General features: G+C 47.6%; 8 protein-coding genes across 8 annotated transcripts; 5 read left to right on the top strand and 3 right to left on the bottom strand.

Moving 5' to 3' along the window:
- Positions 1-24,140: 24,140 nt before the first annotated feature.
- On the bottom strand, positions 24,141-26,076 carry N7446_014091 (uncharacterized protein; the record flags this gene model as incomplete). The annotated part of the gene is made up of 6 exons (XM_058522830.1): positions 24,141-24,380; positions 24,434-25,290; positions 25,345-25,545; positions 25,590-25,716; positions 25,786-25,856; positions 25,917-26,076. The coding sequence occupies 6 exons, from the start codon at positions 26,074-26,076 to the stop codon at positions 24,141-24,143; spliced, it is 1,656 nt and encodes a 551-aa protein (XP_058364923.1).
- A 6,771-nt stretch (positions 26,077-32,847) lies between these two features.
- Positions 32,848-34,458, bottom strand: N7446_014090 (DNA-binding domain-containing protein; the record flags this gene model as incomplete). The annotated part of the gene is made up of 2 exons (XM_058522829.1): positions 32,848-33,360; positions 33,727-34,458. 2 exons carry the CDS (start codon positions 34,456-34,458, stop codon positions 32,848-32,850), a joined length of 1,245 nt encoding a protein of 414 aa, XP_058364922.1.
- Positions 34,459-37,991: 3,533 nt separating this feature from the next.
- N7446_014089 (Protein arg-6) lies at positions 37,992-39,762 on the top strand (the record flags this gene model as incomplete). The annotated part of the gene is made up of 4 exons (XM_058522828.1): positions 37,992-37,994; positions 38,114-38,494; positions 38,535-39,337; positions 39,387-39,762. The coding sequence occupies 4 exons, from the start codon at positions 37,992-37,994 to the stop codon at positions 39,760-39,762; spliced, it is 1,563 nt and encodes a 520-aa protein (XP_058364921.1).
- A 7,223-nt stretch (positions 39,763-46,985) lies between these two features.
- N7446_014088 (uncharacterized protein) lies at positions 46,986-47,315 on the top strand (the record flags this gene model as incomplete). The annotated part of the gene is made up of 1 exon (XM_058522827.1): positions 46,986-47,315. The coding sequence occupies one exon, from the start codon at positions 46,986-46,988 to the stop codon at positions 47,313-47,315; it is 330 nt and encodes a 109-aa protein (XP_058364920.1).
- Positions 47,316-48,494: 1,179 nt separating this feature from the next.
- N7446_014087 (uncharacterized protein) lies at positions 48,495-51,176 on the bottom strand. Its single transcript, XM_058522826.1, has 3 exons — positions 50,653-51,176; positions 49,774-50,607; positions 48,495-49,714 (listed from the first exon to the last, which is right to left on the bottom strand). Exons 1-3 carry the CDS (start codon positions 51,000-51,002, stop codon positions 48,631-48,633), a joined length of 2,268 nt encoding a protein of 755 aa, XP_058364919.1. The 5' UTR covers positions 51,003-51,176; the 3' UTR covers positions 48,495-48,630.
- Positions 51,177-52,789: 1,613 nt separating this feature from the next.
- On the top strand, positions 52,790-53,525 carry N7446_014086 (uncharacterized protein; the record flags this gene model as incomplete). Its single annotated transcript, XM_058522825.1, has 2 exons — positions 52,790-52,840; positions 53,079-53,525. The coding sequence occupies 2 exons, from the start codon at positions 52,790-52,792 to the stop codon at positions 53,523-53,525; spliced, it is 498 nt and encodes a 165-aa protein (XP_058364918.1).
- Positions 53,526-58,040: 4,515 nt separating this feature from the next.
- N7446_014085 (cyclophilin type peptidyl-prolyl cis-trans isomerase/CLD) lies at positions 58,041-58,925 on the top strand (the record flags this gene model as incomplete). Its single annotated transcript, XM_058522824.1, has 1 exon — positions 58,041-58,925. One exon carries the CDS (start codon positions 58,041-58,043, stop codon positions 58,923-58,925), a length of 885 nt encoding a protein of 294 aa, XP_058364917.1.
- Positions 58,926-66,606: 7,681 nt separating this feature from the next.
- N7446_014084 (uncharacterized protein) lies at positions 66,607-67,305 on the top strand (the record flags this gene model as incomplete). The annotated part of the gene is made up of 1 exon (XM_058522823.1): positions 66,607-67,305. The coding sequence occupies one exon, from the start codon at positions 66,607-66,609 to the stop codon at positions 67,303-67,305; it is 699 nt and encodes a 232-aa protein (XP_058364916.1).
- Positions 67,306-71,123: the final 3,818 nt, after the last annotated feature.

The raw sequence follows: 71,123 nt of genomic DNA, 5'->3' as shown, positions 1-71,123 counted from the left end.
TAGTTCAAGGCCAGGTGCGAAAGTTGCCCTCCTCATCCAAGTGACCTTCGAGGTAGAGCGCAATTCTACAGTTGGAAGCTGCTTCAATGGCCCTTTTCACATCACTAGCACATTTTGCACGAGTGTCCCTGTAGAGACGCTTGACAACCTGCTCGTGTCCATTCCGAGCTGCTTTGCGTAACGCCGTGTCCCCGAATTTGTCAGTAGCGGTAACATCCAGCCCATTTTCCTCCAGCAAGAGATTTATAATAGCCAAATTACCATCGTAAGCGGCCAAGGAAAGTGCAGTGTCTCCCATATAAGTTTTGAGATTGATGTCGGGGGGTGTGTTGTGTTCAAGGAGTAACCTTACAACTTCCGGGTGGCCCATCTCGGAGGCAACACAGAGAGGTGTGCTGTTCCAAAATTGCTGATTGATGTCGATGGTATCAAATTGAAGTAATCGGCGTACAACTTCCACATGACCCTTTTTGGCGGCATGGAACAGTGGAGGGGCCTGTTGCACGTTCACTTGTATGTCTCCCCTTGCGAGGAAGAGTTCCACCATGCGTAAATTACCATTAAAAGCAGCGTAGGTCAGGGGGGCCATCCCTGGTCGTCGCGAACGTTGGGATCTAGATCCTCCTTGGCGAGAAGGACACATGCGATCGGTATGTTTCCTGTGCTCGCCGCGTTGTGAAGAGCTGTCCTGCCAGTTTGACCGGCCACGTTGACGTCTACATGGTCTTCTGCGAGAATCTGTAGGGCTATAGCTGTGTTTTTTGCATCTGCAGCTAAGCAGAGTGCTGTTGCCCCATTAACATCTCGGGCATTGATATCCACAGCACCATATGCTAAAAGAAGCCCTGTGATCGACTTATTGCCATACTCTGCTGCGATGTGGAATGCGGTGCGACCGTAACTGTCTCTTGCGTTGGAATCTATACCGCATTTGGCTAGCAGACACTTGGCTACCGACGTGCATCCATACGCTGCTGCGACGTGGAGAGCAGTGCAGGACTGTCTGTCCGTTGCATTGATGGAAACCTCTTCATAGGCGAGCAATTGTTGGACTACCTCCCTGTCACCCTTTTTTGTGGCTTGATGCAACAGTCTCTGACCATCTCTATTTCTAGAATTGGGATCTGCGCCATGGGCAAGGAGTAGGGCGATGACATCATGAAGGCTTGCCTGTACAGCCTGACGGAGCAGACGGTTTCTGATAGTGACATGCTCCAGTAGGGTCTTTCTTGAATTGGAATCTGAATGAAGGAGTAACAGCCGGGCAATTCTCGGGGTCTTCCGGGCAATGGCAAGGCTGAATGGTGAAAATTGTTTGTAATCTGGCGTTCGTATATCGCTGCCCCGTTCCAGAAGGACTTGCACCAGATTCTCATCGCAGGACGCGATGGCGTACCAAATAGCAGACCGGTTCTTGACGTCCGTTATATTCAGACATGGATTAAAATCCAGTAAAAGTGATGCAGTAGACAGAAGATTCCTTTCAATGGCATATACGAGTGGGGTCTGCCTGCGCTGATCTTGCCAATTGATATCCGCTCTCTTGTCGACAAGAAGCGTGCGTATAATAGTCTCGTTCTTGGTGCGCATTGCATGAAAAATTGGTGTGCGAGATCTATCGTCCGTAGTGTTGGCGTCCGCTCCGTAGTCGTCCAACATCATTTTTACAAATTTCGATTTGCCTCGGCGAACTCCCCAAAATAAGGCAGAGCTGCGTTGGTGTCGGACGTTGAACGTGTACAGATAGTTGAGGAAAAGGTCATTCGCTGCATGATTGAGACAAGCCAGCGCAAACAAATCTCTGGCTTGATCCAGGCTCTCCGCTATGCAAAGAAGCATTTCAACGGGAAGATCGAGGAGAAACATCTATCCCTTACGTTAGTATTAACTTATACACCAAGTCGTGTAGTAAATAGTGGAGGCGGGCATACTCACATTGAAATGTTGGGTTAAGAGGAGCTGATTAAGGCTTGGTTCGTGTGGAATTGGCTTTGTGGGTGATTTGAATAGAAAGCTGAGAGATGGAAGAGAATGCTTGACTGCCTTATATGTGTCATAAGATATATCTTATGGCAATCTGTCTGAGCTCGGAATGCAGGATGGCTTGTTGTACGCTTTAAGAAATTGATAGGTGGGAATCAGGAACGATTTAAGCTCCCGGGAGGCAGGATCTACCATATAAGTATTCTTCTCACAATCAAATGTGGTGGATCTCGAGTGGAAAGAAAGATTCTTAGTCGTCAATAGATGGCAATGCCCTAGACTTCCCGGCGTACGGCCTGGTCATTAATGCGAGGAGTTGCTACCTCCTGGAGCAGCCGATCGGGCTCCCAGGAGGAATGGTCTTGTATGTGATGGTCTCACGGATACAGAGGTTGATAGGGTCGCGGATCAGCAATCAACATCAAGGACAACTATATCTGACGCTAGACAAGTCGTGGCTCAAGGAAGCAATAGAGAGAAGCTTCCTCGCGTTTAGGGAGACACATATGTGGAACAAAACTGGGGGCGCACCGAGTCATAGCCACGGTTAGCAGCAATGTGAGGTGCAGGACTATTCAGGTGTCCCACCAACATCGTATGCACCCATGTGGGTCCCGCGCAGACCACATCTCCGTCCGTATGCTTCGTAGGGCTAGGGGCTCCTTGAGAGCTGCTTCTTGGCTCCCACAAACGTTTCAGAGGCTCCCAGAAGCAAGAGAACTCCCAGGGCCCAGAGATTAGTTCCTAGTACGGATGGAACCGTCTGCAGAGCGTGAACAGTTCCTTAATAGTGATGATGAAGATGTGCATCTTTGTATCTGGATACTGCGAGGAGTACCTATTTGCTATTCATACGGACAGCGACAGAAACTACGCGAATAAAACTGGTATCATTAATCAGGCCTAATAAGTATGGTTTCCCACTTACTTCTGGAGGCAGTAATGGGACTGCCTCTGTCTGGGCACGAATTGGAGGCGAGCGACCGAGATAAAAAGCACTTGCTGGTCCTATCCATAGCGAACGACCGAGCACGTGAAAGCAAAAAAGTCTTGACACGGAATGCTTTTTAATGGAAGAAATGGTATCTCCTACTAATTCATGTCAGCATAATAGTGAATCAATACAGCATTTGTGGGCTACAGGAAGCGTTATCGGGGCCGCGTCTCGTTCCCCGAAAATCGGCAAGTCGTGTTTGATTCCGGGTAATAGTTTTGCCGGGGCGGGATCAGCTGACATCAGCGAGGTGGAGACAGCCCATCCATTACCTCAGTTACCTCAGCCGCCCCCAAAAAGGCGGTGAATTTGGCCATCCACCGCCTGCTGTTTCCAGCGATGCTGACACACCTTTTTTGGGGAACGTCTGAGCTGGGAATTTGGTGGTACCATACAAGTTTCCGGGGTTTTTGCCCGTGTTTATATGGCGAAGTTTCCAGGCGCGTCTTTCAATATTTCCAAGTTTCTCGCGCACCCACGCGAATATTAAGAATCGGGCGACGATGTCTTCTGCATCTTTCTGAGCTGAACCCATTGACACCAAAATTGTATGTATAACTGGAAAGGTGGGTGAGAAATATGTCCTTAAAATACCCGAAGGAACCCTTTCTTAAGCTGTCAAAGCCATTATATGCCCCAAGTATTCCGCCAAAACCTCCATGAAGCATATATTGACATATTTTAATGTATAGTGGCTACATCTGATCCACAATATTAACTCTATCGCGTGAGAATTGACTCCAAACCCGCCTCACGATGCCAGATCGACGCCCATCACGACGGAAGCCTCCTCGGAAATATAACGCGAAACTGAACGACCCCGGAAATGGACAGACACAGTTGGATAACTGGTTGGCCTCTGAGAATAATCGACCTTCTTCAAAGGCTGGAGAGCCTATTGAATTGGGAGTGGAGTACGAGAATGAGGGCGCAACTGTCTTGCTGGAGAAACAACAAGTTGAGAAGAATTCAGTTCTTCAAGCGCAGAAACTGATTCGCGATGCGTCTGAGAAGCGTAAGGATGAACAGGACCAAGCCATCAGACAAGCAATTCGAGAGCTGTATCCCTATTATCCACGTGCGGGTCAGTTGCAAGCATTGAGACAATTGATCTACCTGAGAAAGGACCTTATCCTGATTGCGAAGACGTCATTTGGGAAGAGTATGATATTGCAAGCAGTGTCACTCTTGCTTGATAAGTCTATCACCCTTGTTGTGCTTCCATTGAATCAAATTGGCGTTGAGCAGACCAATTACATCGAGAACATTGGAGGGCGACCTTGTTTCCTAAACAGGGAAACATTCTCATCCGAACTTCTTGACAGGGTACAAGCGGGCAAGTTCACACATGTCCTCGTGAGTCCAGAGCTTGCAATCAGTGACAAGTTCCGTTCAACTGCTATGCATCCAGGTTTCCGAGACCGGCTGGCTCTGGTTGTTGTAGACGAAGCTCATCTTGTGGCTCAATGGGGCAAAGATTTTCGAACGGACTATGCGCGATTGCATCAATTGCGAAGTCTATTCGGCAGTGGCGTCCCCTGGTTTGCATGCTCTGCTACGCTTGATATGAATACATTGCGCGTTGTTATTGAGGGACTTGGGTTTCCAAAGGATGTTGAAATCTTGCGGACATCCGTCAATCGTCCAGAGTTGCTCATTCAAACAGCTTGGATCCCACAAGGCGCGCATAAGAAGGCAACGGCCTTGCGTTTCCTGTTTGACAATGGTCCTTGTCAGCCCATTTTACGACCGTCACGAATCCCAAAGACATTGGTATTCTTTGACTCGAAGAATGATGCATATACTGCCATGGAAAATTGTCGGTATTGGCTGCAGCATAACAAGCAACCAGATGGGGCAAGTGTTCAACATTGCAACTATACCCTCAAAGAGGCAATGGATACGGTGAAGGTCTACCATAGCGACACCGCAAAGGGAGACAAGGAAGCAATGATCAAAGAGCTTCAGAAACCCGGACCGCAATCCAAGCTTCGTGTCCTCATGACCACCGAGGCACTAGCGCTCGGAGTGGACCTCCAGGATATTGATCAAGTTGTCATGTATCGGTTCCCCAAAAACCTACAACCAGCAACGCTCTGGCAACGCGGTGGTCGGGCATCTCGCCTTGGACAGGATGGAAAGATCGTTATTCTCGTTGATCAGTGGATACAGGGGCGTATCAAGAAACGTGCCGTGAAACGCAAGATTCATACAGAAAATGATGATCTAGCGGAAGACAACCCACTGGCCGATTCAGATGATGAAGTCAAAGAAGCAAACCCTGAGAGACCACAGAAAGGTGGACGCTTAAGTCATGAAGAGCGACGTGCTGTGTTGCCTGAATTTTGGTATCTCCTTGCCAATGAGCCTACAGAATGCCTCCGGAAACGGTTCCTGGACTACTTCAATGAACCTGAAGAGTTCAGATGTAATCCTCGGCGTGACCGGTGCTGCAGCAACTGCAATCCTGAGTATCAGCTCAATGATCCAACTCGTTATCTGTATACTGAGCACGGTCCGAGGTCAGGACAGATGGACGAGATAATCATCAACCAGTTAAAATATTGGTCCAAGGAGGTCCTTTCAAGCGCTTTGAACGGAGTGAAGTTCATACCTGATTGCTCAAGCATACTGGCAGAAGAACAATATGTCCATCTTGCGATATATATTGAAAATGCCACCTATTCGGAGCGGGAATATTTCCAGGCAAAGGATCTTCAGACAATATTGGGAATATGGGCTTTGTCGAATCAGCTTGCTGAGGGTCTTGTGGATGTCTTGAAGAATGCATATCAAGCAGCCTTTATGGCCACTATTCAAACCCCTGCAAAGAGGAAGCGTGTGTCGAATGACTCTAGTCAAATGAGTGAATGCAGCAACCTCACATGGTCTTCTGCAGTCACGCCAGAAAGCACCAGTCAACCAACTCCATCTCGGAATATCTCTCCGTGGGTTGATATTAACACGCCATCCCAAGCTTTTATGGACATGCCTCCTCCTTCGGCAACTCCAGTTCCCAAACGCAAGGCCCTCGGTGTGGTATCAGGAAATGGGCGTCGCGTGATGAAGGGTGGAGAAGACCTAGGTTCTAAGGTCTGGTAGAGAATGATGAACAATCCATCTGATGCATTCCATCAATGTGTGTCAGTCACCTTATAATATAGCGTGGGAGTATTATCAATGGAATGAAGAGAAGTATAGCTAAAGCTGTCCCGGCAGCAACCTGCTATTCAGTGTCATGTGTCATTCTCTTCAATCTCATCTAGAACAGCAATAGGAGTCGATGTCATCTTGCTAAAATCAACTTCTTGTGCCCACTGTCCGTTGACGACGAGGCTATTGAAGTTCTGTACGGCTTTGAAGAGCTTTTCGCCAATTGTTTCTGTGAGTATATCACATGGTTGAAAGCCTCTTGTCCGACCATTTGGTTGCTTTTGGATGCACTTCGAGATCTGATAAGCTAGATGACGAACATCCTGGCTAGCATCCTTATTTTGGTGTCGCCCATTGCTATATTCTCCAAAGGTAGCCTCCAGAAGCTCCTTTAGATCAGTACAGTAGCTGGCTGTGAGAGCAGTTCGACGGAACATGGTAGTGATGTCCAGATTTGAGGTCCGTCGAGTCGACATGAGTGTCTTCATATGAAGATTGAAGAACTCATTCAGTCGATCAATTTCGAACCAACCGTCCTCCGCACCCCGTAGATTCACAAGTCCGTTGGCAAGAATGGCAGTCTGCAGCTCGGGATCAGCTGCTTTGGTTTGAGTGAGCCATGTCATATACAAGGAGAGGAAAGAATATCGGGTTTTCTTTGTGCCAGGGAAGAGGAGACAACATTGTGCAAAGATCCGCTGGATAATTCCAATGTCACCAAGTTTGATGGCAAGCTTCAAGGACTTGTAAGTCTCCATCTGCTGAAGGAATTTCGCATGTGCTGAGAACTCATAGTCGACTGGTTCTCCTTCTCGTTCACGAACCTTAGACTGCTGCTCTTTAAAATGGAACAGAGACTGGCGTATCTGATCCACAACGTCCAGGAATTGACCCCTTCCGAGGCTTTGAATCCAATCATCCACATCTTTAGCATCCGCGAAATTGACTGTTAATGGGACAAACTGATAGAACATGGCCGTGACGCGAGCGTCAAATGAGCGAGTAGCCACCTCTTCTTTATGGTGGAATGGACTTTTGTGTCCCTGTACGCAACCGAGACAGACCTTATTATGATGGATCGTCGATTCAACGGTAGGGTGGTCTGTCCCAGCATAGAGCTCAAAGATCATATCCAAGTAGTTCATACGCCAGTGGAACAGTCCGGGGATTGGCAATATCCAGCTGAAACGATCGAAAAGACGAGAAGCCTCCGCACGTTCTTTTTTGACGGCACGAAGGAGTGACACTGTTTTCTGATCTCCATAAACCAGTTGTAAAAGCCCATCAAGGTCTGTATCATCATCATCCCCCAGTTGCTCCAGAAAGACATTCTGAATGACCTTGTATGTCCCCTCTGTCGTGCCTTCGTTGTATAACATTGGCCCAAGGCTGTAGTGAATTGTCTTCTGCGCTTGCAGTCGTTTAACTGCTGGGAATTCAGGCCAGTCAATAAGATGGGCTCGCGGTTTCATCTGGCCTGGTTTGACGCACGCTTCCGCAGTAAATAGTTTCTCTACTGCCTCCCGATGAGTATAGCGAATGGCCTCTGCAATCCAATGGCGCTGACATTGATGGAAGATCTCATCATCCTGATTGCCTGGTGCCATGTAGATATCATGAGGACTCAGTGTAACCTCTGGATGGAACATAGATCGGAGAAGCCCTCCTGCAGGGATGGACTGACCGATACAAAGCTTGCCAGTGGTGGCGGAGATATGCTCTGATGGATCACGAATAGTTTGATGTCGAACAGTCTGGCTGTAGTCAAAGTTATCCCATGCCACAATGAGATTCCTGCGAGAAGCCTGGGCATTCTGTTTCAATTGTTTCTGTACACATCTTGGGGTAAGAAGTCAGCCAGAACATGTTATTCTCCGGTAAATGCGGTTATAGTACCTGTCCTAGTTCTGCAAGTTCCTTCCGTCTGTCCATGATAGTCTGGTATGCTGAGTTTATCCCCAGGCCAGCCAGAAAGCTAATCACACGTCGCTTGACACCCATTGCATGTAAATACAAGCCGATCAACATCGGGAAGTTGTTGCTTTTCCGTGGTGCAAAAGCGCAAGCCAGAATTGAACAGACCATCACAATGCTGCCCTGGTGGATCTTGGGTGTATCGCGATGGTTTCCTGGAGGTGTCATGATGCTAACGAGCAGTCCACAGAGCTCTGGAGCTTTCCTCTGCATCTGCGTAGCCAAGCTAGAGATGTCCATATCTTTAGGGTCCACATTGGACTGGAACTCGCCGAGTATATCTCCGTTAATCAGCCCTCGAATCTCGGTCTGTATCCGAGACACGAGATCGGATGCACCAGTGGCATATATGTCTTTTGAGACACTACCTAGCCGCTCAATAATTTCAGGTTGCCCATATATAGCGTCAGACAATTTCTGTGCTCGATACGATGTCGAATATCCATTTTTTTTGACTGGTTGTGCATGCACCATGTGGTAAAGAAGATCCTTGATTGTCCACCGGTGCTTATCATTAAGCTCAGCCAGTACCATATCGACACGTTCGCGTGGCTGCAATCCTGAGATATAACGAGATCGCTGAGTAGACGCAGGTGGTTCTTGTAATGGTGAACTGGAAGAAGGCCACTCGAGGGAGGATTGTCGAGCACGCTTTCGCGATCTAGAGATCATATTGGGCAAATCCGGTGATGCCATTCTTTCTAACAATGTCAGAAATACTCTCAGAGAGCTTGAGAAAACACACCTTGACCAAATGGTGGGGTTGCTGGCGAGAACCGGAAACTTGTATGTACGGAAGGGGTTCCCGGCTCAGACCACGGGCTGATGAAGCAACCCAATCGGGTTAGCGTGGCAGAATCGGCAGAATTCTGTCTCATCATTGGCTGTGGTCTGAGGGAACTGAGGTAACCCATCCACGCCTGTCGCAGGATATCACTCTCTTCTTTACTACATATCAATGGCTGACCCCAGCTTCCCAGATTACAGAACTCTTTATCTGCAGGCGGAAGAGAGACGGTGTCAGGAAGCAGAAGGGAGGCGGCAGGAAGCAGAAGGGAGGCGGCAGGAAGCAGAAGGGAGGCGGCAGGAAGCAGAAAGAAGGCGGCAGGCGGAAGAGCGCGAGAAGCGAGAAGCAGAAGGGAGACGGCAGGCAGAAGAGCGCGAGAAGCGAGAAGCAGAAGGGAGGCGGCAGGCGGAAGAGCGCGAGAAGCGAGAAGCAGAAGGGAGGCGGCAGGCAGAAGAACACAATCGACCGACCACTTTCACGGAGCTCATTCAGCACTGCCATGTCCTTCTCTCCCGATCGCTGAGAATCGATTCACCATCCCGCTCAACAACTGGGAAAATACCTCTTCCCACCGGAAAACACTGCCCGACTCGATTGGAACATTGGACCGACTGCCCAGAACAGCTCTCAGAGGTCTACAGGTCCGTCTGTCAATATCTTCAGCCCGAGCCGGGAGAGGCACCACGTCTATTTTCGTCTGTGGCTGAAATAGAAGGGCTCGGTCGTCGATTTGCTCGCAAACCACTTAGTAGCGAGCAAGAACTTGAGGCCTACGAGCGGTTTGGCGTGGAGGAACATGTCCACGATATAATCGTCGAGCTGTGCAAACTGCCAGCTGCTCGTGAGGAGTTCGGGCTCGGTGATGGAATCCAGTTCAGCAATCATACGAATTCCTTGAACGAGAACGACCCCGTTGAAGCTGACGCAAGCCAACTGCCGAGTACAAGTCACCCACGACCTGACCAGTTTTGCATAAATCGTGTCGACGGTAACTCCACCACCGTCCTGACGACGGTGGAGTACAAGCCACCTCACAAGTTGTCTGTTGCAACCTTTCGCATGGGACTGCGACCAATGGACCTATGGAATGATATGGTCAGATCCAATAAAATACCTACCGACCAGGAAGCAAAGTTGAAGCACAGTGCAGAGCGGCTCGTCTGCTCCGCCATTGTGCAAGAATACCATGTGATGATTCAGGAAGGACTCGAATATTCATATGTGACAAATGGGCTTACGCGTGTTCTCCTCCGTATTCCGCGTGACCAGCCTAGCACGGTCTATTACTTTTTCTGTGATCCTCACAGCGAAGGAAACCCGGAAAGCGATACGGTTGTCCAGCTATGGAAGTCCTCTGTTGCGAGGGTGTTGTGTCTTTGTTTGATGGCATTTCGCTCCCCCCATCCGTGAGCAAGAATGGAGAAATCGAGTGGGCCCAAATCTTCACAAATGGAAGACAAACTTCGATCACACGCGTTCGCAGATTCCGAGAAGCGAGCTACAGCAAATCTCCCACTCCGATAGCACGAACCCTGATTTTCCAAGTCCGGAGTCTGGTACATCATATGGACTACCATCGTCGTCTCCGCTGCCGTCTCCCTCGGAGGGCCGTCGAGTGCATACACGATCTCAAACCACTTGTGCACCCTCAGAGATTCGACCGCGCTCGCAATCACCGGACTCGTCCGGCTCTGACGCCGATCAAGCAGCTGGCCATAAGCGGAGGATCAGCCAAGTCACGACTTCACCGTCCGCTCGACGATCAAGTCGCCAGCAAACGACTGGGCCTAACCAAGACGACCATCATCGACGCCGTGCCGCGCAATTCTGCACGCAACGATGTCTGCTCGGTTTGCAGAACGGGGATGTTCTTGATGAGTCGTGTCCCAATGTAGGCCATCATCGCCGGGGCAGGAACCTCGCGGCTCAGCATTTAATCTCGGCCAGGGACATGATACTTTTACTGAAAAATGAGTTGGACGAGAATATAGATCGTTGCATCCCCCTGGGGGTTGCGGCTCATACGGTGCCCCATTCAAACTTACCTGCATGGAATATGGTTACACGGTCATCGGTAAAGGCACCACGTCAGGATTATGGGAAGAAGTTTCCCGCGAAGCGCAGGTTTATCGAGTGCTGCGCAAGGCCCAAGGATCCGCTGTACCTGTATTCTTGGGTACGATTGACTTGGCAAAAATCTATTTTCTTCATGGCGCTGGAGAAATTTGTCACATGCTCGTAATGGGTTGGGGAGGCGAATGCACAGCGACGATGGAGCTGACGCAGTGGCTTCGCCGCGAGATACACAAATCGAACAAGGAAATTAGAGCCCTTGGTATAACACACGACGACCTGCGGCGAGACAATGTCCTTTGGAGTGAAGAGCTTGGCCGTGCTTTGATCATTGACTTCCATCGCTCTACTTTGAAATGTCGACCGGCTTTACAACGGTCGGGGGCAGCCAAACGACGACGACTATGTCAAACCGAGGCAGGAGACGCAAAACGTTTTCGTATCTCTTGACAACGGGATTTTCTTTTGATCTGTTGAATTAGCGATCTTGTATATGATACCCAGATTTTCAATCTCATCCAGTCATTCTAAGTACTGTATAATAGAGCGAATCACAAATCTTCAACCTCGGACTGAATTCTTTCAAATTAGAATAAGAGAACGACGACACTGAAGTTCTCACTGAATTTGATTAGGCATCTTGCCATGGTCTTCCTCCTTTGATTTTACGTCAGCCTATACATATGCGCCCTGAGCGCTCGATACGTATCATCTATAGTCCTAATTACGGCTAGGAGCACGACAAGAGGAAACCGAAGTTGGAATGCGGGCAAGAGCGGTAGACGTGGTAGATGAAACAGCCTCTCCAAGCACACCCTTGGTAAGATCAGGAATAGTTGACTTGATGGCTGCCAAGGCACTGAATGTAGGTGTTCCAGTGCATGGTGGCTCACCTTCGCGAAGAAGATGATCCATTTGGCCATTGTGCTCCACAATGTTTCCTGGCTGAGGAAACCGAATGTCCACGTTCTCTTTGGTGACGCAGCCATTTATGTTGGCGATGAACATGGGTGGAAAATTAGGCGTTTGCTTTTGTATGCTCTTGTGGCATTGTTGCGACGAGGAACCAGACACGGTGACTGGGGCACAGTTCATATACATCTCACGATTCCCAATACGATTGAACCACGTCCAGGCCAACGTATATTTCCCGGGATTAATGCCTTCGGGGATTGCGAAATCGAGGTGAAGGGCATTGTCGGCAGTGGCGCCTCCGGCGAGTTTCTCTGCCTTCGTGGGACAGCCTCCTTCATAGGACTTGATGACCTTCCATTCGGAATCTTTGGTTGGCTCACGGTCTTCGGTCAGGCTCAATTGGCATGAGCCGCCACCGTGTGTTGCACTTCCTTTGAACTTGATTATGTTTTCAATGCCGATCTGGTAGACAGACTCTGTTGAAGGAGCCAAGAATGCATCTGTGCGTAGTTTACAGGGAAAATCGCTACCATGTTCAGCGAGAGGAGAGTTGTTGAGGGTTTCCTTGCTGTAGGGCTCAGGGGACATCATGATCAGATGTCCACTGACCGCCCGTAAGACGATCGCCTCCAACAGTAGAATATATCTAATGAGCATCATAATTGTGGAAGGCTCGGTTGATCTTCGCTATATTGGAGCACCACTTGACGAATTGAATCCCTTGTAGGAGTCTAAGAATTTGGATGCCGGGGAGACAATTGATTTATAAAAGATATAGAGCAAAACACAACACCAACACTGTTAATTCATTGAAATCAATATGAAAAGAAAGCTGATGTGAGCCAATTAAAGGTTTGCTCAGAATAGTGATGCCACATATAAGGGCTTATTCGAAGCTCATAAGTAGGACAGACGAGTGGGTTGAAAGCGAAAACTCACCACATATCTGACGCTTTAGTCAATATTGGCAAGTGGGTGTGTTAACCTGATGGTGCGGCTTTGTTCGTAGTCTGCTCCAGGTACATATCACCGCATGATGAAATGAGCACATTAGGGATGCAAATTCCAATTTGGCGCCGGCACTTTTCGCTCCTATGAGGTGGACTGACAGTGTACTGGTGAGTCAATTAACGATATTGGAGGGCTCAATTGTAATTCACCGGAGTTAACGAAGCTGGAGGGAAACGTGAAATGAGACCACACACTAGTATAATGATCACAGAGTTCGAATCTACTGCGTATGGGACTCTAGAAATCTTGGAACCAACGCTTGTTGTAGGAATATCTGAGATGCTGTTGACAGCGTTTGCGTTAGAGGCATCATAAAGGTAGTCTGTATTGACGCAGCTTTCTGCGTCTTACTTGCATCTTGATCATGCCAAGATCATGGCCAATGCCAAAGTACACATGCGCAATTGGCTTTATTTAGTAGTCCATGGTTAATCATGGTCTACTTTCAGTTCAAATTGAGCCTAGGAGATTCTGTCGTTCTCGATAAATTTCTACGCAGCGCCGGTTCTCTACAAGCTCCTTGAAAATACATCGACCATAACCAACCTCAGTCGGTAATATGTCTCGGAAACATAGAAAACCTCTTCCCCCATTGTTGCCGGCTCATCCTTTTCCTGAGCTACATGTTCAGCATGATGATATAATATTCTCAACCGTCAAGCCGCCGACCGTAGCGACCGATCCTTTCTATTATCTGGACTCACAGGTCCTGCCAAACTGGTCCAACCTCGATGATAGCATATGGAAGGCTAACCGCACTGACGCTGCTTCGCTGCAATGTGACAATCGGGCAGAGCATGGAGTCATCCAGGTCTACTACTATTCCCCGGGTTCTCATCATCATACGCCAATCATGCTCGGGGACCATGGCATTCCCAGCGTCTATCTTCCTCAGGAAGCAGACCACTCCCTTGATCCGACCTCCATACTTTGCCCGCCGCCATTGAGGCTTTGTCATTTGCGACGGATTGACTCGATCCCAATGTCCAATGTAGCTGACCGGCTGCCGGGGGCTGATTTCTCGACAATGCAGAATATCGACCCTGCGCTGGTTTTTCCAAGTACTTCGACAACTACTCCTGAGCCCTTGAGATTTACAGCAAATCTTGGCGCCGCTGCTGAAGTCTGTCCTATCCCCGCTGATACCGGTATCTCCCCTTGGTTTCTTGATCAACCACCAGGGAATTCCCAGATAGTCCATGACAAGAGCGCGTGCATAAACGATCTTTCACTGCCTGACTGTCATGATTATGACAAGCAGCCTGATCATAAGCCGGATGTTAAGGACCAGGAATTTGGTATGCACAAGCGAAAATTCAAGTGCAACATCATTGGCTGCAGAATGGGGTTCAAGCGTCAGGACCACCTCGAGCGCCATACAAGGAGTCACTCAAAGGAAAAGCCCTATGTCTGCTGGGTGCCTGGATGCCACCGTGCCTTTTCACGCCGCGACAACCTCAAAGTCCATTGTACGAATACACATGCGAGACCGGGTGGTCGCAACCGTTACGTTGCCACCCTCGACGAGACAAGCCCCGACTACGATCCAGATTTCCGTGGCCAACTGTCGTTTGACGGGCGCCCACTCGGATTTCCAGCACCCACTTGCCCCCTATCTGAAGCTAAGCCTCAGCAACCATAATTTTGCGCAAGATTGAAAATCAATGCCTGATTCTTTCAGATAACAAACGAACGAACTAAGTAGCCTGAGTAGATCCCCTTCATCCCGGCTGGTCTCCTTCTGATGTAGCTAGGGCCAGTTCTACGGTACAACACCACGTCGCTGTGTCGACAGCTTCAAGAGTGAAGAGATGGCTGTTAAATGAAAGAGATCTCTCCCTGCAGAGCATATAAGTGCCGGTGTTGTGGGACGGTAGACGGGTATATCTCACCGAGGATATCTCAGCGTTGATGAATACCCGGTGAAGCGGCCATACGGCCGACGGTGACGTTTCGTTCATCCTGGTGAAAGATCAACACTTCGCGAAAATTTAGTACATTAGTCGATTCCCTTTCCTTGAACAATGAACATTTGATTCACTGGTCCTCTGTCTGCCACATTAAAAGAATGATTGGCCTCCGCCATTATATTAAACCTCCAGCAACCCTTCACTGCCAGTTCAAACGCTGCTGCCACTTCCACCACAACTACTATACCGGGAAACTTCTGAAGCAGATGGACAAACCCGGTCAAGGTGATTCGTACAACTTTATTTCACCGCGTGCCTGTGCTCACAACAGACTAGATAATGACTTCGATCTCGACCTTCACGCGATCTGGCAAGAGTCCTCTTGTATACCGGCGCCGCCTCCTTGTCTTTGCACAGATCACGGAGATATTGTGCTAGGCTTTCCGAATGGATTAAAGTCTGTAGCACACGAGGGACAAGGATCCCCCTTGGTGGAATGCTTCTTCCACCCCAACAACGATAACCAGTCGGGCTTCAAGTGGACGGGTCCAGATCCTCTGTCGTTCGCCACTCAAGCTGATGACCTTTTCCTTTATATGTCAGCTTTCTTTCTTTTTGAAGAGGTCTACTGGGTGGAGCTGAGGCTTGCAAGGTTTCATCACTTAACCGGCGAGACAGTGGGTGAGCATCTGTTCTTCCTGCCCCGTGTTGAAACAGCCATGGGGAATCTATGCCGGGTGCGTGGGCAGATCCTGGACATCATATCACTAGTCACTGTAGGAGCGATACCTCCTTCCTTCCGATTGTCTTTGTGGCCGCGCACAGAACCTCTACCGTTTTCCGGTCACTCTACTCTGTCCCCGCTAGCGACGCTACCCACGACGCCATCCCTGGATCCATCGTTCTTTGTACATAATCTCCTGGAAAACTACAAATGAATGTGACGCACGCATGTGACTGTACTTGTGTTTCCATTGTTTTCTGAAGAACGTCCGCAAGGTCGTCAATAGTCACGTAATGGCAATGTGCTTTGTATGACATTCTGTAAATAAAACAAAGCCTCATCAAAGGATTGACACTACGTTTGAGTACGGGGTCTTGTTCTCCGTTTGGTTCATTACATGACAGTAAAGAAATACATGGCACACTTTCACTGGCAACCCCTCATTCGGTTCTTTTGAGATCCACCAACATGCCCAGACTACTCTTCGAGCATTGATTCCAGCCATTGAGCACGACAGTCATTCGTTCCCAAGATGATTCCAAAGCCTGCTCAAAGGAAAGCAGTCGTAATCGCTGCTCATCATGAGGAAGCTGAGGTCCATTCCTCTCTTTGCTCGGGTTATTGCTAGCCTCCTTCAAGAATTGACTCTTCTGGTCGACATCCTCGCCACTGAGGTGCCTAGGCATACATGATGCGCATAGACGTCGATAGAGCCCCACGGACCGAGCCGCTTGAAATGCTAGTTTCGGATCGTCGCGATCGAGATTTGCTAGTGTCGCCAAGATGGGTTGAAAGTGCTCGATCGTCAGGGTTTCTTTCTGGTTGGTTTCCAGCTACGGGAGGGAGAATGTCAGTAGTCAGCCACAAGATCTGACACGGTATGGGATGCACCTAACTTACCTGTCGTGGGTTGGAATCAGAAGCGTCCTTTGGGTGGCCTTTGTCAACCTGAATTGGCAGTTCACTCGGCTGCTGATATCCTTCACTATTTTGGTCCGGTACGTTCCTTGGAGCATCCATTTCGTAATGGGCAAAGAAATGATTTCAGAGAAACTAGTCTGTACTGGATGACAGCCTCTCTTATAGTCCACCTGGAGACACGTAGTCACCTTGTTAGTGTTACGACAGAGGTATGGGTCTCAACGCAGTCATTTATTTGGTTTTGAAGGCTATTTGGTATTGCGGCCGTTGAGCAACTCTATTCCCATGCTGATGAATATGTCAGTAGCCAAACAAGTTATTCAAGCAGCGTTGAATCTTCTCTCGCAGCTTCAACGGCTACATAAATTCAAACGCTATATTTCTTAATTGAAAGCATTTGGCTGGCCAGGACCGGTGAGCAACAACTGATACAGCCTTGTCAGCGACTGGTGAAAAACTAGGAATTCTGTATCAAGCCGGGCACTCTGTCTGCTTGATTCCTAGTTGTCGGCAGCAAAAGCCCGGATTGAACGAGCCTCACAGGTGGTGTCTGGTCGACGTTGAATCAACGACCATCTCGCCTCACAAACAGGCGTCTTTATATGTTGTTCATGTATTTTGTCAACAATCCAGATTCACGTTGAAATCAAACCGTGCACAGCAAATGGCAAGACTTTGTTTTCGATAGGATTGTTGAAGGGAGGGTCAACTCAGCAACTCGGGTGGGCAAGCAGCGATGATTCAGGTATTCTAGGTTTCTGTGCGAGTTTTGCTAACTTTTCTACCTTTTGTTTCGTCGGCGTTATTTCAAGGGGCCACTCCTTCCTCTATACACTAGGTCTCACTTACTAGTGATCGATTTTCGTACTCAGACATCGCTCTTGACAGTGGGGTGAATGCCTCCTACTTTCGCCTCATTTTCAGCACAGAAATCTCGATACATGCTTAGTGTGGGCGACAGTTCACAGATGATACAACAAACTACGACAACATCCTCGCAAACAGAAGCATGTAAGACGGACATGATGTTCCCAAGCGACACACTACTCTTCTACGGTGACAGAAGCGAACAAAAAGACCTGATCGATCTCATACCCACCGAACAGCCTGGCATGGAGTTCCACCAGCATGAAAAGTGCGACTTTATCTCTCATGGCTCGGCAGTCCCATTGCACATCAGCCAAAGCGGAAACCATGGTCATCTTTGTCAACAAATGAGTTGCTCAATTGATCCAGGTTCCAGCCATTGCGGATGGCGGCCTGTGGTCTGTTGGTTTCGATACCAGCCTATCTGGGAGCCATCGAACTCACCCTTGGAGGCTTCCCCTGGCCATTTTGACCTTGCGCCTAATTTGTTCGGAACCTGCCCCTTCCCAGCCCCACAGAATACCGATGATCCGTGGATAGAGCGGCTTCGAGGGCAGCACATTGGACAAGACACGCAGGTTGCAGAGGCCTGTCAAGTCTTCCGACAATCCCCCAATCCCCTCCGTACGCAAGATCCCTCCGATTTCGATGTCGGAGATTCACAAGCCAGCACCCCACGGCAACAGTTCAATTGCAGGCTCTCGGGATGCAAGCGCCAATTCAAACGTCAAAAGACCTTGAACCGCCACCTGGCAAGCCATTCAGGAGCGAGACCTCATGTCTGCTGGGTCCCTGGGTGCCAACGCAGTTTCTCGCGGCGCGACAACCTCAATGACCACTATAAAACACACGGTAAACGTGGGGGCCGCAATCGGTATGTGGCTACCCTAGACAAGACAAGCACCGTCTATAACCCTGAGTTCTGTGGGCAGCTAACGCCTGAAGGCTGGCCACTTGACTATGCTCGCCATGACTGATCTGGTGCTTGAGATGTACAGTGGCACCGGATTTCCACTGTTCTTCGACTTTCTGTTACCAAAGTAATGGTATAGGCTTCACTGCAGTTGCATATTGTCCCTTTCCTCTTGGCCTTCTCGCTTTTGTGCTGTGAAACTATGTTTCACTCAACCACAGGCCTATTACCTTTCATTGGATTTTCTAAACCCGATTCGATATATGTAACATTCAGATTAGCAAAACGCAATACGAGAAGTCCTTACTGAAATGAAAGTCGTATGATATTCGCTGCGGCCTTGAACCCTTGGCGGAGCTCGCTATTCTCTGACTGGAGTTGCTCGTTGTGCCAGTGAACAGCCTGGTGGTAGTGGGCGGGCTTTTGTGACTCGAGATCTCGGTGCTACTCGAGCGTTTTGATATGAGACTCGGTGCGCTCGCGCATTAAGGGCTGCTTCAGATGGTTCTTCACACGTTTCTTCGATGACCGACCGGGGGAGGTTAACGTTCCTACGCGACATGCTCAGTCGTTATCCGTTCCGGGACGTAGGGCCCCTATTGCCGATATTGTGGCTTATCGATAAGTCTCCGAATTCGGCAAGGCTGGGCGCGACAGGGTCTGTGAATCTTTCGTGTTCGCGATGGCGGGTGTCACGTGGCGCTAGCCGAGGGCCTCAAAAGGAATAGTAACAGTAGAGCAGAGCCTCTGGAAGTGTTTCCGGCTGGACGGAGCCCACAGATCGGTTTTAAGGTCAGCATCGGCATGTTATATGGTATGGTCCAGAATGAGGAGGCATGTAGAATGTGAGTTGATTAGGGACAGAGCGTCGGGTTAATGTGCGACTTGGCCGGCGTGCATCCCTACGTTTGGTTGCTGTCTCATTCACCACCAACCAACAATCAAGCTTTTATTTTTATTTTATTTTATTTTATTTTTTCCCTTCGATTCGTCGTCATTCACGTCGAACTGTGAGTAGTGGTAAAAACTACAGCGAGAGTGGTATACTGTTATGGAAATTGGCGTTATTTCTCGATATATCTTACCCACAATATATCTTTGCGAGGGCCAACCAATGAATAAACCCCAGCCTGTTTTGGAAGCTTTAGAGTCTAGGCAGCTCCGGTCGCATCCCGTGTTGTCAATTCTAGCTTCACGCTGTGCTAGGCCAGAGCGATGTGACGAATTATCCAGGACAAATACATGCGCGGTCATAGAGATAAACGCAGGAGGCCTACGACTTGTCCAAATGGATGGATTATGCCAGGTAACTTATTGACACGTTTGGCTAACCTAGAAGCCGCCTTCGATGATTTTCTGCCGAACCCACTTTTTGTGATTGGCACTCTGCGCCCCAATCCCCGACACATCGCCCTGCCAGGATCGTCTATTATCGACCAATGTTTCTCCTGAGAGACGAGTGGCCTGTTCAGGGACAGTATGTGCAACAGGCAAGGGGGCCGGCGTCCAACTGGGCTCCAACACTGTGCCAGTGTTGGAAGATTCTGCTCGCTCGGAGGCTGTAATCGTTTCGGATGTTGCATGGTAGAAAGCGTCATCGTCCGTCGACCATGTGCAAGAGGGTTCAAGGTCCAGGTCAATCAATCGAAAATCGCCACTCGTTCTAGGATGAACGAAACGGCGTACTGCTGCGCGTAACGCGTTGCTTGCGCATACTAAGACCAGTTAGCGTTGGCATAATCCAAGGGGTAACCGACGGAGCGCTCATACCCGAAACCGCGGTCGTTCCGCTTGTACCATCCATAAGGCGTGCCAGCTCCTTGGCCATATTGATGGCATGAAAATGGTATTTCAAGCGCGTACGGTTGCGGTAACGAATCTGGTCCACGGGCTGAGTATCTAGGATATGTGTGGTGAATTGCAATATCTGCCACCGAGTTAAGCCCGACCTATTGTAAAATTTATAGCGAGGGGAGAATTCACTCACATCAAATCCCCGGTCATCTCGATGTCTATGCTCAGGACAATCGTCTCGGTCAAACATACGATCGAGTTCAAGGATTTGCGAGATTTCCTCCCCCACCCAGTGGGGATGGTCTACTTCGGTAAGCACACGACACCGCAAAGCATCCGAGAAGTAGAGGGACACCTACTGAAATTTTTCAGCCTAACTTGCCACAGGACCTCTAGCCGTCGCACCGTGTTCCTCCGGCTTCGGCTTTCTTGGACGAGATGTCGTATGAACGGCAACGCGCGGAAGAGTCCAATATCTTCAAGTATGAAGACGACGGTCCCATACTGCCCCAGGTGAGGTGGGTGCCCGTAGGGACCCAGCACGCACACCGGAAAATGAATCGTCGAGTGCGCACGATCCGCAGCTTGTGCGATCCTTCGGGTCACGCCCGGTCCAGGCCGGGCCACTATGCGTAACACATGAGTTGTCGGTGCTCCTGGGGTGTTTTGCACTGTACCCACCGAAGCCACGTAGAATGCGGGAAGCTGCAAGCAGGACCTTACTCCCAGGCGTGGCATCCAGAGCTGTACATACTGCCCCGGTTGAGCTACCAATTCCACCGGAACCGCAATATCAAGCCATAAGAGCCGGTTGGAAGACCGCACGCGGGCCCGTCGAGAGGTGATGCGCCACGATCTGTGGAGCCACATGGTATGCAGACATGTCCCCGCACTCCAAGCAAACCCGGCGCAAATACCGCCTAGTAAAACCCAGCGGTAGGACGATACCCGGTCGACCAAATGGTAGAAAAGGGCGCCAGTGGCGATCGAAGCAAGCATATGGTGGATCTTGAGGCCAAGTTGCGGCCACCGTCGAAGAATCGCAGCGAGCGTCCAAGGAAAGATCGAGACGAAACTGCATCCGGCCTGTTCAATATTAGCCACTTCTAGTTAGACATCCTTTGGGGAAATGGGAAGGCTGCCGTTCTCTAGCCGTTACGTACCAGGAGTGGGATGACAAGGGAAGCTCCAAGGCTTGTATTTCGAGCAACTGTGCCTAATACGGACCCATGAAGAAGGCAATGCAGCACGCAAATGCGGCCTAGCCACCGATGGGCCCACTGGAACGTGCGCCGTTCGATACGGAAGACATGAGCCGGAAGACTGAAGCTAAACCCAGAGCAGAGGGGAACAAGGTGTGTGACCGCCAAGCATCCAGCTCGCTTCTGCACATCCGCCCAGGTCTGAGCATGAAGACTGATTCCAATAATGTTGGCGATCACCAGAGCGGCAAGTACTCCCCCTTGCAAGTATGATGGGATATCCAGCCACTGGAGCACGCCTGGCGTTGGCGCCTGGAAGAAGCGTCTCCAAGATACTGCGTGTTGCAACCTCAAAGGCAAATGGCTGAATCGGCGTGCGAGGCTGTAAGATATCCAGCATACAAGAGCGAGGAGCCCACAAAGACCAAACTTGTCTTGGACGGGAGCCCTGGCAAGCCATTCGGCAAACTTTGACACGGGGCGGGACATGCTTTTAGGCGAGCAATACTGGACATCAGCAGGTTTATATCGTATTTTCCATATGTTGTCTGAACAACGCTGACCAGAGCTTTGTTTGAGCGGTCAAAAGCAGCTTGGGATGTTGATGCGCTGGTCATCACTGCTTGTGAGCAAGATGGGAAGACCCTTTTCTACGGCTCCTTGGGCTGAGATGACCGGTTGATGATTGAAAATGATCATCACCGAGCCCCGTCAAAAAATCATGGACAGCGTAAAAGGTGCGTCTCGTGAAGTTTATGTTCAACGTTGAACCCCAATTCTGCGCTTATCGTGTGCTTGCAATATAATGCGGTTTTAAATTGTCCCGTTGAACTCAGTTAAAGTGCTGAGACGCATTTTCAGATGTCGCATGGCCGCTTGTCAGGCTAGGCAGTGTGTGTCATTGTCAAGAGGATCAGGGTGGGGTTTTCACACCAGAAGTTTTCAATAGACCAAGTCATTCAGGCTATCAATTCAATCATACCCGAGCTCGTCGAAGACGCAAAGAGCGTTGTTTCTACGGAAGGCGGTCGTGTTGTAGCAAACTTGCCTCCGAGCTGTATTCCGAATAGGATTCTAATCTAGTTCCGATATGACGAGGCTAGTCCGATCACTGCAGAATTTGTGTTATATAACCCCTTCTAGTTATGTAGTAGTGCAGTTACATCAGGCATCTTTTCGCTTAGTCTAAACCTTGGCATTTGGTTCCTAATCTGGAAGTCCCCAGACGTGTTGCGGTCAATGTTTGGCTGAAGACGATTACAAGCAATTCTCTGCCCTAACGTGAGCGTGACTGTTAGATCTCACAGATATCAGTAAATATAGTTCTTTGTCGAAAGATTTGAAAGTCTCCTTTGGTCCCTCATTTGGGCAACGTATACTTGATTCAAAAGGAACAAAAGAAACACAAACGAGAGACGACAGCAGCGGTTTTGCTAACCTCCAAGCCCTTCCAACATCCAAGCCTGTCCTAAGAGTGAGTGATGGGCTTATGAGGAGAGGTGACATGTATATGAGAAACTTCTAGGAGCTCGGCAAGAATACCCGCTTTCTCCCTGCTCGACCTTTCGGGTCTGAACATGTGCTTTGCCCTAACAAACCAGGATTTACCGTTCATTTGCTTCAGCATGGAAGAAATTGATTGCATGGCTGGACTGGAAGATTCGCCCGCGTCAATCTTAAAGTTTGTCGGGTCCACTGTGGAATATATCTAGATGAATCCGTTGGAGTACTCGAAGGAAGCCGCACTCGCGTTACATTTCGAAACCAGCGCGTTGAATAATGGCCCGAAGATAGTGACTGGAAGGCCAACACAGACATATGTTGCCTCATCAGGGCTCTTTGGACGCACGGCCTTGAGCACCGATTTAGCCTCTTCAATGGATCTTGAATCAACAACGACCGAGTCGGATACTAGCATAACCATACTCAGCACCGCTAAGTCGACCCAGGCGAGAATTCTGCTTGACAAAAGGCACCAATTGTCATTCTTGCACTCGTGTTTCTTATTAACCTCGTTGGCAACCGAGAGGTTCGCTCTCGGGCTCATAGCCTGTTGTAGTTTAGAGGAAAGTTGACTCAATTATCCATTCTGACGATATACAAGAGGCTATATATACACAAGGTGAAACCCAAATGGATTTCCAATCAATTTGATTCTTTATGAGATATGCAGGAGTCGTTTCCGATGTTGCGGCTTTGTTCCTGATGTACACTTGCCTTGTGTCACAACAAAAACAACATTCAAACGCATCAATCAAGTCTAAAACAACGAACAAATAGACCTCTGAGCCCATCAAAACTTACGCTAGATCAGATTATCACAGGCCACTGTATATTGCTACATTATACAGCGCTACTTGCGCAAGAAAATGCCAATCCACACGCAGCGAATGAGATGAAACGCCAAAAAAGCACACGACCGAATCAGCGGATAGTACATGAAGGAGGCCTATCGTTTGAAGAGAGCCTACAGCTAGCTCAGCAGCTTAACCAACCAGTTGAAAATGACGAGGTAGTATAGCCTACGCAGAGCGATTTATCTTCTCAGCAGGGTCAGCCACGCAGGAGGGCTTTACTAAGGTGTAGTAGGCGTGGCAGATTGGCCGTAGGATTAATCAATGTAAAAGTCGCTAGTTTGAGACCATTCGATATTCTTTGGTTGAGACATCCTGATTCGAAATTTTCTAATGGGGGTGGGTGAGCGGCCCGCTTGTGTGAGCAGCTCACTTGTGAAGTACGTTAATTAGGGGTGGCCCGGGTAAAGTTGAGGTGCCCCTATCAATTCCTGAATGTGTGCACATCCGGTGTGTGCAACCAAATCTGGCGGAATGGTAGGATGTGCAGAAAGCGGAAGTTGACTGTAGTTTGTGGAGTAAATCACCAATATTTCCGTAGCCCAACTCCACCTAGATGGGCACCTTAAAAGAGCAAGCGAACTAGCTTCATTGGGAAATCCTTCCACGTCCATGCGGTTTCAATGTCCTCGTCACCTGAAAGCAGTTCGGTGCGCAGCCCAGCCTGGAGGTCAATTTCCTGTAATGGCACCCACATGCGCCATTGTTTGGTGAAAACTTTCCAGAAAAGGTATAAAGCGAGGACAAGAGGCGCGGCCAGATACTGTTCGAAGAAGTACTTGGCGTTGGGAGAAGATCCAGGTGGCTGATAAGAGAAAATTAGGAAACGCTGCTGGCAAAGGGACAAAGGCGACATACCCAGACGGATACGTAGAAAGTGGCAATTAGACAAAGAATATTAAGGGACAATCCGAGGTAGCTGCCCACAACTCCAAAAGGAGTTCTATAGGGAAGTTCACTGAGGGAGCGACCTTGGAACACCCAGGCTTTTCGGAATCTGATGTGGCAAAGACAGATACTGCCCCAGACGAAGAAGTAGCTAAGACCACTCAAACTAAGCAGCCACGTGAAGACTGTGGACTCTGCTGCACTCTCGCCGACGAAAGCAAGCAAACCGAAAAGAATCTGGAGGATGATGGCATATATTGGGCGACCCTTCTTATCAATATAAGAGAAGAGTTTGGGAGCCATGCCTCGCTCAGCCAGAGCCTGCAAGGTTCGAGTAGAGCCAAAGGTGCAAGAATTTGCCACGCTTATAACGGACAGCGTGATGACCGCGTTAAATATCGAGGGAAGAACAGGGATACCAGCGTCAACAATAGCGATGACGAAAGGTGAGTCTTTAGTGTCGGAATCCGATGCATTCAGCAGACGGGGATCAGTGTAAGGCACCAAAAGACCAACCATCAATAAGGTCAAAACATAGAAGATAGCAATTCGCCAGAACACTTGACGGCTAGCAGCTGGGATACTCTTGTGGGGCGTTTTCGACTCTGCAGCAGCAAGACCAACCAACTCTGTTCCACCAAAGGCGAATGCTGCAACGACGAACACGGAGCAGAAGCCGGGGAAGCCATTTGCAAAAGCACCAGGCTCGTACCAATACTTAGCGCCGATGTATCCTTGAGGACCGGCACCACCAGTGTTAATGATTATGCCCAAGATAATGAATCCAAGACAGGCTGTGATCTTGATCGCGCTCAGTATGAACTCGACTGAGATAGGTTAGCAGCTCATTTTCATAACAGGAATAGACAGGGCAATCAAACCTTCACCGTAGCCACGAACACCAAAAATTTGGATCGAACACAGGACTACCAAGAAGACGGTAATCCAGACACCGATGTTGATGTCATCGCGCCAAAATTTGATGGTCAGACCAGCTGCGGTAATCTCGAAGGGCAGCACGGTCAACCACGTAATTGCGTAATCCCATCCAATCGCGAAGCCCCTGTCCGTTATGTCAGTCCCTGTCCCAGTCCTAGTCCTAGCTCAGTACCACGCTTTGACCTACCAAGAGGGATCGACGAAGCGGACGATATAGGAAAAAAAGCACCATTCACAGGATAAATGACAGCCATCTCAGCCAGCGATTGCACGGTGCACAGCAGCATAACACCGATAATCAGATAACAGATGATCTGAAAATTTCCTGTGTAAGCAAAAGGGGACTCATATCAATCACGGGAAGATTTGATCGGTCTTCATACCAAACTAGCTGGACCACCAGCGGACAAAGCACCCCCTGTTCCAACAAAAAGACCCGCTCCAATAGCACCGCCTTGGCAACCAGTTAATTAAGACGTCCGCAAACCATCTCCTTAACGGGTCCACGACATACCAATAGCAATCATCTGCATGTGGCGGCCTCTCAGCTCACGTGTCAGCGGCGCGGCCTTGTTGACAATTCCAACGTCCTGATCACAAGGCTCGGGAGGCTCGTTCATGTAATTCTTAGTTTCATGGTCTGGCAGGGAATTTGAAACGCCACTGTCCGCCATGTTGATGACTGACTTAACTCAGAAGCAACGGAATGAACGAAGCGAAGCGGTTGAAGAGAAGAGAAATGAAAAAAGAAAGGACAACACAGGGATTAATAATGAATCGCGTGAGGATTTTTGGAAGCGGGCTATCCAGGACCTTTATTTCTCTCAAGGTGTTCATATGAAACGCTCGGATCCGATGATAAGCTTCGAGAACAATGTAAGCAGATGACAATACTTGTTCCCATGATGGTACTGTGGAGAGTGACCATGGAACCTGGAACAATTCCTTGTATTTACAAGAAGAACTCCAAGTGGCGTTCAAATTGCGCCCAGTTCCTCCGATTTGAGCGTCTGTTAGAACCGCCCACGACCCGCTCCTATCTCTAAACTCCAAATGGAGCAGATTTACCCAAGCAGCTATCCGCTAAAACTCGAAATTCCCTAAAATTAAAAATGATGTCGCAAGATGTCCTGTCGTCGCGCGATTGATGCTGGTGTAACTGACAAAAAAAAATGAGAGGCACAGTGGGTTCTTGGGGGAGCGGAGAGGTGGACACTTCGTGTTGAAATGGAAGACCTGGGTGGCCCGTGATAAGCTTCTGTCTCTCAGTAGCCAAGGCCGATTGGCCAGTAAGCCTTTTAATCATTCCGGCCCGCCCAGGTAATCGTAGTGGGAAGACAAAAAAGTCCGAACAACCCTAGAGTACTTATCGCGAAACGGCAGTATAATGTGTTTCAGGCAGCCCCATTCAAAAAATTACCATTGATTAATATGTATCAAGCAGGCTTAAAACAGTATGGCATTTGTACGTGAGATGCGGCTAATTGACCCAAGGGATTCAATCCAAAGATGAGATGAATTAAAATGAATTAAATGAAGAAGATATGAAAAGAGCGGAAGGTTGAAAGTCATGCTTCTCTGAGTGTCGATAATCCCTAGTACAAACATAGAAATCACGAGATAAATGGGGAATTGCTAAAACGACGATACACCCGCTGTTTGGGTTTAGCATAGTATCCATATAGCCGTGTCACAGGACCGCCCCCCACCCTCGCGGGTAGGGGGTGTCCCTCAGCCATAATGCAATTCTCAGCCATAATGCAAATTCTCAATTTCTTCAACTTCTAGCTATTTCCTAGGCGCGCGAGGTCCAGAATCCATGAAATAAAGCCCGTCAATAGCCTCATTAGCCAATAATGTATCATCCTCCTCATTTTCAAGTGTTTCCTCCGATTCCTTAGCCGCCAAATCGGCCGCCATTTTCACTGCGTCTTTCCGCCAAGCGCGAAGCTTCGACTCATCTTCTTTCTCACACCTATGCTGTACTAGCCTATTACCTGAAATTGATGAAAGGGGGGTTTCGTAGCTCCCTTTACCCATCGCTTACTTTTTGGCTTATTTCCAGGCGTTTTGTGGCTAAGGGCGCGCGTAAGGCTCATCTCCGCAAGTTCCGCATTATATAGAGACGATTTTCCGGCATCAATTGCGCGCCGTATATGCTTCCGAATTTTTTGTAAATCAGGAGTCGGGTTCTCAAGTAGTGGAAAAGCCGTATTCTCTAATTTTTTGATGCGCGCGTAAGAATTGGGCGGAGAATTGGTTGCTGAACTTGGGAATTTGCGGGCGGGTGACGGCTCATCGTACATGCGTAGTACCTCTTCATCCGAATACTGCCCTAAATTATCCAAAACTTGTGTAGGATCTAATGGCCAGATACCAGTAGATTTGAACGATGTTTGGATAGTTTTGGACCTTAAGGCGCTGCGTCGGACGGCGTCAATATTGCGGAAAAAGTCGCGTTTTTCATTGCTTCCACCGCACGCCACAACTTCAGTATTCACTATTTTAAACTCATGCTTTAGGCTTAAAAAAGCCTCAGCATCAAGAGGCTGACATATATGAGTCGTGTGAGGTACAAAATACCAAGGAATGATCAAGTTTTCCTTACAAAAATCGAGAAATTCGATAGTTGTATGAGAGCATGATTATCCATTAGCAAAAGCCTCGGTCGCCCGCGTCGTACGCGGTTTTTTGTAGCTTCATGAAACGAGCAGAGCCATCGGTAAGCAGTCTCACTATCCGTCCAGCCATTAGACGTTAAGTGGATAATTTTGTACGCCGAAGAAGAGGTGGACATATTGCTATACCAGTCTTCTATGTGGACGCTGCCTTTGACTAGAAACCATGGAAACATCACCCAGCCATCAGCGGCAATACATTCAATGCCGGTAATAGTTTCACCTCGATCTCCAGTAGCAATGCTAGCAGTTTGACGCGTAGAGACGACGTGTTGGTTAAGTCCTTCGCCATTTTGGAAGCCGGTTTCATCCCAATTATAGATCTCATGAGGTTCAAAACCATGCTCACGGTAGAGATACTCAAGCCTATCGTACCAATGGCTAATAACCCAGGATCCTCGGCTTGAATTCGTAAAGATTCCTTTGGTTTCTGGGTAATAAGCTTGATGTGTGGAGGTAGACGCCGTATAAAGCGATAGCTATACATTGGGCCGACAACTCTCCGACCCTGCCATTTTTAATAGGCGATTTGCGGCAATTTCAATGTCTTTTGCATTTGGAGGTGTATAGCAAGAGTTTAGCAATTCGATCCAGCTAATTAATGCATTTTCCTGATTCGAATTCAATGCATTATTGGTGGTAGGGCGATCGGAGAGAGATGTCCGTCCGATTTTGCGACCGCGGAGCTTCGAGTACGACACGCGATAATGGTCCGCAGCCTTACGTAGGGAAGAGAATTTTTTTGCATATTATAGTCGTCTAATGCCTTGGCTAGAATAGCCTCCTCATCACGAGCTTTTTTAGGCATTTTTGGTGGCTAGGAATACGCGTAAAGTTGAAAAAGTAGGAAATTTGCAATATGGCTGAGAATTGCAATTTGGCTGAGGGACACCCCCTACCCGCGAGGGTGGGGTTCGTCCCGTGACACGGCTACTGTTACTATGTCCAAAAATAACTACCCCACCCACCATGGCGTCGTTCGTTCACACTCTTCCTAATCTAGCAACTGCAATTACCCAAACAACTTACAAAATGGCAGGAAACATCGATTCCTGGGCAACGCAAAATGATTGTTCATATGATATGCAGCAAAAGCAGACTCACTACATCGCAAACGGCAGAGGTGGCGAAGTGTAGTGAGCGTTCTGTCATTTACGCAAGAACTTGCGGTTATTTGGTAGTGCCAGATCTCCCTTAGTCGGCACAATCTCCGCATGCGACGGCTACAGGCACCTGGCCGGTCTGTAGGTTTTGGGCTTATCAGGTCGCATCAAAAGGGGAGGGATTCGCAGGCGAGCAGACCATACAAGCCCATGCCCTACCACGACCTCAGCTCCTTGAAACGGTCTCCCATACAACACAGAAGTCTGTAATCAGGCAAACGAATGGGGTGGGTCAAGATTATGATTATGAGCGATGCACACCTCCTTATTGCCCAGGGGAAAAGTTACGGCGGCTAATTAAACAAATGCCTCATACAGCTTTGCCAGCTCACTCATCTAAATGATAAATCCATCGCTACGGTAATCAAGTGTCGACGACGCATGGAGAGACTGTGGGACCCGAAGAGAGGTATCAAGTTATTTTACATTAGCGGATTCTCTCCCAGGATCTTTTTCTTGGGAGATCGAAGGACGTCCCACACTTCTCCCCCTTGAAGAAGTGGTTACCCGATACTGTTGGGACAGGCTATCATTCTTTCGGAGTTTTCGTCCCAAAGCTCTCGTTATCATATTTCAGTAGTAACTCACAAAATTTTTTATTATTAGTCTAGCCCAATCTGGGATATATTAGCTAGGCACTACGCTTTTAGATCCACATTAACGTATTTCCCGGTCGCGTGGCCATCCCGGTCGAGTGGCCACCTCAAAACACCATACTAAATCAGATGAATTACAACTTACAGTGGTGTATCATAAGTATTTGACCTCTGGTACTTCGGGCCTTGACCGCCTTTCATACCGCCTACTTTATTAGGTCATGAACACCCTATATACCAACACGTTCTAATACAACTTTGGCATTCTTGTGTTTTAAATATGCCTTTAATACACGGGAAAAGGGGCTGTGGCTGATATTATTATTTATGAAGGGTACCCTACTAGGTATTAGACTGAAACTGAAGTTTCTGAGGTTTCTGCACGGCAGTATAAAAAGGTGGGTCTTAGGTCAAAGTACTGTAGGTCAAATACTTATGATACACCACTGTAGTATCTCAACAACCACGTCTAAACCTTAGCTCCTTATTTATCGATGGACATAGATAAGACGCATTTGTACTATGTATCAATTCCAAAGAGAGTCGAAGACTATGTCATCGTGATTTCGAAAATTACCGAAAATTACCGAAAATTACAGGGCTAAAATCCAGAAATATATATATCTTAATTATCACTCTATAACATTCTTTTAAACCCTTTGAAGAGTCTCAATTATTTCCTAAAAAGTATTGTGCTATAAGGCAAATTCTCTATAGATCGCTGTTGTTAAGGTAGTGAGTTGTAATTTATCCGACTTAGTATGGTGTTTGAGGTGGCCACTCGACCAGGATGGCCACTCGCCCGGGAAATACGTTAGTCGTAGTTAATTAACAATAACTTCGTCCATATGCTCCACTACTTTTTACTTTTTAAAAGCACTTCTTTTCCCACCTTTCTTTAAGATAACACCGCAGAAACTGGTTATCCTCATTGACTATCAAGGTCTTCCAAGATGTAAGTTGAACGTTCCATGAGTACGAGATCCCATTTTCTAATAATATATAGGCGATTCTCTTCACTACTTCATATTTCTAGCCTGTTTGTGGTCGCAGTACAAGCCTTCGATTGTGAACAAGTCTATGTTCAAGAGGAGTACGATCTCAAAGATTTTCCATCGATCAGTCTTGATCAGGCAAAAGCGAAAGTAGAGACTGTGGTTCATGGACAGCTGAACACCGGCTGTATTAAAAGCACGGATCAACCTGCGTTTGACCCATGTTGGCGGTCACATGATGGGTATGCAAATACCATTGTGTGTGGCTTTCGACTATACCGGGTTTTGAAGGGTTGTGATCTCTCCGATCAACTTGACAACGCCTTTTATGTGCATAATTCAGATGGTTCATTCTCAACTCCATGGACAACGATAGATCAAGAACCGGTGGGTAATGTTCACTGTAAGTCACAGTGAGGAGATTCGGCAAGATTTTGGATAAAATGCTGTCGAGGAAAGTGGAGGTGTAGACCAAAGCAGTTTAGTTTGCCAAGTGTCGTGATATTTTTGTTTTTACTATGGGACTCTCCATATTCCGAGAATCGGGGACTTTCAACCCCCTGACCCTACTCATGTAAGCGAGGACACCCCAACGTGTCTCGCACATTCCGCTGATTTTCTCTTTTCCCTCTTTTCAACTAATTCAATTCAATTCATCTGATCTTTCCCGGTTTCGTTCCCTTTCGTTACGGCCAAGAGCAGGGTAGAAACATACTGTACCATTTCATGAAGGAACCAAATCCTTCGGCAGTGCGTAGATGATGCTGGTGCAAGATAGGACAGTGCCGAACGCCATTTCCGACATTCAGGTATAGTGGTGTTTCATAAGTTTTCAACCACCTCCGCTCTACCGCCTAGTTTTCCGCTCCACTCGAGAACTTGCTGGTATAGAAACGGACATAAAATAAATTTAAGGTCATTTACTGATTGTGTTCCATATGAAATCGAAATCAAGCTCCATCTACCAGCTCGAAAATCTAAATATTAACGCGTGGTGCGAGAAAGAGAGAAACTGAGATCCGAGTCAGCAAATATTGATCCAGCTGGACGTGGTAATGTGCTTTACGTTATTCATGAAGAATCCGCCGAGTGTACGCTTGAGACCGATGATCGATCAGGATCGTGATCATACCAGCTTACCGACTAGATCACTTCCAATTCTCTTCGGCAATGCGGTCACCATTCACGCCATGTTTTATTCATGTTCGTCGCACTCTCCGGCTGTCGCTTCGAGAAGCTGCGCTGGGTGCACCGGGCAAGTTCCCGTCACAAACCCACCGGTGACAAGAAATTGTACAGTGGTAATGAGAGACCCTTTGTGTAGACGGCGGGAGGTTGAGGCGCTCCTATGTTCAAGTGAAACAGCTGCCAACCCTAATTTCTAATTAAAGTACGGAGTACCTTATCCTCCACTGCAGTAATCCGAAATAAGAAATGGTATAGCCCGTTGATCACAGAGAAGAGCTGGCAGGGAAATTCCCAGAAGCAGCCTGGTGGTTAGCAAGGTGTCCCAGAAGCACAGTATCACCGCCCGCGTTGATCATTACTCGAGAAGCCTGTTGAGTTTGCGAGAACCTGAATTAATGCGGGTAACAGTGAAGTTGAGTCTCATTTCCGTCAAGTGGAGACCCTCTCGCCACTCTCAAGGTAGGTTGATTCACAGATAGTCCAGACCAGACCAAGCTGTACAAGGGCTCAAAAGTGTGCAATGCGATTTTGGGCGTCGTGCCCGAGCTAGCCGTTTCAAAGCCTGTTCGATATCCGGTTTGAACCTACTAATAAAAGTTAATGAAGTTATACACTTAATACTAACCGGCCCTTACATTTTTTACAAAAATTACAGACCCTCCTAACGGAGGGTCCGCCACCCATATGAAAGGGATCACCCAAATGACAGATTTTTCCTACATTTTACTTTCACCTCAATTTACTACACCACCACATAGTAAATTAATTAATTTAATAAGAGATATAGATGGATTAGTCAACTTACTACAAGAATACAAAAGCAATTTAATTTCCACTGCGTTTTTTGGCCCTTCCATGCTTCCTGATTTCGACCAATACCTTCTTCCACTTCCGCCTCGTTTTCTCTTGATCGGCTTTTTCGCTCAGTTTATATTCTTTTCGCTTTATTTCTTTGAGCTGGTTTGAATTCATGATGCTGGTAATCCGTACATGACGGCGAGATGCAACATACCGGGCGTGGCGAGCTCCCATGATAGCTTGTGTTCGATCGAATTCCCGCTGTAGGTGGAGAGCTAAAGTAGCCTGCGCCTCAGCACCTTTTGCAAGCTTTGCCAACCCCTCTTTGAAATGCCGAGTTGTAGGATCATATTGATTAAGCCGTAGGCTTATTCTTCTCACTTTTTCAGCGGTTTTTGGGGTGCTAAACTCAGTGTTTTGTGAGTTTATTGATGGTGTATTCGACCGGTATAGATTGTCATAGTATGGATCGTATGACTCTAATTCGTCGGTAATAAGCTTAGAATTAATAGGCCAAAGGCCTGTCAATTTAAATCCAAGCTTAATTGTATGCGGTTTGAAGGTTTTTCGACGAATTTCCCCTATGGAATGTAGGAATTCATCCTTTGAGAACTTGCGGCATCCAGTCATTGTTGCGGCCTCGACAACCTCACTATGCCAGTGTTTATAAACACTAAACACTCCGACATCGAGAGGCTGTAATACATGACTAGTATGCGAGAGTAAAAAGAATAAAATGATATTATTCTTCTCACAAAATTGGACGAATTGACGCGTCATATGGGCTCCAAAACGGTCGCATAACACAAGCCTTTTTGCACCTAGTGTACGGCCAATAGTCCACTTATGGAATAGCTGAATCCACTGGAATGCTAAGGTATCATTGATATAGCCGGTGTCAGTGACAGCTAGATGCTCATCTTCCTTAATAGCATCAAACCAGCGTGCTAAGGCTTGCTTTGCACTTAGAATAATAAGCGGCGGGCAGGCAAAACCATCAGCAGAAACAGCCTCCAAAACAGTCACAGATTCTCGGTTTGTGATAGATCCATTGAATAGCTTCTTTTTTGGATGTCTAGTAATGATAAATTGATCACGTCCGACACCAATTTGAAAGCCAGTTTCATCAAAATTGTAGATGTCTTGCTGGCATATACCGTGCTCAGTCACCACTTGTTTATAGTCTTGAAACCACCTCTCAACAACAGATTTATCAAGTGCAGCACTTCTTTCAACATCAAGAGCCTTCCTCCGTCGTACATAGTACTCAGGATTACGTTTGAGAAAACGTTTTAGCCAGTGGTCGCCGATTTGAGGGGGCGGTTCGCTCTCGTCATGGTGGTCTTCTTCGAGGATTGAATTGGCTGCAATAGCAATTTGACGGCGATTTATCGAGGCTCCGACCGTATCAAAGTAATTGATATATTCACATAAAGCCTGCTCTTGTATGGAATTAAGCCTCCGGCCATTGGGTTTTCTTTGAAAAAGCGATTTTCCACCTTTCCATCGCCGTCGGAGTCGACCTTCGGGGACCGCGAATTCTCGCGCAGTTTTTGCAATATTGGGTTTAGATTGCTCAGAGAGAGAGTCCATTGCTTTCTCAATCTGGATCTCTATTTCTTTATTGGTTTTAGGCATGTTAGGCTGCGTGGTGGAGGATCAATGTGAAAACGGTAAATTTAAAAAAAATCTGTCATTTGGGTGATCCCTTTCATATGGGTGGCGGACCCTCCGTTAGGAGGGTCTGTAATTTTGTAAAAAATGTAAGGGCCGGTTAGGCTGGAGTAATAAGGAAAGGATGGGGCACGGTGGGGATATAGTTGCCAGATGGCAGCCAATACATGTGTGCGGCAGTGCGTATTGGCTTACTCCTGCTGCACTGATTTGGAAACACATTTTGCCCCCCTAAACCGCTGCACCGGATTTAGCTTATCCAGAATCGACTTCACTTGGCACATTTCATAACCGAAAAATTGCTTTTTTTTTTTAAGAAAAAAAAAGTTCCCTGATTTTAAGGGCCTGTAACTCGACTGTTTAGCGTAATTTTCTGCGAGATAGGAAGCGGAGAGACGATTAAAGAAGCTCTGTCGGCTTGATAACTATTAGGAACTGTAATATCAAAATGTCTCATTAGAAAATCAGGTGAGGCATTTGTTTTGAATCTTGCTCTAGCTCCACGGTAGCACTGCAACAGGCTCTTCTTGGATTCCGTCACCGACCAAGCGTATCCATCCCCAGCCGATGGCTGTATCCGGACTTGGCTGGGAGCGACGACAAGGCCAAGTCAGTCATCTGACGCGAGTTACTGTAGTTTCGCTCATCATGCGGAGTGAAGACCATAACATACTAAAATGGGCTGCCAATGCCTCACAGCACTGTTGTCTGAAGAGGCGCGCTTCTCATTGCTTGTGAGAACCGTGATTGTATTTGATCCTTCAGACAAGGCTCAAACCCTTGATATATGTTCAAGCTAGGCGTAGAGATCATATGCCTCGACGACTTGTCGGCTGAAGACGATCTGATTGTCTTTCAGCATGAACACCCCGGTAGGGCCCACCGGTTACCGATGACCACAGTTGGCCGTTGGGAATTGTCGCTTTTTGCAGCGTTGATTTAACCACGACAATCATAAGCAATATTCGGCAGATTTTTAATTATAATCTAGAGAATTAACTCTTCCGACCATCAGTCCTCACCCGTTGCAGTCCACCCTCGCTCTCGACTGATTTATCTAAGTTCGCTTCTGCCGTTTGTTAGACCAGTCATGCAGCCCTTCCATCCGAACCACGGGTAATGCGGCCGCAGGATTCGGATGCTCTCGCGCGGGCTGATCTTTCCACGAGGTTCCAACCCTAAAAAGGCTTCGAGAAAGCTTGTCAACTTTGCACTAGGAAAAGGCAAGGTCCGCTGCTGGCATTTCACATCCACTCTCGCTTTGCTTTGGAGGACTGACAATGCTGACAAGTTCAAGCAGAGCCCGCCCCTAAGTACGTTATCACCTCGAAGTTTCTCCTTATTTATGATCCTGAGAAAGTGGAATGGAAGAGATATCTAGAATGAGCAGGAATACAACCATATAACGGAACGGAATGCCCCGAACATCTGCTAACAACCACATCTTCCCCAAACAGCATTCGAGGCTAGCAACGTCTCTAAGCGTGGCAAGAAGGAGACTAGACTGCTGTGGCCTTTTATTATCTTTCCGTATCTCTCATGCGCTAGACGATGAGAACGCCAAAAGATCGTGCTTATCTCCCGAGAGAGATCATTCTCCTCACGGCGGAGAATCTCAACCCTCGTGACCAATTATCACTCTTACGCGCCGTTCCTGACCTCGCCCAAGTCTTGACGTTCCGACACACTTCTGTTCAGGATGAAAATGGGAACACAGTCTTGCACCTTCTCGCAGAAGAAGCTGAGGGCAGACTGAAAGAGCTGCTATTAGCGAAGAATAGTACTCAAGTGGACCCGAAGAACAAGAATGGTCGAACACCACTATCGTACGCAGCTGGGTGCGGATATGAAGAAGTGGTGAAGCTACTGGTTGAGCGAGATGATGTTAAGGTGGACTTGAAGGATGACGATGGTCGGACGCCACTGTCGCATGCTGCTGAGGGTGGACATGCAAAGGTGGTGAAGCTACTGGTTGAGCGGAATGATGTTAAGGCGGACTCGGAGGATAACGATGGTCGGACGCCACTGTCGCATGCTGCTGAGGGTGGACATGAAGAAGTGGTGAAGCTACTAGTTGAGCGAAATGATGTTAAGGCGGACTCGGAGGACAACGATGGTTGGACGCCACTGTCGCATGCTGCTGAGGGTGGATATAAAGAAGTGGTGAAACTGCTACTGTGGCGGGATGATGTGGAGGCAGACTCGAAGGATAGTTATGGTCTGATGCCGCTGTTACTGGCAGCCCTTTGTGGTCATGAAGAAGTGGTGAAGCTACTGGTTGAGCGGAATGATGTTAGGGCGGACTTGAAGGATGAGTACGGCTTGACACCACTATCATTGGTACGGGCAGAAGGGTGCTAGGGCTTCTCAACTCCCTTTCGTAAATAGCCAGCGAAAACTCAACCAGATGTACGAGAGGATGTTGCTCATTCACTGAGGTTGCTTACTAGTAAATATATGTTCGGTGCACAGCAACTTTGCCAGCATTAGCGGCACCAGTGAACAGAACAGCAACTGATTCCGCTTTGTATCTTTGCGCGAGGTGAAAACTGAATTTATAGAATAGCATCATTCCGTGAACAGAAAGTGCAAGAGCTGGGCTAAAATCAAAAGGTACTGACATTTCACAAGAAACAGCTTTGGCAATAGAGCACCTAATGTATTCTTTTATCAGACTAGTCTCCCATTATATAGCCAGAGACGGTACAAAGAGGTAGAGACCATGCTTTGACGAGTTCTTCACGGGGCAAGAGAAAGTACTAGGCCTTGATCATGAAGGGACATTGTACTCCAGAAAGTACATGGACAAGGCCTCTAGGCAGACCTTTTCCTTAGAAGTCTTTCGGATCCTTTAGTACTAATTAGTATCAACCGTCCATAGTGGGTTAGTCCATCAGAGTTTCCACACTATCTCCGTGGATCCCATCCGAAGCTTGGCATATTTGAACACTAACCAGCCCCCCGCATTCTATTCGGGCCAAGTCAGCTTCCTTCGGGACTTCGGGAACGGCCACGAACGACGACCGCCTCCTAGTGTTCGGACATCCTATCTTTGCACCCGATGGAAAATTGGTGGCAAGCCTAGACCGGGGACTGATTACCCCAACCCTACTGTATCTCAGCATTGTCAACGCTGGTTGGTCTCTGCCTGACCCGAAGCACTGCGTGAGAGAACAGCTGCCTGCCACGGCGAATTACGGCAGCTTGCTGAGGGGCCTAGGTGTCGTGACCTTTAACCCCTCCACGTTAATTTGCCAGCCACCCGGTTCAGATTGGCTCCCGTCGCCGTCAGGTCCAAAAGTCTCTTGACTCGACACGAATCTGTGAGCCCTTGTCGGAGTTTCTCGTTCATAGTCTCCTCCTGCCCATGTCTCAGCAGCGATGCATACACCATCCATTCCTGCGGCTTCCCGCATTCATCCCGGCCAGACTTTCCGAAGTTGATATGCCTAGATTACGAGGTGCGGAGCTATGCAGAAAAAAATATTCAGGTCCCCATGGTTAGTAGTGTATGCGCGGCTCCTTCTCCTCCTCTTCTCCCTAACACCCTCTCTCTGCTCCTCTCAATCCGTACAAAATGAGGACGTTTCCCTAGCGACCTGCTAATTATCAATTAAAGCTGCCGCGTGTTGGTGATCAAGATGCTGTCCCATCACTCCGCGCTAGCTTCCACCAAGCCCCTCCGATCGCTGTGTCGACTCCCCTGCGCCAGGGCCGACCACACTCGCGCGCCGCCGGCCCTCTCCTGAGCTCGACCCGGAGCACCGTCGTCCATCTGCGGAGCAACATTGGTTCCAAGGACGAGGCCCAGCAGTACCTGTCCCACTTCACCTCCGTTTCCTCCCAGCAGTTCGCCGTTATCAAGGTCAGTGGTGCGATTATCACCAAGCACCTCCAGACCCTGTCCTCGGCCCTCGCTTTCCTGAACCATGTCGGTCTTTACCCGATCGTCGTCCACGGTGCTGGTCCGCAGCTCAGTCGCATGATGGAAGCCGCCGGTGTTGAGCCCCAATTTGAAGGTCCAGGTCACGGATGGCAAGGCTCTGTCGCTGGCGCGCAAGCTCGTCCTGGAGGAGAACATAAAGTTGGTCGAGGAGCTGGAGCATATGGGTGTCCGTGCTCGGCCTATCGCCGCTGGTGTGTTTTTGGCCGATTACCTGGACAAGCTCAAGTATAACCTGGTGGGTAAGATCAAGGGCGTGAAGAAAAGCCCTAGTGAGTCGGCCATTGCGGCTTGCTGGCTGCCCATCCTACTCCCATGGCCGAGAATCCCCGATGGCCAGATGCTCAGTGTCAATACCGATGTGGCTGCTGGTGAGCTAGCCCGCGCTCTGCAACCATTGAAGATCGTTTACCTCGCAGAGAAGGGTGATCTGTTCAATGGCGATACCAGCGAGAATATCTCCGCCATCAATCTCGACGAGGAGTATTGCCACCTGATGACTCAATGGTGGGTCCGTCACGGAACTCGCCTGAAGATCAAGGAGAGCAAGAAGTTGCTGAGCGACCTACCGCGCTCGTCCAGCGTGGCCATCATCCACCCTGCCGATCTTCTGAATGGGCTGTTCACCGACTCCAGTGCCGGTACGCGGATTCGCCGAGGCAACAAGACCGACGTCCAGGCTTCTCTGTCCGTGTTCGGCGAGGGGCTGAAGGATGAGGTAATCCGTGACCGTGAGGGTCTCGATGCTCGTGCCGTTGTTGACAGCTACGCCGAGGAGTTGGAGGAGTGTGACTTCAAGATCTACTACGATAACGCCATGGACGCTCTCGCTGTTGTCCTCCCCCCACCACCTCAGGAGCGCTCTTCGATGGCCCACCTGGCTGCATTCACCATCACCAAGTCAAGCTAGTTGGCCAGCGTGGACGACAACTTGTTTATTACCCTCAAGAAGGACTTCCCCAAGCTGGCCTGGCGAAAACCTGACCTGGTACTTCCACAAGGCCAATGGTAGCCTCAGTCGCGACGGTGAGGTTCTATTCTGGTTTGGTGCCGAGAATGGCGATGAGGTCAAGCAGCTTGTCCAGAAATCCACCCAGCACGGCAGCCGGATGTTCGGTAACTCCAACCTGGAGCACCGCCTCCACCGAGCTCACGAGGCCGCCATGAGGGAGCTGTGGGGCCACGCGGGAGAAGGAGCGTGGGGGATCGGACCATTCGAAGATACTGCTGCAAATGGCTTTGGGTGCGAACTACTGCTGGAGCGCGGAGCCAATGTCAACGCCGAGGGTGGCGACTACGGAAACACCCTCACAGGCCGCGTGTAACATCGGACACGATCAGATTGTGCACTGCTGCTCAAGGGCGGAGCCGATGTCAATGCTCGGGGTGGCGACTATGGAAACGCTTAGTCGTTGTCGCGGCTCCATTGCACTCTTGGCCCCTTTTTGGCTTGTCGCTTGAACTGAATTTATTTAGTAAAGTACAACGTAGTTCACGCGTGATATTACTAGTAAAAATACGAAGCTGGCCCTACGTTCCCTGCCATGAAAAGGTAGTGTGCATCCACGCGCATCTTTTTGCGGGCTAATTTCTCGCATCCCCGACAGTACAATCGAGGGCAGATACTTAGTGTGTTCGCGCTAACGCTCCACAGAGTCCGGCATAAGAAGTAGTCCAAAATCTTTTGAGGTATGAGTTCTCGTCCCGACGCAGCTGTTTAGTAAGAACCTTGCTCTGTTCCAGATCCTAAGTTGCCTCTTACTATTCTATATAATGCCAGATTCTCGGCAGGCCACTGCTGATACTTTCCTTACCCTTCTGGACCTTATTGATTCACTGTTGATTCAGGAAAGCAGAAGTTCGAACATGGCAAAGGATCCCAAACCTCCTCGGAGTAACGCAGACCTCAGTTCTCACGGAGTACAACGGCGTGCTGCACCGTCATCCTATTCCGTTTGTTTTACTGGTTCAAAGTCTAAAAATAGACGAAAGTCATGCAGACCAGACACGAACTCACACAGAGAGCCGGTACGCCAATGGATACCTTTTGGGTCGTCCTGCAATATGACCAGAACAGCCCCGGCGGCACCCCTTTTCTTCGAATGTACTGTTTACTAACCTTGCTAGACATACTCAATTACGAAGCCGAAGAGAAGAAATGACAGAGCGTCGCATAGAAAGTGTCTCCTGGTGATGAGCAATATTGAGGAGGAGTTTCAAGAGGTGCTTGAGGAGAGAGATGGAGAGAACCACGGTCTTCCTCAGTTGCTGGACCAGATCAAAGCCGAGAAAGCGCAAAAGAGTTCGGAATTGCAAATCGCTGTCACGGCAAGGGATACTGCATTAGCCGAGCAGCAGAAGCTCCAGCGTGAGATTTGGCAATTGCAGCAGCAGGTGGAATCCACGAACACCGCTCTGCAAGATCAGGTCCCGTGGAATGATATACAGCTGGTGTTGGATCAGGCACACGCGGAGCTGGTTTCTGCGACCACTCGATTCTGGAGTGCAATCGACGCCCTCCAGAACAGACGACTGGCAACGTACTTGCCGGGCTCCGGAATGATCCAGGCAGAATGGCCCGATCAGGGCGGCGTGGGTATGCTTGGCCACGATATGCTCCCCAGTATCTCTGAATCTAACAATGACCATGTCCCGGGTACTCAACCTGAATTAAGCACAACCAACTGAAACGACTAGGGTGCGTTGGTCTGGAAGGTCCTCGCTTTCCTGCAGAAGAAGATTTCCACTGTATCCGACGCGCAGATAGTTCTTGAAGAAGCATTTTGCTACGTTCTGATTATATATGTCCTGTGTCAAACCGTGAGTGCTGTAAATTCTGTTAATTGCTCTCAAGGGCAGAGCTACGTGCTTTCGTAATTTGAGCACGCGCAAGCACCTGCGCCTCGATACAGTATTAGGCATCACACCGTTCAAGGCCGAGACGGTAGATATGCTTTAGAAGAGAGAAAATACCTTGCCACGTTGGCCTGTGGATTTGTTACTCACGTGGTCTCCCATGCCGTAAAAGAATCGCATTTCTAATGGTCAGATCGAAATATCGCTAATATCTGCGCTACGGGTTTCGTGGAGAAGCCCACGCTTCTCTTGCGCATTATAGTCATTATTTCTTCTCAGCGTTCTGCCAAAGCTTGCCGTAGTATCCTGGTCCAGCCCAATTAGAAATAGCAATTGCTCGTTCAGTGGGATATCGCAAGTCGAGATGTCGCGCTACTGTGCGAGCATCAACTGCTAAGGATCGAACCTTGCTACATGTGTGGGATTCTTGAGCACTACTGTACTTTAGCTTTCTTGAAAATTTCATCACTTATACAGACCGAGTACAAGCATAATGGGCCAGGAAAGACAAATCAGCTGCAGTGATGGAACTAATCAAATATTTAATCTACTCCGCAACATATATTGGCTCGCGACTATAGCCAGTCGGTTCAGAAGAACCATCTCGGCACAGTACATATACCAGTCATAGTTTTCCGTCTGCACAGCTAAGGGAAGCACAGATAAAACACGAAGACCCCAATTCAACAACAAATGATACATCGCTCGCCATGGCATTAGGTTGGCACTGAGTGAATCGACGCTTATCCAGTGACCGTCCAATCCGGCGTCAATGATGAGCGTGTTCATATTCTGCTGGTTGAGCTGCTGGTCATACTGCAAGACGAATACAGAGTGATATATTACTCTGATATACATGATGTGATACCCAAGTAAATCAAGGTTGAATCGCATCACTGCTGCCGACGCAAGGATCGGCCGATCTTCTGGCCCTCTGTAGCTTTGTTTGAACCCTGCCTGGTCCCCTTCTGGATCTCACTTTCGACGATTGCCAATCGACCGAAAATGTCCGCCAGATCGTTGCGAATGGTTTCATTCCAGGAGGCTTGGTCCTGCGATGAGCGCTCAATAGACCTGCGAAGACAGTTAGCGCTTTACATTGTCACCCAAGATGGACCACAACTGACCGCATCCGGTTATCTAGTCTAGATGTTGTTAGCAGGCCAGTCTTGATTATGTGCTTGATAGGATTGTACTTAATCCGTCAGGCATTCCAGAGCAACCGAACTGCCATCTCCGGAAAGCTGAGTCTGCCCGCGTGGTTCCAAGTCCCTTTGGTGTCCAAACACAGTCTTCCGCTGTCGTACAGCTTCTTGCTCACTCTCCTCGGCCGAGGTGCTATTGTCCTGGTCGACAGAGTCGTGTTATTCCTGAGGGGATGAATCGTCCTCTGTGGTATCGCCTGTAGCGGATCTGGATGGACTACCAGTATCCACAGAATCGGAGGACGACAAGGACAATGCACGTTGCAATCGGCTTCGAAAGTTGTGTCGTCGAGGAGTGTGCGAGACTTTCCGAATTCCGCCCATACTTGGTTCTGAGTTACGCTGGGGTGAGGAGTGGTCCTACTTCTGGTTTTCTGTTGTAGGAGGAGGCGCTCGGGTTTTATAGCATGTTGTATCGCGGGATCAGGATTGGCTGTTTGCTTGCTCGCAATTGAAGAGAGGACCGCAAGTGCACGCAATTTCATTCCTACTTTCTACCCGTAGATATCTATTGCTGAATCTGCACATTTTTTAACAATGACTCACTAAGAGGCGGATCAGACAATAGAATTCAACAATGGGTGAAAAAACGGGAAATTGTCGACAAGAACGGACTCTTGTGGCCGCGTTCAACGTTGTTAATTCTCAACGATGTGCGTTGCATCAAAAAATGAGGGCTTGTTTGGGTCAAATCTCATAAACACACAGAAGTCAATTTTATCTGCCACACTTCAATCTTTTAAACTCAACAACCCTACATCTTCAAGTTTACTTTCTGCAGTTTTCTTCACCTGTTCTGACCACTTCTGCCAACTACCCAAGCATAACCATGTCCCCACGTAACGCTTGCGGCTGGCCAGAATGGGAGGAGAAAAACCTTCTTCCATGGTTGGATGCTCATCCGGAGCTGTCGTGGAAAGCTCTCTCCGACGCATATTATGAAGAATACCAGGTGCATCGAAGCGTTGAGTCTTTACGAGGAAAAAAGTACCATATCCTGCGGAAGCAGAGTCGCACTGGTGCCAAATTTCCCCCAAATCCAAGCAAACAAAAGCAAGCAGGCGCCGTACGGCGCTCCGTGGTCGGTAGCGCTTCACGGTCGAGTCTTTCGGCCAAGACACCTACGCAAAGGAACATTGACAAATGGTTCCAAACAATTCTAGCGGCCGACCCTAACCAGCCCGATGACAGCAAAACGCCAACTCAAACGATCCCAATTTCAGGTACGAAACACTTAATCGTCTCATATTACACACTGACCCTTTGTCACAGACCGCTTGACGCCAGCACCGCTTCCGTGCCGGCCTAAAAGAACACGTTCGTCATCCTGGAGGTGGGACTATGTGCATCGTGTCTGTGCTGCTAGGAAGCTGAGATACCGGCGAACAGAGCGTGCACTTTAGCAGCATTTATCGGCTGGAGCATTACATTGCGATGTCCAAGGAACAGAGGCCAACTACCACGATACACTAGTCCAAGTAAATGTTACTATAATAAAGGCGGTGATCAGCAATGAAGCCTCAGCATGAGGAATATAAGCGTAGTTGTATATCGTTTCATGTATTCCGTAGAGGTAGTAGCAATCGCCCTTCTTTGGAATGACAATAATATAGAGGATGTCCCAAAGTCAAAGGACTCGAGCACGATGGTGGTGCCCTTGGAACAGACCCGCCTACACATTTTCATCCTTGTCATGCAAAACCAGGAGGATTTCATCGGAGTGTTATGTGGCCCGGTAAGTACTGCGGATAGCGCATTAGGATTCGCGATACTATGAGTGTTCCCGTAGGGAGACAGGACATTAGAAGGGGGGTCTGGGAAAATGGAAGTACGGCATTCTTGTTGGCTCAAGGTAATACGTCTGCTTGGATTTGATAGGGTCGATGGTCGAAAGCAGGGTAATCTTTGGGGTGAAGCGTACGATTTGTTTTGAACTACACCCAAGTCAGGAGGAAATTTAGTTAGACAGAGACCGTGGAATCACGAGGGCAGCTGACGATCATCAGCGGAACCGCAAATCATTTCCACCACTTAGTCTGGACGACCCATGGAATCGCCTGCTCGGTGAGAGAATGCGGTGGTCATGAAGGATTCAGGCCCGGGCTGCTGCCTCACTTGCTTTCTAGGTTGCTCGTGATTAAGCCCTACAGCCCAAAAGAGAAGCCCAGAGAATTGGGGCAGAATCACGAGAGTGTCGACCTGTTCATGTATGGGGTATTGGAACAGACCAGCAGTGTACTAGAAAGATTCTCTCTCGCTACAGTCGTAATCAAGATGTGGAGGGTAATTGAGATAAAGTTTAGGGGCCGCCGGCCCACAACCTCAACCCATTTCCGGCAGCCAATCGGTTCCTCGGTTTTAGTGCAAAAACCGGAGATATTTTTACATAAGCTCATGAGATCTGTCCATGGTCGGATAGTTTCCACACGCTATCCGCTAGGGATATGGGACTGACGATTGAGGGGGTTGTGTCGGATTCAGAGAGTACAATCTCTACGGGAAAGCTTTATGCAGGACAGAAGACAGAGCTTCTAGAACATTCGACAGACCTGATAGACAAGAAGCAATTTGCCACTTGACAGGAGAATTATTCTCCTGTGACAGGAACCAGGAAAACATAACCACGGATCGGGATTTAGGCTACCATTCTGTTGCCAAAATTCCGCCGATATTCCAAATACCTCACCTGCCTGGACCGTACCTCGGCCGTACCCTCTACGCAACAAAGTCCTTTTCCATCAGACACTGACGGCCGTCAAGTTTGGGCTTGTGGATCGGTCTGGACCTTTGCAAATCCTTCACTTCTTCTCCGGGCCATAAATAGAACCTCCTTGATCTAGTGTCCCATGGGTCGTCGCTGGGATCTGCATCGCAGAACCGTACCTGCGTCTGTCTAAATTCGCGCATTGTGTTTGATTGGTCTGTCGGGCGCTATTTGTATCCAGAGTCTCATCAATGTGATAGTAGCGTTGCAATCTTGCGAGGGGGTGGCGATCACGCGAACCTAGCTCGTGGGCCTGGTTGCACATTTCACATGGTTGTCCTAGGCTCGGTTTCCTATGGAAACTTTCCAATAAGCTCTGGACTTTGTTTATGCCCTCCAAAGAAGGACAATCCTCATCCTGAGCTTGAGAGTATGTCAATATCTGTGCGGTAAGGGAGTAGAGATTCTAGTAAAAGCAACATTAGCTGGCTGCGAGTAGACAGGGAAGAAACAACGTTCAGCGGCGCGGGGCCAAGGATGAGCAGGATTGATTCGAGCGAGACCAAGGATCCTCCAGCCAACCGCAGGTACAGTCCAGCGTTTCTGTCAGCCAGAAATTTTCCAACCTATTATTTTGGCATCTGTTGAAGCACTTCAACCCTCATGAAAGAGAAGGTGACCGTGGCTAAAACAGGAAGATGTAGAGTGCCACCGCCTTGAGCGATTTAATTGCAAACTCAACAATATGTAGGAATCACATTTTTGCGGCGTTGCTTTCTTTCAACAGTTGATGAAAGTGGCTCACCATACTCAACGCAAGATTTGAGAGAAATGATCCCAGGTCAAAACTTGAGTCTGTAGGCCACAAAGTCTCCAAATACCGTTTCAAACCCCAGTGCAGGTGTCTAAATTTCATCGGGGCCAACACTACCAGATACTGCCAGCATATACTAAACAGGGTATCCTTTTGTCTCGTATTTTCAAAGGGTCCACGGATGCTGTGTTGTTCGAATCCTTTATTGAGCAGCTCCTCCAGCACTGTGGGAGATGGCCGGCACAAAAATCCGTCTTTATTATGGATAACGCAGCCTTCCATCACTCGGACCGAGTTAAGCAGTTGTACTCTGATGCGGGGGTAAGGTTGCTGTACCTCCCGCCTTACTCTCCAGATTTCAATCCCATAGAGGAATTTTTCGCTGAGCAGAGGGCTTACATCAAGAAAGCATGGCCAAGTTATGGAAATGATCCCGACCAAGGGTTTCACGCGTTCCTTCGACAGTGCATCCATGATGTTGATGCAAAACAGCAGAGCGCTGAAGGCCATTTCCGCCATGCAGGTATAACGATAGAGAAAGTGTGAGTGGCCGCAGCTCCAAATAGCGAGGCATGTGCAATGAGTAGCATAAGCCAGTGTGCATGTGCAGTACCCCTCTCGTGATCCAATATCGTACCAGTTTGCTTTGTTCTTTGGGGTCCTGAAATCAATAATATTTTGTACTTGGGGGAAGACCTTGTGTCTGGTCCTCCTTCTGAGGAAAAGAATCGTTAGATCATCGGAAACAAGGCAAGGACGATAGACGAACCACAAGCTTTCCAAAACTCTTGACAAGTTCGGTTTCATATTCGCAACACGTCCGCCCTTAGAGCCGGTTTTGAAGAATTTTCTCCGCAACTTCGGGTACAACAGCTCTCTAAAGTCACGATAGACGGAGGGGGTTCTGCGAGGATCATTGACCAATTCAGACCGGATGCTGCGTTTATCATAGTCGGCGCTAGTCTCTCAATGGGTGTCAATCGAGCCCCTGAGGACTTGAAAGTTTCATGGAAGTGGAGATCAGAAATGCAGTTTTTGCAGAATCTAGCTGATAATCGAGAGTATAAGCAAATGTTGGCGCAAGTGAACTTCTATATGGATCAGCATACGGTCGGGCATGGATTTATCCTCTCAGATCTTGAGCTTGTCGCCGTCAAACGTTTGGATGGATATGGCCGTCTAGCTGTTGCCACGCCTGTACTATGGAGAAGTGGAGGTGTTGGAAGCCTCTCAGTACTACTAGGACTATGGTATCTTGGAAAGTTGGCGGCAGAAGATAATCACTGGGCTTTGAATTAATGAACCTCCGAGGTTTCCGTAGTCCATTTTGTTGATACAGTAGTACACGCTGTCAAACACACAGACTATTCAGTAAGCGTACTATACACAGCCATCAGAAGCCGAGCAAAGAATAGTCAGAGCTCGATCCTCCGCTCCAAAAGAACTGATTTAGAGCGCCAAGTGACAAGACTTTCACCCAATACAAAAGTATCCCACCGCACGACGGCTAACCACCCGACGGCCAAAACGCATGGGAAGAGCTTATTTCTATGTACAGTAGAGCGGATTGAGTAAAGAGGACAAAGGCACTTGGAGAACGTCATTGCAATTCAATCAAAATTGCTCCTCAATTTTTACCGGGATATTTCCCATAACCCCAGACTTGTTCCACCCTCCAATTTCAACCGTGTATCTTGTATCCTGGTTAAGTTTCTTGAAATCGTTTCTTTCACGGGATACATAGCGGCTCTCCAGATGAGAGTACATATTCTAGTACCATTTAAGTCGTCAACAAGGTCGACGCTGCCTTGAGCCCTGTACATAGAGCCTGCCTCTCCACAGATGCAGATGGACCGTCTACCACCCTTGTGCCGGATAATCATGTCGTTGAGATCGTCAGAGGTCAAAATATCACATCGATCTCCCTCTGATATAAATGACCGCTTTGCAAGGCTAAGAAATAAGAAAGTTTGATTATAGGCCAAACGCAACAAGTACCTGTCAAGATCCGCATTGTCAATACGGATATCAAATTTCAAGTCATCCTGAATATGAATTTGAAGGTATTGTTGGGACGGTGTAAACACCATATTTTGGACAAAAACAGACCAAAGCAAAAAGTGGCAGACGTAGCGCCGAGGAACACGACTTCTATAGAGCTGGGCTCCAGCTTTCTATATTATGAGAAGTGACGTCATCATGGCGTAGCCCATTGTTGCATGAATGTAATTCCCCCACTTTCTTAGTGTCAGTGTAACTGGTACGACGGATTCTGATCAAGAGAAAAGGTTTGCGAGTATCTGATACAGTAGTTTTCGAAACCAGTTACATGTATGCGTCCACACTCTTGCTACTTAATTCGCAGAAGGTAAATCCGTGGCGCTAAACCAATGTAGGTCATCGCATCATAGTTCCAGCAGAACCGTCATCGTAATCATAGTACTGCCATGGATGAGTCATCGTTATATATTGTACTATAATAATAATAAAAATTAGAAATGCACTACGGCACCATACCAATATTTCGCGAGATATGGCATAATCAGAAACAAAATCCCAGACGTAAAGTGACCATGACCGTCCATAAGCAGAAGCGGGCGCAAGACATTCAGCATCAAGGCCAAAACTTCAAACCATGCCGCGAGAGAATATCAGTACAAACCGACCAGGCACGCTGCGAGGAAGGATCTTTAGCAGACATCTCATTCAGCCATCGAGTCGCTTTCTGCACTCGTTGGATAAGGCTTGTGGCCTTGGCTGTACCCAGATGAGTGCGAGTAAAGAGCTCGACAAGGAGAATAGTCGTCGACTGCATAATATTGTGGAGGACACACCACCATGGAGCAATGCTATACAGCCAATAAGTATCTGCTGACTCAGGTAGTAAGTCTAGCATTTGACACGCGGTCTGGACGCATATCGTCGCCATATCGTCGCATGTTGCCCCTGGAGATCTTGGTTCCGTCGAAGACTGGCAGAGACGGAGAGAGGGTTGCGTGATGATCAATTTAGTGGCGTAGAATCTGAACGCGAGACTGGCACTTTGCTGTGTGAATGGCTGTGCTACATTGGTGTTTGGCGTTGCAAAATTGAATTCGGCTGGTAGATGAGAAAGCCAGTCGTCAGCGCGGTCATTGAAGGTAGAAATTGCTGTTTCAATCTCGCGACGCGATAATCGCGTCGCTCTAGGGGCATATAGGATGTTTATCGTCTCTCGTAGGAGATGGGCTAGATCCACCGCGTATAAAAAGTAGAGAGACGTATTTGGTGTTAGACTAGGTGCTTGACTCTCAACCAGTGCTTGAGGGGTTCGGATCTCCCGCTTTCTTTGACTGAATCCCAGTTGGGGCGGATGCTTGCGACTCACACCATCCTGCAGAGGAGTCAAGGTGCTATTAGGAAGCAAGGAAGTAACGAATGCACCTCGAATCTCTTGTCTGGTGATAAGCTGCACGACCCGATCATCCCGAAAATCCTCTTCTTGGAATGGTGCTGGAAGGGGTGTCGTGTAGAATATTTCTCTCATGCTTAGAGGACGACCGGTCATCTCGCAAAGAACTGTATCTAGCATGAAAAGCGCCCACCATAAACGGTAGCGAATTTCTTTCGAGAATTGCGGGACACTCTCGCTCTCGCTCCGAAGATTCAGACCCATTGTCACCGCCGATCGAATCGCGATCCCAATAATTCTCCAAGATCTAGAAGATGATATCACATATCAGAAAGCTTCCGCATATACACAGATACAAATACCGACCTATTGACTTGCCCAATAGACAGAAGATAGAACGCGGCCAATCCCTCAACCTGCACCTGTTGCAGGTCCGGATGGTCCAGCAATGCGACTTTGCCTACACTCAGACTCCAGGCCCGTGCAAAGAATGTCTGATGATCATCCTGGTCCGGCTGGAGCTGATCGGTCAGGACTGCATATCTCGTCGCAATAGCAAAGACCAAGTTTAGCAATGCCAGCCATCTCTTGCCAGGTCGCAAATTCGGATTTGAGTAAAAGGACCGGTATTGGTGCAGGAACGTGACCTTGCCGAATATCGGGAATGCAGGATGCACGGCGTAAAAGTAAGCGTCAACGAGGTTGTCAGCAAGGTGTTGCGGGGGCCAGTGTGTGAAGTCGATGGTGTCGGGCAATAAGAGGTCTGAATCATCTTGGAAGTAATTCACGGAGGAAATCGCAGGGCGTCCAGGGGTCTCCTCGATTGGTGGAAAGCTATCTTGATCGAGGTCGCGTTTAAGTCTGTACAACCATGCCATCTCCGAGTGTTCGCCAACGAAACCCATGGCCTGTACCTTGTCATCCCGATTATAGTCCTCGTCTGTGTACTCCGCAGTACCAAACGGAGAGCCCAGGCTAGCATCTGTGAAGGACAACGAAGGGTTCACCTGCCAAGTATGGCTTGGTAGGAGGGTGGGCAAGTTAGGAACAGCAGGATTGGACTGGGGGAGCGGAGTTCGAGAGCGTATTTCCTTCAGTGTCTGATCCACTAGCTGGGATGATAGAACATCGAGCCTGGGATAGATATCACGCAGCAGGGATTCAAGCGTGTCAACCTGCGAAGTCAGATCATTCAACTGCCTAATTCTATTAGAAGCGTCCTAACTTGGTCAATGTGTCACCCACTTGGCCATATTTTCCTTCTTCCGGTCGCCATAAGAACACACAACGCCGGCATCTTGACACCGATGGCAAACTGGGCGTTGTCCGCTGCATTTGGCCTTTTGATCGCGACAATTTTCACAAGCTCGACTCACTCGACCTCTGTTAATCCAATTGGTGCGTTGAGCATTTCGCGGGATGGGAACTTTGGCATTTGCTCTATCTCCTAGGGGTGTGAGTGAACCTCCAGGGATAGCCGCCTCGAAAGAAGGAAGTGCTATACTAGGCACAGCCCAGTTGTCATGAAACAGTGCCAACTCGTCCACCTGTTCGGGGTGTTTCAAATAGGACGGGACACCGAAACTGGCACTCATTATCAAGGAACAGTGAAATGCAGTGGGAAGCTAAAAGCATTCGAGCGGGAGATTTGCCCCTTGTACATGTTTGACTGACGACTTGATTACAAGACAATATTCTCGGAGTCTAACCAATTGGGTTCACCGCTCTGTAAAACTGGCAGAACGGTAATGGTATTGGTCGTAGTACATTGGGGGGTCATCGACATTACAGTAGGCAGAAACGACTCTTGTGTCGAACTGAGGGGTTGGTATTTTACCACTAAGGACAGGGTTACTCATCAAGTACAGACCCATTCTCTCTTTGTCTCTGTATGGTAAACGGGGTACGCTCGGCATACCAGCGTCGTAACACGCTAGGAACTACTCCTGAGATCTGATAACGCTTCAACAGCAAGATCCAGATAGATACAACTACCAATGAATCTCAATGGGACACCTCAATACTAGCACATACCAGTATCTGTCAATCCGACAGAATTGAATAACTCAAGATTAAACTTTTCTGCATATCGTTACAATCACTAATTCCCCACTAGTTCCCCACTGTTTCCTCCGTCATTTTCGCCATGTCATCTTTGACCCAATTCCCAGAAAGACTTGTGCTGAAAAGAGATCCCCTTCCACCGCCAATGTGGTGACAATCTCAAGAAACTCATACACAATATGAGGACAGAATCTTTATCATGCATTCTGCTTCAACTTCGCTAAAAACATGCGAAATCTATGAATGAACGGCTCCGTTCTTTTGTTTCGAAAAATCACATGAGCATCTCGATCTTAATCAGACAAACCAAATTGAACCCTTTGCTGCCACCATCTTTCTAGTTAGAAAATATTGTGGCTTTCTATGCGTTTTGCATCATGAAAGCTGCCTGAAAAGAAGACCAAACGCTACACGGACAGCCAGATCTTGGCTGTGCCTCTGCCGGGATAAAATACAACACACATAGCCGCCAGGTGCGTTGTACTTAGCCTATTTCCTCCCTTCACCTTGCTAACCCCGAGCAACTCGGCTGCTTGGTGATGGCTGAATTCTACAACGACCACGGGGGAAGTGTCGTCGAACTCCGTAGGGGTGATTGATACTGGTTTGCTGAGCTTATCATTATCAACGAAGAAGGTGCGGAAGAATGCCGTGTCTATTTGGAGCTGTCAAGTGTTAGCTTTGCGCGTTTCTACCAAATCTGTGACTTACATTTATGACTGTCCGGTTGAGCGCGTACTTGTTCAAAGCCAGTGCTGCTTTGACGCGGTCTCCAATCTGCTTCTTGTCCATTGAGCAAGTCCCAACATCTTTTTTGACGGCCTCCTTTGGGTTGGGTCTTGTACGGGCCTTCTCCCTCGGTTTCTTCTGGTCCGCCTCGACAGGTGAAGACGCGCGCTGAATAAGATTTTTAGTTGCAAGCGCCGATTCAAACTACTCGGAATGAAGCAATAACCCACCTTTCGTGAGGCTAACATGTCGTCGAGCTGGTCAAGAAGCTGAGATTCAGGAATATGTAAGGAAGTGGAAGAAAGAGCGGAACCTCCGTATTTTGGAGAGAATGCGGAACCGATTTTGAACACGCAAAACGTATTGGGAGACGCGTTGTCGAATGAGACTCGTCTAGTTGTGGTACGCCACTCTGGAGTACCGCTCCTCAGATCGTCGAATCAAAATCGAGAAACTACTTTGCCCCCGGCGCCGACGATCCACCCAAATTACCCCTCGTCCTGGAATATCCTCTTTCCCCCTCCTTTTCCATCTACCTACACTATTGACAGCTACCTTGATAATTATTCTCTGTCCGTATTCTGCCAACATGTCTTCCAACAAGGGATACAACATCACCAGCTCTGGCATGAACAGCCAGGTATGTCACAACAAGCCTTCAAGTCCTGTCTCGTTCCTCGTACTTCATGATCTGCCGTGAACCCTCTTCCATATTAGGTACTAATTAAGAAGTATTTGGTGTGGTAATGACAAAGGAACAGGGTAATCACTATTGCTCCCGCGACTACGGCTCCAGCGTCTCGAATTCGAACAACTACCACTATTCGAACTCGTAAGATGGACCAGCCTATGCACGGCGCATCGAGAGTGTGCTAAAGAAGAGTGCTCTAGAGAAGAAGAGTCACTCGGTTGTCTCTGCTATCGCAGGGCGGAGCTGGAATATGGAAACGCCTGATGTCCGACAGAAATATGAAATGCTAGCCCATATGGAGCGTCTGGGTCATGCTGAAGCGCACCCAGACTATAGGTTCTCACCCATAAAGCGAAAGCGGTCTCCGGTGAGAAAGGAAGCCTCGGCAGATTCTAAAGTCCCCAGTACACCTATTGGCGAGGACTTGGAGCCTCTGTTTGAAGATACCGAAAGCACTCTCCACGCCACTGAAGGCTCCTGGTGGCTGCATGGTGAGGGCTTACGGTATTCTGCACTACAGAATTTTAAGATGGGCTATTCGTCTAATTTGTTTGGGTTGCCTGACACATACAACGGGTTATGGTTTTCTGACCGGCTGTCTGTTCCTTGGGCGGATTGGACCGTCGGTTGCTAGTTAAATCTGATTGATATTTGGCTACGTAGTTGGCCCCACGATAAGCTTGTCTCTGTACGTGCAGTACCAGGGTGAATAAAGCGACGAGGTTGTGATCCTTCTAGATAGACAAGCAGTTTGGTATTATCTCGGGGGCTCTTTTGGTATGACTATTTTCAGTCTTTTCAGTTGATTTCTCGGTAAGCGAGACTGTCTAGCCTATTGTAGACTACGTATGAGCAGTTAACACAGAGAATCAGTTTAGTAAAACTGCGTTCATCGGTGTTGTTTATTATCACTGGTGAAATTTCTGATATTTAAATAATATAATCTTGTCACGACGGTCTCTGATTTTATTTTGGTGATATTTGTTCGAATTGAATAAAACACAAGGCGAACCAATGGTCCGACGCGAATTATGACCCAGCTCGTGTGAACGATTAGAGTGGTTGGGAGGCCAGAATAGGATAGCCGGTGGAGATTAATCTCTATTGGTCTCGGTTTGACCGGGGGTCCACTCCAGAGTATGCGTACTCGGCAAATGATCAGGCAGCTTACCCTGTTCAGGCCGTATTAGAGAATATGTTATGTTGATAGACAGGCTAGATTGATGCCTGTGCCGTGGTAGAAAAAGTTCGGATATGTTCATTTTGGTAACGGATTTTCCAGATGGTCATGGCTTTGATCTGCTCGTTACAAAGCAGCTACGAAGTCCAGGAGATTTCAAATTAAATAGAGTTCGGCCTAAGTCCGCCTTGGAAAACCAAGATAAAATCTAGTCGTAAATAGCCACTCGAAGATTTCTCCTCGGGCCAAACTTAGACCGCCACCATTACCATGGGCCATTGTGCTCGATCTTGATATATTACAGAGCACTAGTAAATCAAAAGCAAGCCATCAAGATTATACCCCTCCTCTATCTAATCCTCGTTATGACCAAACCGGAACCCTAAAACGATGGAGCTTTCCTCAAGCAACGGCATGTATGCTCTTCAATAGTTCTTAATCTGATACCAGTTTTTTGCCACGAGGCGCGATCGCTAATACTACACTGGATACTTTGACTGTGGAATCCCTCTCTACTATGCTCTTACTGAAAATCCCGATAAAGTGCGTTGGGATGGCCCAGATCTATTTACACAGGCTACTACCACCAAGGACATCTTTAAGTGTCTTGGCATAGTAGGTATCCCTCCGTTTGTTCTATGTCAAACCGTCGTCACTATTGCTTGACAGCAGTCTGAGTTCAGTGCGTGCGAAAATAATGAAAGATATTAAGGCTCTGGGCATGGCGAAAAGCCTTATCTTATTATTTAGAGGTGCACACCAGAGAGAATTAATTTATTTTTCATATGGTCACACGAGAAGCTATTCATAGTTTTCTAGGGCATGTCTTGAGTCGCCGCATAGAATGTAGGGTCTAAAGCGAGGCCAAGAGTGCGTACTGTAGTTTGGAGCTACGGCAAAGAGAAATTGTGCCATGTCGCAAAGATAATATATTATCATTTATAAGGCACTGGAACCTTTGAACTAGATGTCTGGCTGTAGCTTAGACCAATGCCGACAAGAGACTCCTCAAAACTGGGTGACAACGGCGAGACAAATTTCGGACCTCGAACTCCTCGTCTAACTTGCATTATTAAGCCCAACGCAGTAGGTGTATCGCGCCAATAAGTTGAGGCACTATGATCTATGGGCTCAACTTCTAATAAAGCTTTTAAAAGCGAGAGGAACTGTGTTAAAGGGTTACGGATGCTAACAAGGGTATAAGAGAAACTCAGATATTCCGAGGCTTTTATATTCCAAGGAGTATTGAATGCCCTCGGATGGAAAACGTGTGGATGTAGTCGGTCCATCAAGTGTGATGTTATGTTTAGACGAGAATGTCCGCTCAACGTGGGCAGAGGAAAAGACAAGAGTGGTTTCTTTCCACGGTGGTAAATAACGAATGATCATAGCTTTCGTTGTTCTCTATCTACGAGAGATCGGGCTCATTATTAGATGAGGGGCTTCGTCTTGACATCAAAATATAAGGCCTTATTCAACTCGTAAAATTCTAACGTTATGTCACTAGCCTTGCTGCTTGACTGAAAGAGCCAAAAATGCCAGTTATTCGTCCTACAATTCTAGAAAGCCGAGCTAATAGACCCACCCCTTTCTAGCGCAAGCCTCATCGTGGCTCTCAGAAAAAGAGGTATTCGAGCAGCCACCAGTTTAGTGCGATCCTAGGTAGTTTCCTTCCAACATTACGACCTCGAAAACCGAAAAATTACTATGCTACGTATCTTTTTAAGTAAGCTGATTATTGATAATAGTGATAACAGCTCTGACCCGCGCACAGGCTGCTAGTTGAAGGCTCTCAATATCAGATATCTCCCACGTGCTGTTTCTCTCCAAGGCGAGCCAGATACCAAATATAATTGTAAGTATAATTAGTGTAAGTACAAGGGTCGTGCACTTCCGCCGGCTCTCGAAAGAATGCGTGGTGCGCTTCAACGCTTCCGCATTTGATGGGTTCGTCTCAAGTGCCTTGTTCTGTATTATAGGATTCGAAGTCTCGTTGTTATGCCGGAGAGCTTCCCCAATTATATAGTGCAGCGTTTTATCGGCTCTCAGCCGATCCTTCATCATATCATAGACCCGCCTAGGGTGATCAAGTTCATCAACTGGGCAGGCTTCATGCCAGCAGTACTGTAAAAATCGAGCCAAGGTGTCTTCATCCATGGTGCGCTGCACAAGGAGCTGTATACAGAGTCCTCCTCCATCGTAAATCGTAAGCTCTTCTTTTCTGCCATCGATGAAGTCACTGCGTTTAATTTTTGTTTTCGGCATGTCTTCCCAAAGATACCTAAACAAGTCACGGTAGACTGTTATTCTTTTATAACTGTCTAGGTATCTTCCTAATATGGCTCTCTGATTTGCTTTATTTATGGACCGTTGTTTCTATATCAGTCTACGGGTTTACGCCCGTTAATAGGTCAGAGTCTAAAAACGTAGAATAAATTGTTGTAGGCTAAGATAAATAAAAGAAAACCGTCCTGGATATTCGTTGGTTCGTCCCTCATCATCCCGATTAGGCCTCCTCCATTCTATTTCGAAACACGAAAGTATCGAACTACTCGGGCTCAACAATAATGACGCCATCCGACTGAATTCCAAGGCTCATGCCCTGCAGCTGGTCTGTATCCTCGGAGAGGTCGGGGATCCCATTGAAAAATGCTTGATAATACTAGACCCAGCATACATCCATCGCTGTATTCTAATGAAACCTCTCCACCTCTCCAAGGGCCGCATTGAGAGCCCTTAGGTGGGGAAGGGGCCACTGTATCGATTTATCTGATTTTCCGAACAGCCTATCCTAAATATATCTTCCTAAATAAAATGTCCTAAATATAACAGTACTCCGTGTAGAATCGCTCTTATGAAACTAACGATCGAATTTCTTACTCGAACTTTTCTTATTTAACCGAAAATTTATATCAAGCGAAAACGTTGCGAGCTCTACACATTGTGTCATAGCGCCCTAAAAACAATTCCATGACGATTCGGACCATAGCAGACTTAACAAGTCACCGATGATTGTAACATCAATGTGCTGTATACCAAGCTCTGCATTTGCTATAGGAATGAGATATATGGCCGATTCCCCATTCCTTCATACCATACAGCGTACTTTACATCACATTACAGCTCGTCCATTTGACATTTCACTGTTGAATATCAGAACGTGATCTACAACTATGGATTAGCGGACCATGTGATTAGGGTTTGAAAGAGTATCTCTATCCTTCCGACATGGAAGCCAATTTCGGCCGCTACTTACTAAATAGCAAGCATATTGGCACCTTCTGTAATCGAGGGCATTAGTCTTAGGCGCGATAGCGGGGTCGCCCCCACACCCACATTCATGTCCAGTCTAAGAAACTAATTTTATTTTTTATTTTTTACAAAATCTAGCAAACTCTACCGGAATGGCTCAGAGTTTGAATAGGCAGAAAAGGCGGGGGCGCGCAGCTAGTGGGGAGGCTACAGTTGCGCTGCCTAGCACAAGGGCTACCCAAGTCTCGGGGCTGATGGACAGACGACCATACGACTATACGCCATAAGTGGCACAACGGGTCTTTTTCAAGAATGTCGCTCCAGTAAACCTGCAAACCAGGGGATTGGCACATTGCATTGGCCCCGTCATATATTTCAAGCTTGCTTTAGGGTTAGGCCAGACAGCGGGACCGACCCACATGACTTGTGGGTCAAGAAATTACTGTGAATTCATTTTTATTTTTTATTTTTATTTTTATTATTTATTTATTTTTCTTTCTTTTTCCGCAAAAGAAAGGTGACATCTACCTTATCTCGGTTGATTATTGTCCACTACTATGCTTTTTGGAATGAAATTGCCATTTAAAAAGGCGTCATAAATAAAAAAAAGATCCTAATAGACATCCCTTCGCAATTGGTTCCTGCCGTCACGCCCGCAATAAAGATACTTTGAATACTTCGCCGTCTGGATTTTTGTACGCCCATAACATTGCAACCATGCGGCGAATACTGCTTACTCTGCATGTATCCTGTGTGTTCGACGCCAATGCAGCAATTTTGCTGGACAACTACATCAGGAAAGTCTTGTTGGCGGATGAAGACTGGCCAAGCGATTTCGACGACTGGGACCCCCAAGGCAGAGAATGGGGTTGGTTGACACAGAGCAGACCCGAGTCGACCTCGCCATGCGCACAGGAAACAACTATAACCTTGCTGCCGAAGCTCATGGCGAAGCATGGCTTTCGGCATTTCTTGACCCATTGGGGAGAGCACAAATACGAGTTCGAACCCCGTCATGCGATATCCCGGAACCTCGCAAGTATCATGTCTCCAAAAAGTGACTACTGCATGGTGTGTAGCGACCTAATGTGCTCTGAATTGACCGCTACTACCCTTCCATGCGACCATGTATACCATAGAGGGTGCATTCTCATATGGCTTGCTCAAGATGGACGGTGCCCGATATGCAGACGATTTCCCGATCAGCTTCACGAACTGAGGACGTATGGAAATGACTCTGCCAAGCTCGGCAGATTCCATGAAGCTGTTAAATTCTACTCCGAGTGTCTGTTTCGCCTTGACAGCCTTACCGACAACCCTGAATTACGCATTGCCCTACACTCGAATATGGCGCTCATGTACCTTCGACTGAAACTTTGGAATGAGGCGAAATGGTCGGCCTTGCAGGCATTAAAGGTGCCTGCCATCAAACCAGTGCAGACGGCCAAGGCAAAATATAGACTCGGCCTGGCAGAAGCGGGGCTGGAGAAGTGGGAGTCGGCACAGCACATCTTAGAGGAAGCCAGCCTCTATGCCCCGGCTGATCGATGCATTTCAAAAGCTCTCGCGGAAGTGAAATGCAGGGCTAAGGGCTGTTCATGAAAATGGTCAAGGCTGTATCTGCGCATATATAACATGTTTCCTATACTACAGTACAGCAATGCAATCGTAAGTGCTCAGCGTTAACGAGAACTGGGTTTGAATGCCTACGGCAGTCTGTTAAGGCCTTAATGATCAAAATTAGTTTTCCCTACACAAACCTCTCACCGTCTCTCTTACCGCCTCTATAACCGCCTTGGATAATTACAGCTTCGTACGAAAGCTAACTTACCCTTCTCCACTCACTTTATTTACTATGCCTCGGCCGTGATTCACCCGCCTTTTGCGGACGGAGGGCAGGGTTCTCCTGCCCGCGGGTCGGGCACGTCTTTTATCTGCCCTCAGAGGGCGGCATTTTGAGGGCCGACAAACATGACAAATATAGAAGATCTCTTAATTGCATAAAATATGCAAATTCTAGCTATATTATTGGGTATTTGAGTTACAGCTTAGGATTTCAAATAGTCACTGAATTAGTAGCAAGACTGTTTTAATAAAATTCAAATAATAAATCAAATCTGATTTAGATCCATTTTTAGGATCTATAGTATATCCACCATTCTATGGAGTTTACAGCATCTGTTTCAAAGTCCTCACATTCACGCTATCGACTGCAAGTTCCAGCAAGAACTCAAGGTCCGGAAAGCTGTGCTCTCTCGCAGGATTATCCACATACGAACCCTGCATGTGGTCGGTCGTCGCTTGTAATGTGACAAGATAGCGTTGCTGTGGTTGACAAACTGTATCAAGCTTGAGGCCACCTCAGAATGTATGACTGTAGGGTCATCGTCGTAGAAGATTTCCTTCGGCAAAAAAGATGACTCAGGATCCCTGCGCCTCCGAGCTTACATAAAATCTCTGCCGGCGTACGGCTCGACTGAGGAGACAACAGAAAGGTTTTGCTCTTTTGGTATCCTGCCACACTGTACGCAATATGTCTAGTATGGTTTTGGTGATCTGTGAATGGCAGAAAGGCCCATAATGGCTAGATAACCTGCGAATTTGCCTATCAAATCCATTGAGAACGGGGTTCTTATGATCCTCCCGAGCAACGAATCTAGATTAGTCAGTCACTACAGAGGTCTTCCGTATGGCCATCGCGATAACAAATGTTTGAACCATTTGAGACCTTCGATAAGAAATTCCGGAATTTCATCCAATATGGACATATAAGCGAACAAGGTAGCGCGCTGGAACTGAATATTTTGCCGAAGCTTTCGTGTATATCTGGTAGGTAAACGTCGAAGCTAGTTCGCTTCCACCAAGGTATATATTTTCTCACCCAAGCCAAGACATATGTAGTGATCCCGGACATTAGACTCAATATCATGGTCTTTAATAGAAGAATATCCAGGTCGGCCAACTGGATCTCGCTTAGACAATGTTTATTAAGTGCCTGAGCCGAGTAACACTAGCTGTGTGCAAAGGTAACGGGCTCTGGGAGCAGGAAAAGGTTGACACCGGCACGTGACTACCAACGGTGAGATCTAGACCTCGCCAAACGCGGGTTTGGGGCGGGTTGTCGCTTTCTCCTACCCGCCCACGGGTAACCCGCGCGGGTTTTGGCCTTCATGAACCCGCCCGTGGGTTCTTGGCGGGTACCCGTGGGTTACCCATATAACCCACCAAAATGCATAATAAGTGAACAAAAGTGTATTAGTCAGTAGTGGTAATATTGGTAATTTAATTTTGTCACAACTTTATATGGGAGATACCGTCTCATGAAATGTCTCACCACCTCAATAATATATATATTATATATGTACAGGCAATTGTCCAGCCAGAGCGCGCTCTCCGAACACTTTTGCATCCCAGCGTTGGCACTAAGAACATCCATCGACCCTTATTGATATCAAGCCTCTCGAGGACACTTTAAGCTATAATATCCAGAAAAATGATTGACCAGCCAGTGAAGAAGCATCCTCGCCATCGTTTTACTGTCGCACGAGTTTTGGGTACCCGTGGGTTTAGGGTACCCGCGGGTTGACGCGACCCACTATCTCATACAAAAAACCACCGCGACGCGTTGGGAAAAAAATCACTCTGATCCCACGAAAATTCCAATTCTTGGAACTCCAACGAGCTTGAGCTATGAGCATCGAATCTCCAAAAGCCATGTCCTCGCGGTCAATTCATCGGTCTTTGAGCCCCTTGCTCTCCATTGAGCCATAATCAGATGTTTCCATGGACTCGGACTTCCAGTCCTCGGTACGATACTCTCAAAATCGCAGATTAATTCAACAACTCAGAGACGCAAGCACATACTAACCAGTTAGCCTTTCACTGGCTCCCGACGTAGCGTCGATAGTCCCGCTCAACAACCTCCAACGATACTTCGACGCGTCGGACCGGACCGCAGAAAGAACTGGATATTGTACGAGCCTGAACATTCCAGCAGTTTTTTGACTTGGTGGCAAAAAACAGAATATGGTCAAGTGCTGAATGGCGACGGACGGTCTAAAATAAAGTGGTCGATGGAGTCACATTACGCTGAAGTTTGGAAGCATTTCGACCAAGTTGCGGGCATTGAAACTGGCATTCCCAAAGTGATCTGTAGGGCTTGCTTGACCCTACTTGATCATCCACAGCACAAAAAGCACGGCACAAGCGCAATGGGAAAGCACCAGAGATCCAAGTCCTGTCGAAAGGGCCAGAAAAGAACATGCCATCAAGCTCTCGTGTCAAACTCAATCCAGAAAGCCTTCTTGGGAGTACCATCCGGTCCGAACAAGTTCACCACATCGCAGTTCGAGGAGCGGCTGCTGAGGACCATTGCTTGTCTTCGTCTGCCCTTCCAGACCGTTGAAAACCCTGAATTTCAAGCACTCCTCAAGTTCATCCACCTCGGACCGGGAGAGCTAGAAATGCCTTCAGCAAAAACCTTGCGACGACGCCTGCGTGACGCTGTAAGAGGACAACAGGAATCACAGTTGCGAGATCTACCCGAAGACGCCAAAGTTTCACTTGCATTAGATTGTTGGACTAGTCCCTTCCAGCAAGCATTCATGGCAATTACAGTCTACTTCATCGATAGAGATTGGAACTACCGCGAGCTGCTTCTTGGGTTTGAGCCTTTGCATGGACCTCACACAGGAGTCAATTTGAGCGACGTGCTCCTCCAGCTGCTCAGAGAAAGACAGCTATTGGGTCGTATCTTCAGCGTTACCACGGATAATGCAACAAATAATGAAACCCTCATCCGAGCGCTGCAAGAATCACTCATTTCTAGTGGCGCCATCGGCTCGAGAGAATCCATTGTCCGTGTTCCATGCATGGCCCATGTGATTCAGCTTTGCCTCAAGCAGCTGTTGGGGCATATCAGAGCTGCTCCCAAGAATAAAGAAGTGAGAAGTTTTTGGTCCAATTCACAAGCTCTTTGTCTCAGGGACTCAGTGGACCATGGTGAGGTGGCGCATACTCTAGCAAAGGCGAGTCCGTTGATTTCGGACCCGTCATATTTGGACATTGCTGACGGTGCCTCTTCCACAGATTCGGTCCTTTGCAGTTTTTGTCAACGCCAGCCCCCAGCGGCGAGATGCATTCCTGTGCCTCCAATCTGGTGGAATGCGACTTTTCCCGTTGCATGATGTTCAGACCCGCTGGAATTCCACCTTCTTGATGCTTCGACGAGCGCGCCGACTAAGGAATACCATCGACAAATACTGCCGAGACCATGACTATTCACAATTTAAAATCACTGACATTGAATGGCGGCAAATTGACTATCTTGTTCACTTGACGAAGCCGTTCTTTCAGTTCACCATGGCCCTGATGAAGACAAAAGACGTGACAATTCACAGCGTCTTCCTCGTGTACAGGAAGCTACTGGAACACATTGAACGCTCAAATCGAAAATTGAGAAAAAAGACGACCCCCTGGAAGAAGGACATGTATGGAGCGCTGCTTGTCGCGAAGCAGAAGCTGAGAGAATACTACGAAAAGACGTATCGTGATCACGGCTTCCTCTATGGCACGGGGACCCTACTTGCTCCTCAATACAAGCTTTGCGCTTTTGACGACGCAGAGTACTCGCAGTGCCACAGTGAAACTTCCAAAAAATACTGTGAATACCTCAGGACATGTTTCTCGCAATATCAGCAACGGAATCCTGAGATGCTCTTCCGTACCGTGCATCGCCCTTCCTTGCAAGCCTCGGAGTTAGATCGGCTTCTTGGGCCGTCACAAGACGCACAAGTCAACGAAGGGTTCGAGCATGACGAGGTCGATCGATATCTTCGCGAGGGTAAGTATTATCGGGCCGCTGAAGCTTGATGACAGACTAATTCCTCATAGCAACTGTCTCAATTCCTCCCCGCGCATATTGGAAGGAGAACGAGCGTAAATTTCCAGTCCTGTCGCGACTGGCTCGCGATTTGCTCTCGGTCCCTGCTACGGGCGCAGGAGTTGAAAGGCTATTCAACAGCGCACGGGATATCTGCCATTACCGCCGCGGATCCCTCAACGAGACAACCATTCAAGACTTGATGATGTACATGTGCTCGGAAAGATTCACTTTGGAGAGCCGGCAATTGAGTCTTCTGGAAAGTCCAGCGGTTGAGAGGGAGGGCCAGGAAGCCCTCGAAGAAGATGAGGCGTTAAAGGAGACTGAAGACGATATTGCTCCTATCAGCGATGTCGAGGAGAACGATCCCATTGAGGATTCCGAAACAGGTCTCGCCGTCGAAGGGGTAAGTGGAGTAGAAAGCACAGCCTCAGAGGAACTTCCAGCCCATGATCAAGTGCAAGATGCGGCGATGGCTGAAGTGGCCGAAGATGAGGACGACGATGGAGATTTGCTCCCACCTCCGGTCACACGCCTCGGCGATAGGTCTCACAAGAGATCATCCGGTAGGGTAACAGTACCTTCAAGCCGGCTGCAGGGTTACGAGCTGTATTAGTCTATGAATTAAGCTTAATCTGTTTTATTCCTCAAATTTATGTACTCCAAAACTTTAGACCATACTTATACCAGAGCCATACCTTGATATAAATCAAAGATACGGCATTATTTTATGCTAGCTGACAAATCACTCTTTTTTGGCTATCGCGGGTTATATGGGTACCCATTTGGGTCGCGGGTCGGGTTCTCAAAATGAAGACCCGCCCACGGGTCTGCTGACTAAGACCCGACCCAACCCGTGGGGCGGGTTTTCGTGGGCGGGTTTGGGTTGTGGGCGGGTTTTGGCGAGGTCTAGTGAGATCCCTTCTGGACGAAGATTTTCGATGAGAAGACACGACGTACTATTTCTAAACCAATCTTGATAATGACGAAATGTCGGGTTTTATACAACTTTACCAAAGACCCTCAATTGCTTACCGATTAACAGTAGCGGAGAAGAGTCAGTGGGCTTCAATCTCCGCCGGATAATCAACTAGGTGCAGCATGACTGGTCCAAGCGGGGATTATCTAATCTAATAGCGAGCACAGCTATAATTACTGGGCTTTAAAGAAAGCCGGACACTAGTAGATTTGGCGATCTGAGCTAGCGGTTGGTATCTATCACTGAATCTCCCGAAACTCGGAGTGATGTATTTGTCAATTTTGAGTGAAAGTTGGGTGTACAGTCAAAATGATCCCCAACGTATTTACCTTCCGTAGGCACCATCGTAGTACAAAGTCCGAAAAAGAATAATTTTCTTTTTTTTCTTTCTGGTTGGGAAGCGATCGTGGAACGAACTTTGAAAGAGGGATTAAGCGGCCAAGTGACAGACTTGACACGAGCATGAGACCGACAGCAAAAACCCCGTTGTTTGTTTAAAGCTGCGAACGGTATCTGGGGGCTTGGCTTTCTCCCAGAATCTCTCTGGCAATACGATCAAGGGCTTCAACCACTTCCTCAATATCCTCCGTCGTTTTTGGATTGATCGTGCACATTCGCAAACAGACCTGATTTTGCAATCGCGTTGTGAAAATAACAGCCTTATTTTCGGAGGCTATCTTCTTCGAAATCAATGTGTTGTAATTGTTACACTGATTGTTGTCAGGTTGCATTGCCGTAGGAGCGTATCGGAAGGTCAATATAGCCAGAGAGCTCGGTGAAATAATCTCCCAGTCAGGCATTCGACGAAGTTTGGATTCCAAATGATGTGACAGATCAAAGCGCCAGCCGATCATTTGGTCAATATTCTCAAGTCCGAGAACTTGCAGAGTAAATCAGAGCCTCATATGCCGTGTCGGTCGAGTTAGTTCGATTCCATAGTTCCAAGGATCGGAAGGTTTCTGTGCACACTCAACATCCTGTACGTAACCACCAGAGCCAGAAAAGCTTTTAAGAGGATGAGCTTTTTCACTGATATTGAGTATGCCGCTAGCTCCTTTCAGGAGTAAGGATTAAGAGTTTTTGCTTCATTTGGACCGAGGCGCCTGCATAGCCATTACGATACTAGTTAGGATCCAACATGTTAATAGAACTTTGATTGATTGATTGAACTAGCTCATTTTGTCCCTTTCCATTTCCTCGTTTATTATTTCGACCTGTATTTAGGAACGCAGAAGGGGATGTTATAACTAGGGAAATGATCCACCGGGTGGTTTGAGACAAAAGCACGAGCTACAAGCGTCGTGTGTTACTGTCGTTGTAATAGTTTATTCAGGTAAACATGTATCTTTAGCGAGCGACCAACATGTTAGAATCTCAAATGCTTCCAATCCTTCTATCCAGGCCAACTAGTAACTTAACTCTTAATAACAACAAGAAGAAAAGAAATAATATGTCAATGTTATTGGCAGAGAAAAGGATGGAGAGAGAGAGAGAGAGAGAGAGAGAGACTCGGTAAGCGAGCTCTCTCGCTATCTAATGCTCAGTTCTGTAACAGAACTTCTGTTCTATCAAGGTCACGTGACCCAGGTCTCTCTTGGTGTCACGCGTTTCAGTATTTATATCGGTCCGCTTAATATATGCAACACTCTCCACACAGATCATTTTCTTAGCGATAACTAACTTAAGCCCTTTCACAAGCGTTGAGCTTTTATGTTTCTACCACATCCTCGCTACCGCTGTCACTGCCGCTCACTGTCCTCACGAAGCCCCGTGCCTTTTTCTTTATGCTTACCCAAATGCCTCTTCAACAGCAGGGGCGAGGTATTGATAGTCGTGTTCGGCAATATGGTTTTCGCAGGCGTCCTCTAAAACCGAAGTCTTGCGCTAACAGCTTAGCCACTCACAATCGCGTCGCGAACTACATTGAGGAGGCCGTTCTCCCTCGTCTCGCAAATCCACCCGTGCAGTGTACTTCCATAAATGTATATCCTGACTTCTCCGTGCTTAAGAAGGCTATTCCCGTCCCAGTAAGACATAGGCTGAAAGGGAGCCGTCCTTCCGCTCTTGCTATAGCACCAAATGGTCAATATCTTGCGTTTCACTACGATACCTTGGGTAGTAGTAACGAGGAACAATCAACAATGTCGGTTGCGAGGTGGCCAAGCGGACCAACCTTTCATCGTAAGCCACACCTTCTAAGACCTGTCCTCCTCAGCGAGGGAAAAGTTTGCTTCGGCTATGAGAGAAGCAAGAGACCGTTTAGCAATTATAGCGTTGTCGTGCGTCGAGTCTCGGACTGGTCACTGATGGGCCATCGTCCGTCCGGACTAACACGACCTTGCCTTACAGGGGACCCAAGGTATCCATTCCAGCCAGGGTGGCATATTTCAGGTGATCTGGTAATTCACTTATCTCGCCGAAAGATGGTCTTTGAGGTCTGGGATACTCTTCTTCGGGAGTCTCGCAATATGCCAGGCTGCATAAATGTTGGAATCATCAAAGAATTGTCCACATCACCAGCCGGAAATATAGTTGTCGCACTCTGCACCGATTTTAAAATCTATGTGTGGAGGAATCTGACGTGGAGGAATATCCAGGGATCTATCGCGCATGACCTGCGAATTTTCTCCGTCCAGGATGTGGCCCACTTAGGTCGGCTTACTCTCAATGGCATCCGCCTGATAACAATCGATAAGCGGAGCGAGTTTGTCCCATATACTAGAAGCGATTCACAACATCAAGAGCCTGATGCAGCACGGATCGGGCGGTTTTCAGATGGAACCTACGTTACTCGAACTCAAGCGCAGGTCCCAGGAGGGTTTGCTAGTAAATATACTATCATCGCAAACGGCGAGCAACGACATGAATTTTATCACTGCAACGGTGCCAATTGTATATGGCGCACAGATTCTGACGCAGCCATCGTCATGGACGACACCTATATTGTCACCGCAGGTCAAGGATTTGTCAATTTCTGGTCCAAAGCCGGCAAGTTGGTCAGTACTCACCGACTAGGAGCAAAATATAAGGAGTGGCGCGGCATTGCACTAGCAGGTAAACATACTGTGATCGCTTTTGATGACACATTGACAGAAGCCACTGTGTGGGACTTTCCTAGCTGAGGCCCTGATGACTGCCCGCAATTTTTGGCACCCGGAAAATCGCCACATCTTGATAAAACCTGTACATATTTTTGAGGAAGGATTGTCTTATGAATCTGATAACGCCTTGTATGACGGAAACTGTCTTGTTAGACTGTGTTAAGGCGAGTCATACAATCTTACGAGATAGATTGTCTAGTTGCCTTGATTTGCTTAAGTAAATGCACGCAAATGCTAAATCGTGATTAGTCGGTTCACAATAGAAGAGAATGAAGTTTCTGTTCTATAATTTATACATACTCCGGTCCACCCTAATCGGTAGCCAAAGAGCTTCGGAAGCGGCTTGGTGAGGATATAAACTATATTGCGAGTGCCTGAGACACAAGATAGCCTTACTATAAATGCCAAGGGTGCCGTCGGCCGTCCGCTTAAGCGTCGCTTCCTTAAGCGCATGGTCAAGCAAGCGTGGCTGCTCCCAGTCCTCCTTATTTCTTCTATTTTCCTAGGCAATGCTGGCACACCCATTACCACCGTATTATGACCCGCATGTCTAGAGGCCATGGTTATCTCGGTAGAAGTATCCGCAATGGAGTTGACTCCAATGTTCCAAGTACCTTTCAATCATTGGTGACCCATAGCATCGTTAACAGGAATAAAGAATGGACCCTATAGCTACTCGTTCTTGCGCGGCGCTGTTGCGTGTTACATATGGGTTAAATCAACCGTTACAAACATTTTGAGACACACTAGTGCACTGATCTTTGTACCCTGATTTATCTTTTTATCGCTCTTTTTCATTACACGCTGGCTGTATGTATGATACTAAAACCTCACATCTTATTTATCTACACTAACACAGCAAATGTTTTAACACCCTTGGACAGACCGCTGTGTAAACCGAAGAGTATTACTTTTAAACATTATTGCTTAAGTGAGTGCTTTTATGGTGACAATATTCAATTTAATCCACAACAGTTAAGTGTTTCATCCGTAATGTAGTCAAGAGCCGTTGAAAAATCGGATTTTTGACCGGCAGAATCTGAGCAATCAAAGGGGTGTCAATACTATTGCTGCGTCACTGTAAGAGCCAGTACTTTCTGGTTATATGCGAGGCAGTCGCGAAATACATCTGTAGGGTGGAAAAATTGCTCGTCCCATGGCTATCATCATTTACAATAAAATATTTCCATATTTCTATAGCCGTTGTGAAAGGAACCGCAACACAAGAATGACAATAAATCTACAGCTGGTCGATACAGTGAGAATGGAAAATCACGTTCCAGTGTGTTGGTTTAGTGTCGGTATAGACTAGTTTCACTCCCCGCTGATCCTGACAACAATGAAACCCACGTAGTGGGCAGCTCGCAAAGTAAAGGCAATATCTGCGTGAGCTGTCAGGTATGTAACCATATGTTCCCTATCCTCCCTATTATCTTTCTCAATCTCTTTGCTGTATCCACAATCTTTCGTGTGCAAAGTTGTGACAATACTAAGAGGGTTGTCGTACTTCCCGTGTATTATGTCCACACAAGCTCCGCTCTCACGGCGGCAAACAGAGGACCCCCTTGTTATCGTCTATCTTGGCGCCGCTTTCCAGCAAAAGTGCCACAATTTCGGTGTTTCCCCTTCAAGAGCAGCGCATCCTACCCTATCACTCCTTAGATCCACAATGGCTCCCGGCTCTTATAGAATGCTATGGGTCGCTAGACTACCGCCAGTGACGGCGGCAGGTACCAGGGCTGGACTGAAGCTATCAGCCCGAATATTGGAGTTAGCTCCGTTTGTTTGACTCGGGCTTTGTCACAATCCTCGGGACATCTGCTAAGCGCTTTATGAACCTCTGCTGTACGCTGGACTTACCCCGTGCACTCCCTAATGCGGCAGATTCGGGGGTGGATATGGTTGCGTATACCATTAGATCACGAAGGCGGAATGCCTCTGGTTTAGAGGTCATTTACATCTAGGTGTCAAGAGTGTGGGGCGTTCACCTATAGACAGTGAAATTCTAAACCTGAAGTCGACATGCGATGGACGGATATCAGGCTCGGGTGGTATTTCCTAGGTGGTGTCTCCAAGTGTCTTCCCGTATCAATAGTTAGACTCGTTGGTTCGGCTACCACATCAGGAAAAGAAATTAACTAAACGGAATACTTCTCGGAGCGGCTGACGAGTGTCACCACTATATTAGAGATTTCCCTTACACTGGCCAGGCTCTATTGTACTACACCATACGCGGGTACGGGGATATATATACGCTGACGCCGAATAAAGACCGACATATACCAAGGCAAACCGGCTTTTGGTAGTACGAACAAAGCTATAACCATAGACCATGCAAAGCGTAAGCTCCGACAGAGGCTGTCATTCTCCCCTACTGCGTTTGACATTGTATTCTCAGCCTGGACATGCGTCTTTGTGGTGAGTTGTACTGTGTTCGGTCGGCTTCCAACCGTCTTTCGCTATTCCTAATTGAGAGTGGCGCGTAATTGTGCTATACTATCTGTCACATTTCCCCAGTAGTAAGGACAGACGTCGAATTTTTTTTATTATTATTATTATTATTATTATTATAATTTTTTTTTGTTATTTACTATCGAAATGGGGATGGCTCGATGGCAGTCCGATATGGCAGACGGGTCGATATCAATGGAGAGAAGAGAAGACAACCAACCACTCCCATGCCCACCGTAGGCGTAAAGAGTAATCTCAGGAAGCGACTGAAGTACTGATCTTGAAGCTATATCATGAATGAAGAATCTGGTAGAAAAACTGTAGTCATATTGATGATGGTAGGATGCTGCCCTCGAAGGAGAAGATTGCATGCAAGCTTCCTGAGGCATTTGCGATACCTCAGGCCACTAATACGTGTCGCAATTACCTTACGAATACTGCATGAAACCGGTCGATAGATGATCCGTCGGCATAGCTTATGTAACTAGAATGGACCCATAAATAGTGAGAAATAGGGGTAATGGAAATACAGAGTCATTTACATCTCCAATTGGCCGGAATACAGGACAAATTGTGACAATACGCTACTGTGATGGGTTCCACCACTACAACTATTTATTACTTTTCTCCTTGTTACTTTGGGAGATTATCTTCGGCTTTTAAACTGTCTTCCCGCTATTCCTAATTGAGAGTCGGTATAATTATGTTAAATATCTATCACACGCTCCCAGCAATAACGACGGACGTCGATTTTTTATTTTTATTTTTATTAGTCATCTCCTTGTTCTTTTGTGAGATTATATTGGGCCTCCTCGACATCCTGGTAGCCCCGATTAGGGGTAGCGTTAAGCGTAACACCAATATCCCTACTCGCATCGTTATTATTCCAAAATTCCAGCGGTCTCCTGCCAGTGGAACCTCTCCCTTTTTCCTTCCTTTTCCTTTTTCATTGTACAGCTTTTTACGCCCTTATCTAACTTGAACAATATTGATTTAATTTTACTTAACTTTTTTTAGCTTCACTGGGTTAACTTAATTTTGTTGTTTCATTTAGCTATTTTTATTTCTAATTATTGCTACTTTTTATTTCTCACTTAACCTTGGTTTATATTTCCATTATTATTTCGATCGACGATTCTGGATTATTTCAATGATCTTTCCGTTATCGTCGTTGTCATCTCTTACTATTTTTGAGGGTGATATGCATCCCCCGGAGCCGGTTCCCGCCGTTACCATAAACTCATACTTAAGATACAGGAAGATACATAATAATAATGCCGAAGAAGCGGGATCAATATAATAGAATTTTAACAATACGTGGGACTCTAGTTTCACCACTCACAAGCAAAATTTAGGCAGCGACAGCTCTGAACCTAGTAGGCACATGA

The sequence above is a fragment of the Penicillium canescens genome (assembly GCF_028828765.1).
Source record: "Penicillium canescens strain IBT 15451 chromosome Unknown utg000012l_segment0_segment0, whole genome shotgun sequence".
In the NCBI taxonomy this organism is placed as follows: domain Eukaryota; kingdom Fungi; phylum Ascomycota; class Eurotiomycetes; order Eurotiales; family Aspergillaceae; genus Penicillium; species Penicillium canescens.
The sequence above is the reverse complement of the archived record's forward strand: the minus strand, read 5'-3'. Positions and strand labels throughout refer to the sequence as shown.

Bases quoted from the DNA above. Each gene is read 5' to 3' on its own strand.
- N7446_014087 (XM_058522826.1), bottom strand. From the start codon at position 51,002: ATGAGTGCCAGTTTCGGTGTCCCGTCCTATTTGAAACACCCCGAACAG. The intron at 50,608-50,652 runs GTGGGTGACACA...TAATAGAATTAG, and splicing joins AAGAAGGAAAATATGGCCAA to GCAGTTGAATGATCTGACTT. The intron at 49,715-49,773 runs GTCGGTATTTGT...ATCATCTTCTAG, and splicing joins TCTATTGGGCAAGTCAATAG to ATCTTGGAGAATTATTGGGA.